This window comes from Epargyreus clarus, unplaced genomic scaffold, assembly GCF_041222505.1.
Source record: "Epargyreus clarus isolate Ecla_fem2 unplaced genomic scaffold, WU_Ecla_fem_2.2 ptg000036l, whole genome shotgun sequence".
NCBI classification, from domain to species: domain Eukaryota; kingdom Metazoa; phylum Arthropoda; class Insecta; order Lepidoptera; family Hesperiidae; genus Epargyreus; species Epargyreus clarus.
In genome coordinates, this window is record NW_027332241.1 from 7,303,292 (window position 1) to 7,375,380 (window position 72,089).

At 37.2% G+C, this 72,089-nt stretch overlaps 1 protein-coding gene across 2 annotated transcripts; it reads left to right on the forward strand.

Annotated features, from left to right (window-relative positions):
• Nucleotides 1-14,923: 14,923 nt before the first annotated feature.
• On the forward strand, nt 14,924-52,076 carry LOC140756996 (uncharacterized). Of its 2 annotated transcripts, none has more exons than XM_073092544.1 (14): nt 14,924-15,149; nt 20,564-21,267; nt 24,671-25,768; nt 42,789-42,888; nt 43,922-44,080; nt 44,521-44,651; nt 44,956-45,053; nt 45,903-46,055; nt 46,870-46,963; nt 48,084-48,172; nt 48,652-48,794; nt 49,866-49,944; nt 50,969-51,042; nt 51,724-52,076. In XM_073092544.1, exons 2-13 carry the CDS (start codon nt 20,665-20,667, stop codon nt 51,036-51,038), a joined length of 2,817 nt encoding a protein of 938 aa, XP_072948645.1. In that variant the 5' UTR covers nt 14,924-15,149; nt 20,564-20,664; the 3' UTR covers nt 51,039-51,042; nt 51,724-52,076. The 2 variants fall into 2 exon arrangements, with proteins under 2 accessions (XP_072948645.1, XP_072948646.1); XM_073092545.1 differs by lacking the exon at nt 14,924-15,149 and adding an exon at nt 15,186-15,462.
• Nucleotides 52,077-72,089: the final 20,013 nt, after the last annotated feature.

Below are 72,089 nucleotides of genomic sequence, written 5' to 3' on the forward strand. Positions count from 1 at the left end.
TCACTTTTGCATATTAAAATACTTAAATAATTCTCTTATGAATTCCAGGATGCAGAAAAGAGAAAAGAAAAATGGCGGCGGTGTGGAGATGAAAGATGAAGAAGGGGATCCTGCTTCAGAACATAGTAAAGGTTATGGTATCAGGAAAGTATATGCCAGTATCTTTTTATATCTTAGACACTTCTCAAAAGGAATCTTATATGCGAACTGACCCAAGTACCCACCCACAGACATTGTCCCATTGTATTGACGCATTAAAAAAACATATTTAACGTTCTTATGTCGCACAGATGCCATGATATGATGGTTATAGGTACATATGTACATAGGTACAGGTTGTATATCATAGTGATAATGGACCTATTCAAGGCCACAGTGTGGGCTTATGGCCTACACACTATGGGCTTGAACCACCGCTATCCAAGAAAAGCGTGTTAAAAACACGAACAGAAATATCCGTAATTTCTTTTCGTGTTTCTTTTTTTTTCTTTATTTTTTCTTTTGTTTTAACTTAGTTATTAAACTCACCCCAACGGTCCTAGTTTTAAATAGTTAGAGTCAACGGCAGAAGACTGAATTTTAAATTTATCGTCTAAAAAGAAGATAGAAGAAGATGAAGAAAGAAGAAAGAAGAAAGAAGAGCTTAAAAGTTTTATATTTCTCCTTTTCTAAAGAGGAGAAATATTAGGGTTCCACTGAAATTTTGCGCTAATAGAGCAGCCAGTAGCCCTTAAAGGGCTACGAAGAAACCAAGTTAAAAGAACCTAAGAAGAGGAAATCTTTACAACCTAGCCTAACCTCTCCCGTTTGTTTCAAAGGGCTTAAAGGACTTCGATTATAACATAGCTATACTTATCGAGTTTGTAAAGTATTTCAGGGCTACATTTAGCCTAAATCGTAGCCTACATTGTCCCCCTTCAATTAGTTAACTCAATTATACTTTGAAAAAATTAACTTATTGTAACTTTTTCAAAGTATAATCCAATTGATATTTTCTTAACGATTATTTCTATTTTTAATATTTCGCTTATTATAATTCTCTGTCTTAAGGCTTTTAATGTTAACTTTAGCACTTCTGTCACACACATTTTCGTGTTTTTCAACTATCATCCATGAGGTAATGGCGTGTTGTTGTAACAGACTTGGTTTCTGCAGCAGTGGGTAGTTGGAGGGCGGTGCATGCGAGCGTGGTATCGTGGGTGTCCACCCTTAGCTTCAAATAACTTGTTACTTTATCAAACTAACTATCGTAATCCTAACTAGCGATGCGAAAATAAGATTGTTTCTTTGTTTGTTTGTCTGTTTGTTTGTTACACTTCCACGTCTTAACTACATAACCGATTGTTATGACATTTAGTACACACGTTGTCAGGGGTCTAGAAAAGGACCACATTTTGAATCTTACAGAAAAAAAATTCAAACATGTCATTAAACAGACGCTGTGTAAAAAAGCGTACTATAAACTAAGCGATTATTTTACTGACAAAACCGTGTGGTCTGAAGTAGCTCCAGCTCCACATGTACCATTACGTTAAGTTTATCATTGTAAAATACTTTTTTTTTAAAGATGTGTCTTATGGAGTTTCTTTCGCCGCTTCTTCTCCATATCGAAACACCTTGTGAAGTGGTGGTAGTTGTATTGACATTCAAAAAGTGCTCTGTAAAGAACCTATTTTGAATAAAAAAAAATGATTTTATTTGATTTAGTGTACCTTTCATTCCGAAAATACTACAGTTCCTGAGGGATATATAAAACAACTAATGTCATTGACCTCAGACCGCGAGCAGAGCTGCGGGTAAAGTCTAGTTTGATTACATATTTTACTAAAGTGACAAGTTATTTGTTAGTTAGTACCTAGTAACTATTACTAACTAAAAAGAGAACTAACTTAACTATTTTGAATTTTAACTCAATTCAATACAATTCATTTATTTATCAGATTACAGAGATATTTGTATCCACATTTGTTAATAAGAACAAACTAAATTCTAATTCTAATGTTAATATATTAACATTTTCATAAGATTCATAAGTAACGCTTCAATATTTTCGGGAGACTAACGCCTTTTATTAATAATCGATCTATCCAATGTTTGACCAAACAAAGATCGACTAGGCAATTTCTTCTAGTAAAATTGTTAAATCGATTGGTAGGCAAGACTTTAGATAGCTTTTGGCAAAACATCTCCCTGTGGGCTAGGTGATCATGCCCGGGGAGCGGCCGTGCTCCAACAGTCTCAGTTCGGAGCTTGTATACATGCAACATGTTTAGAAAACTACGATAGTGTGATTCAGAATACTCGTAGCGCCATCTCTTGACGAGTAGCGGAAAGTCGCCTCAGTTTGATCATTAGTAATAGGCGTAAGCCTATCTTTGCTGAAAAGTCATATATCTACTAGTTACTAACTAGATCACGATACCACCCTCATATTAACACGACCATCACTTCCACCGATCATTTAATTAGGATTTAAGCATGCACATTATCACACACATTAAATCTGGTAGAACAATCAATGGTTCGACTCCGGCACCACCGCCACACCTATTTCTGTTATAACAGCAGTGTAGCGCTGCTGTGTTCTGGTTTAAAGGGTGTAAGAAAGACATACTTTTCCGATGCGTTCCAGCTTAGTCCGGGGTAGCGGCGCATCTCTGGTCAACCGCGGGTACGGTTCTAATCTTGCCTCGAGTGTAATAGATATGTCCATGGGCGGCAGTAGCCACTTACCATCAGTACCCTTACCATGAGTTTTCAAAACACACAATTTTACGTTACGTTTACTCAATCCATTATTCTGTTCCGTTTGCTTCAGTATACTGAGTAAACGTAACAATAAGTAAGTGCTCTAGTCTTTTTGTCTGCCTCACATGTTCGCAAAAAAGAGAGACAAAACATAAAGCGCCATTTTGTCAATTTAGACATTTAATGTTACGTTACTGACACTATAGTTCTGATACAATCCAAAGGGCGCTGATTGGAATTTGTCTGGGCAATACGTAAATAAATACCAAAACAGTCATATTTGTGAAAACGTGAAAACTCATGGTAAGGGTACAGGTGGACTGCATGCTCGTCTGCTACTCCTATATTATAAAACCTCGCTGTATTATTTTTCTTTATACGGTATATAGTGCTTCAAAACATCTTAATGTGTGTTTTACAATTATGTGCTTTTGTTCATCTTTATTTATGTGAAAGACAATTCATAAAACATGTAAATTATGTGTCATAAATAATTATATTTACTTGCATGAACATTGCAATAAAATAACAAAATACTAATTTATGTGCGTTACCATGTATTATATTGTCTAAATTATATAACTAAATAGAATATACTTATTAATTAATTACTTTAATTTACTAACAGGTGATGGCAGTAAAAGAAGCAATGATAGCGTAGTAGTTAAGAAACTCAGCCTCTTGATCGAGGGGTCCGAGGTTCAAATCCCAGGCACGCACCTCTAATTTTTCAAAATTATATGCGTATTAGAAATTCATTATCACTTGCTTAAACAGTGAAGGAAAACAACATGAGGTAACCTGCATACCTGGGAAATCATAAAATAAAAATAAAAAAGTTTTCAAAAGTAAGTATGTGAAGTCTACCAATGCACTTGTCCAGCGCGGTGGACTATGGCCTAATCCTCATTCTGAGAGGAGACCCGTGCCCAGCTGTGGGACAGTGATGGGTTGATGACGACGACGACGCTACATATTAGTTAATTAATTAGGTGACTATTTAGTATGGAATGTAATTTCGATTTTCGTGTCGGGCCGCAACAAATCTCTCGATAGTACTCGATAGATTTGTTGCACGCTCGACATGGACCCAGCGACACAAGACACGGGACACGAAGAAGACACGCTGTAAGATGACATAATATTTAATATAATATTTGTGTAATTCTGTTATATTCTAAGTATATACATATTAGAATTTACCTTATAATAACAAGTAGTAAGTTATAGTCTGCGCCAAACTGCTAGTCCGCTCTGAATATAGAAGTGAGTCGCGTCGCCATAGCAAATTGTATGGCTACACCTGCTCGCAACAACTTCGGAGCGGACTAGCAGTTTGGCGCGGATTATATATAGCTAACTTATTGTTTTTGACAACTAACAGGTGGATTTTGTTTCCAAAGTAATTTCAATGTTCGTGTCGGGCCGCAACAAATCTCTCGATAGTACTCGATAGATTTGTTGCACGCTCGACATGGACCCAGCGACACAAGACACGGGACACGGAGAAGACACGTTGTATGACGACATAATATTTAATATAATATTTGTGTAATTCTATTATTATTGAACCAAGGTTAAAGTTATTGACCTTTCATGTGTTATATATAAAAAGTATTTGCAAGTTATTTAAGTACATTCATACTTATTAAGAATTTACTACATTTAATAATAACTTGATACAATATTTTTGAAAAACTATTTTTTAAGTAAGTATTATAATACGTCAGACATGCTGTAAGATGACATAATATTAATGTAATTCTTTTATTTTTCAAGTAAGCTTAAAGTTATTGAATTTTCATTTTTCAAGTTATTTAACTGCATTATACTAATTTATTACTCTTAATAATATTTTTATAATCCTATTATTTTGAAGTCATTATAATATAGGTAATTGTAACTATGATATATAAATAACTAATTTATTGTATTTAATCACTAACAGGTAATTACTGTATATAACAAAACTTCGATGTCCGTGTCGGGCCGCAACAAATCTCTCGATAGTACTCGATAGATTTGTTGCACGCTCGACACGAACACAGCGACACAAGACACAAGGAAGATATGCTGGAAGATGGCATAATACATATTTATGTAAATCTGTTATATTCTACATATTAAACTTTACCTTATAATAACAATTAGTAACTTATATAGCAACCTAATTGTTTTTCATAATTAACAGGTGGATGTTTGTTACCAAAGTAATTTCGATGTTCGTGTCGGGCCGCAACAAATCTCACGATAGTACTCGATAGATTTGTTGCACGCTCGACACGAACACAGCGACACAAGACACGGGACACGGAGAAGACACATTATAAGACGACATAATATTTAATATAATATTTGTGTAATTCTATTATTATTGAACCAAGGTTAAAGTTATTGGACTTTCGTGTGTTATATATAAAGTATTTCATACTGATTATGAATTTATTGCATTTAATAATAACTTGAGATAATATTTTTGAAATTCTATTTTTTTAAGTAAGTATTATAATACGTACCTGTTTGTTACTATGATATATAAATAATTTATTTAATGTATTTAATCACTAACAGGTGGTTCTGTATATAAAACAACCTCGATGTTCGTGTCGGGCCGCAACAAATCTCTCGATAGTACTCGATAGATTTGTCGCAGGCTCGACACGAGACACAAGCTACTGGACGCAAGGAAGACACGTAACAGGACAGCATGCGCGTTATAATTGCATGGGTTTAAAACTAAATGTACATATTTGTAACAATTGTAACTACAAGTAATGACATATTTTAATTAACATTTTTATTGCTTTACACAACTAACAGGGGGCTTTCTGGCTATAAGACAACATCAAAGTTTGTGTCGGGCCGCAACAAATCTCTCGATAGTACTCGATAGATTTGATGCACGCTCGACACAAGACACGGGACACGGAGAAGACACGCTGTAGGATGACATAATATTTGTATCATTCTATTATTCTTCAACTAAGCTTAAACTTATTTAATTTTCGTGTGTTATATTGTTTGCAAGTTATTTAAGTGCATAATACTAATTTATTACTCTTAATAATATTTTGGAAAAGTAATATTTTTAATGCTATTTTTTATTTAATTTAAGTAATTGTTGCTATGATATATACTTAAATAACCAATTTATTGTATTTAATCACTAACAGGTAATTACTGTATATAACATAACCTCCATGTTCATGTCGGGCCGCAACAAATCTCTCGATAGTACTCGATAGATTTGTCGCACGCTCGACACGAACACAGCGACGCGAGACACAAAGAAGACACGTTTATTAACAACATATTTAACATTTATATTTTTGATATTTTATTATTCTTCAAATAAGCTTACAAATATTAAACTTATCATACATAATATATTATATTATATTATATTTGCAGGTATTGCGAGTATTACTAACACCTTATTGCTTTTAATAACTAACAGGGGGCTTTCTGCGCACATAAGGCAACTTCGATGTTCGTGGCGGGCTGTGACAAACATCTCGATGGTAATCGATAGGTTTGTCGCACGCTCGACACGTACACAGGCCACGGGACGTAAGGAAGACACGTAAAAGGACAGCATGCGGTATTATAATTACATTTATACTTATTAAATTTAAACATTTAAAACTAAATCTATATATTATGTACATATCTGTAACAAGTGTAACTACAAGTATAATCCGCGTAAAACTGCTAGTCCGCTCTGAATATAGAAATGAATCACGTCGCCGTAGTAAATTGTACGTGCTCGCAAAAACTTCAGAGCGGACTAGCAGTTTGGCGGGGACTATAATAACATATTTTACTAACAAATATATTGCTTTACATTACTAACAGGGGCGTTCTGATCATAAAACAACATCTATGTTCGTGTCGGGCCGCGACAAACCTCTCGATGTTGATCGCAAGGTTCGTCGCTCGCCCGACACGAACACGAGACACAAGACACGGAGCAGAAAGCACAACTTCTGGATGCTGGATAACTTAACGTTCCTGTATAGCGGTAAAAAATCACTCAACTGTTGAAGTTGAAGGTTTTTTTATTGGCTATATATGAACACGACTGCAACATGACTGTTATCTTATATTTAATTGATTAATGCTCGTTATTAATGTTATCTTTATCTATTTCTGCCTCATAACAACGTTATGCGCTGCTGTGTTCTGGTTTGAAGGGTGTGGCAAGAGAGACATATTTTTCCGAGGCGTTTCAAATTAGTCCTCAGGGGTAGCGGTGCATCTGTGGCCGACTTCAAGTAGGAATATCTAATCCTATCTGGGGTTGATTACAGATGTCCATACGGCAGTAGCCACTTACCATCAGGTGGACTGCATGCTCGTCTGCTACTCCTATATTATAAAAAGAAATTTATCTGTCCATTATTGCTCATATCAAAGATTGAAGTTTGACTATTATTGCCTACTAAAAACTGATATGTTTCGATCTTTGATTGGCAAACAATTGATAGATTGATTATTAATAACAGATTTGTGTTTCAGATTCAAACGGAGAACTAAGTATATTTGGCTGTGTATATTTTTAATTGTAATGCTAAAGATATTTAATTTTTAAACTAAGTAACAAACTTATAATATTGATCAACTAACAGTAGCCTTAATTACCCAAAAAATCTTCAATATTATTTTTGAGTCACAACTCATAACAATGATCTCAACAGAATCTGTTAAACGATTTGTTGTAAACTCGACACAGGATAAAAAGACACGTGTTTATTTCACGTGCTATAAAAATATAGCTAAATATTTTGTACACACTCTTTAAAAAATTTAAGTGTCTGTCTATTACGCTTCAAGAGATAGAATCCTTTGACAGACAGCGAAGATTTTGTAATAAAGTCCCCATTTTCCCTTTTAAGTACAGAATTTAGAGTTTAACACCATAATATTTACCGTTACATTTAATTTCCTTTTATTAAACGTCTTATTGTTTCCAAATTTCAGGTTCTTCACTGTGAACCAAGGTATAGCAGCCTGGTCGCTACTGACGCAACTGCAGATCCGAATTAAACGTATGATGGTCACGTAAGCATATGGCAATAGAGGTAACCTTTTGTGTCTCTGTCTAAATTGATATTTTCGTGCCTCCTAACTTGCACATAATTAGAGTTAGTTAATATGAAGGTAGTAGAACCCTTTGTGATAACTCCGTTGACACCACCGCCACAACTATTTCTGTTATAACAGTAGTATAACGCTGCTGTGTTCTAGTTTGAAGGGTGTGGTGAGGGAGACATACTTTTCCGAGGCTTTCCAGCTTAGTCCTTAGGGGTAGTGGCGCATCTCAGGCCGACCTCAAGTAGGAATATCTAATCCTATCTGGGGTTGATTACAGTTGTCTATGGGCGGCAGTAGCCACTTACCATCAGGTGGACGGCATGCTCGTCTGATGCACCTATATTTAAGGTAACAAAATATTAGTAAATAAAAGTGAGTAATTATAGATATTCAATAATAGTACGAATTATTTCAATATTATCAGGTTGGCAAATAAGTTCCCGCCGTTTTTTGTTCTTCAAAATTACTACTTATTAGTTCGCTTCAATGAGTTCCGTTCAATTAATTCTTAATGGATTCATAATTATATTTCAATTAATTAATCCCAATATTTACTTGTAACTTTTTTCACTAATATGTATTTAATTTTACAGGAAATAAAATAATAATAATAATAATAATACTTACCTACTTTCCAACATTAATAATAGAATTACTTATTTAATATATTGCACATAGAATTAGAATAATATGATTATTTTTACAAATGTATAGTCCGCGTAAAACTGCTAGTCCGCCCTGAATATAGAAATGAATCGCGTCGCCATAGCAAATTGTATGACTACACCTGCTCGCAACAACTTCAGAGCGGACTAGCAGTTTGGCGCGGACTATATGTAGATAAAGCACCTGTAGGTTTTAAGCTATTTTTTATGTTAAATTGATATTTTTCTATTTTATTTCTGTTCATTTCCTGAATTATTTTGTCTTATTTTAAGTTAACCTTTTTCTTTTTTCCCGAAGATCGCACAATCGGAAGGGAGTTTCCGAATGCGCTGTCTCTTTCTAGCACTCCCCCCCTTAACTGAAACCCGTAGATCCGAACTTGTGCGCTTAAAGTCGATGGGGGTTGCGACTTTGCGATTTTTCTGTCGCACGATACATTCAAACTTATTTTTTGTTACGAATTACTTAGTTTTGGAAATGCAGCGATTTTTCTGCGATTGTCGTGCGACTTTTCAGTCGCAGTCGCGCGAACCCCCACACAAGTTTGGTGATACGCGGGCGCAGTTCTGGCGGGAAATCATCGTTTCTTCGTTTTTTTCGACCTTATTTCTACCTATTTTGTAGTGTTATTCCTTATTTTGCAATTTTTATCCTTGTACTGTATTTTTGAATTTTATGTTTGTTTTGCATTTTACATTGACAACCTGTATTTAGTGTACTTTTACATAATTCCAAATAATCTGCAAAAACATATACCTTAGATTTCCATTTTAAACAATATTAGTTGCTTCTATTTTTTTTTTACAAAATATGTATAATTTCTTTGTGTATAATTTAAGTCTTATTTTAATTTTCACTTTTGTTTGGCACACCTCTTAGTATGCATATTTAAAAACATATAAATTTTGTGAAACTAAGGGCCTGATTCCTGTCACGCGGGTTTACGTAAAAACTCATACCAAGGGTACTGACCCTGCGTATGAGTTTTTACGTTTTGACAAAAATGACTGTTTTTATTTTTGTTTACGTATATCCCATATATTTCCAATCAGTTCTGATACAATCCGCTAGGGTCGCTGATAGGAAATGTACGGGCAATTACATAAACAAATACCAAAACAGTTATTTTTGTAAAAACGTAAAATCTCATACTAAGGCTACAGTACGCGTTCCAAAAGTGTAACGCAAGTGAGATAATACTGAACACTAAAGACTGCATCGAGTCACGCATGCGGCTGGAACCCGCTCGCAGTGACAGCCCGCGTGACAGGAAAGATGTCCTTACTTTACTCGCCGTGCTCCAATTTTATGCTTTTTAGTACACGCACCAATTTTAGCAATTTACATGTATAACCTTCAATGATAAATAAACTAAGATTATGTATACTTACTTAACTTTCTTTTAAATTTTATTCTCGGTAGCTATTTTTTATATGTCTGTATCTTATTGCTTTGTTACAAGAAATAGGTAAATAAAACAAAACTAAAATGTAATAAGTGTTAAATATTAACTATCATTTGAATGGACAATAAAGTATCGAAGGTAGAATCCTTTGTAGTTCACCTGCGACCTAGTCACACTAATGTAAGGCAGAGATCTACACAAGGAATTCCACCTTTAACTATGGATATCAACGGTGCTATTACGGACCTTATGTAAGACTACATTCTGTAAAATAACCATGTGACCATATAAGCAAATATCCATGTGATCGTATACCAAAAATATGACCTATAAAATACAATCCTTAACTGTAGACTGTATTACTATTTCAATCTAAAAATACTAACACAGAAGAAACAGAAGATAGAAGATAAAAGGACAGAACAGAAGAAAGAAGAATGAAGCCGTCGGCTGGGTGAGGTAGTAGGTTGTATAGTACTGCATTACAACCCTTAGGAGAGACTGTATAGCCTACTAACTTTCCTGGCTGACGGCAAAACATCGTGCCAAGAGAAGAGAAGAGAAGAATGAAGAAAGAAGATTATTTCAAGAAGATCCACGGTTAATCTTACTAGGCACTTGGTTTTAATGATGTTATACTTAAGCTAGATAATTGTCATGCATATTTTTAAAATAAAAACAAATATTTATTAAGTACAAAGAATTGTAAACAACCTTGTAATTATAAACTTAATTGTTGTATTGAAATAACTGTTCATACATACATACATATTATTCAGGCCATACATACATATTATTCAGGGCCTTTTTCTTGTCACGCAGTTTTGTGTCCATATGGGTGTCGCGAAATAACTTGATTCAGTCATCGTGTCCAGCTTATGACAGGAAAAGTATCAATGAAACGAAAGAAAATGGCACACATGCCGATCAGACTCACGAGCGCAAACTGCGTGACAGGAAAGAGGCCCTTAAATTGTTTTATGTGTTGATAGTGTAGTACTTAACTTATGTTTGTTAATTGTTTTTGTTTCAGATTTATTCGGAGCAAGTTTATTCTGTAGAGTATGACGATGACTGACACTCGACCTCGGCCCTTCAACGGCGATTCGAGTGTGTAAAATACTATAGCAAATGAGCATGCCTTTTATGGACGTTTGTAAGCAGCTCCAGAAGAGAACAGGTGAACCAGAACAGAAGGACCTGAAGCCGGACTTCTGAGGACTAACACTTCATATGTAAGATCATCCACACCCTTCCACGTGCGTGGCGGTGGTAGAGTCGGCGCCAAACTTCTAGTCCGCTCTGAAGTTATTACGCACAGATTTAGTCAGAGAGCCAATGAGGTCGAACACAACTACAAGCTTAAACTCCGTAGCAACCGCGGGCAAAAGCCGGCAGCGGAGGGTGCCGGAGGGGTCTCGCGCTGTTTTCAGCCCGTTAATATCTACAATTTGATGTTGAGACGCGACTCGTTACTATATTCAGAGCGGACTAGAAGTTTGGCGCGGATTATACCTTCCCGTCACACCGTACTGGTTACCACTCTTCAAAAATATTGAAATTGATTTTAAATATCATAATGATAACCATAATCATAACCTTTATTGCGTCATGTAGTTATCACATATAAAGGTGTTACAAATTTTGGTACAGTGGGATGAAACCCTGTAAGGGTGTAGCAATTTAAATTAATTATAGGCAAACATAAGCTAATGTAATAATAATTTAAATTTTTCAATTAGAATCTGTTAATAGTACAGTTTACATTTTCATATGGTGATACCAAGTTACAGTTACAATTTCAAATTATAATGAAGCAATTAAATGATAAATAATACTATGTCAAAGTATACTCCTTTGCTATTTTATTACTTAAAAAACAAATCTCCATTATCCAAATATGTGAATTACCTCCACTCCTATAGGGATCATGAGTCGAAATTAATAATGTTTTTCTCTTTACAGGGTCACTAGGAAAACATCTTTAATACACTGTCAATTCGACATTAGATGTTTAGTCTAAGCTAGCCGCCTAATATAATGATGGACAACATAATATCTTTGTAATATTAATTAATTATGACGTGCAATTGTATATTAATTATCACATTTTCGATTTTACCACGCTTTTATTAGCTTGACCTGTATGTATGTAACGGAATCTTTGAATTCGATTTTTACCCACTTTGAACGAGCCGATTAATTTAAAATTTTGAACAGTTATCAAGAACTGATGACAATACTCGATTTTAATAACTTTATCCCATTCTCCTCATCAGGATCGTCAGGAATCAGGATTAACGATTATCCTTGTGCAATTTTAGCGTGGTTTTTAGTTTGTGAACTATAATTTAATTACAATGTTTGTGAAAATGTTGTCACTTAAAATTGTACCACCACATATCATGTAGATATTATTCAATAATGTAACAAATATATGTAAAAGTGAACAGTATGTTAGTTAACATTATGAAATAAATAATGCATATTACTGTGATTTAAGGAGCAAAGTGCCTATTTAAATATTTTAATATTTATAAATGACTAATAAAAGTTTGTAAATATAATTATTTTGTTTTATTTTTCACATTTATCCTCAATCCACACTACATATCTTACTTAAATATCAATACATGATACCATGTCTCACTAGTATGAAAAGTTCTGGGTTCGATTCCCAGACACAACAAAAATAGAAAAATGTTAAAAATCCCAGACACAGACATCTCTGCTTTTTCAAAGTTACGTACATTTTAAAAAACCTGAGAGATTTAAAAATAATCTAAGCATGTTTCAAGTCTACCAATACGCACTTGTCCAGCGCGGTGGACTATGGCTTAATCCTTCTCATTCTGAGAGGAGACCCGTGCCCAGCAGTGGGACAGTAATGGGTTGCCCTCTGTTTCTAACTTAATGACAATATTCTAACTCGAAGGGCAGTAGGGCATTTCATTTCGTGTCAACTTAAAAAAACCAACGCATCTGTTACTGACAGAAGGTCTATATAAAGTCACTTATAGATAAATAGACCATAGCGGCTGCTTATCATGCTAATATTGTTACTAAGCATTGTAGATTCCTAAATAAATAACTAGCATAATTTTAAATATGTAAAAGTTCAAGCACTAACGCAAATATTAAAAAATAAATACTTTAAATTTTTGAGTCTTTGGGAAAAAAAAACCATCAAAAATCGAGTCGTAACTAAAGTTTACTTGAAGCATAGATATTAAAATGTTTTTTGATGATGAAAATAGTAGAAGAATATTATTATTAGGATAGACAATGGTTCTTATTTTTGGTAAAAAAAAGAAACATAAGTTTTGTTTGTTTTTTTATGTACTCGTGTTTAAAAAGTTCAGATACCACTTTTTTTAATAAAAAAGTAATAATACTCTGTGCCTCATGTCGTTTCCCGCGCAAACTAACAAAGACAACCCTTACTTTTTTCTTTTTTATGTGAAATCTGTGAACCGTGTCAATAGTGCCAATTCACTTTTTTACTAAAAAATGGAATTCGCAAATAGTACAAAGGGATTTAAAAAATAAGGGTGACGTTATTAGCTATTGTTACTTATTTTTCGATTTTTCACCCCATTTCTGCACCTGGTGTAGGGTTTTTTAGAATTCAAAGTTCAGACATTGCGTGTATCAAACACTATTATTACCTACTGCGTGGCCCAAAAGGGATTATAGAAAATAGTTGTATTATTGAGAATTTTACCCTAAAAATTTACACCTGCACAATGTTAATAAAAATTGGGTTTAATTTTATTATCTACATCCCATCTGTCCCACTGCTGGGCACGGGTCTCCTCTCAGAATGAGAAGTAGTAGGTCAAAGTCCACCGCGCTGGCCAAGTGCGTATTGGTAGACTTCACTTTTGAGAACTTATTTTTAAGACATGCCATGTAAGCAGATTTCCTCATGATCCTTCCTATAACAGTATCATTTCATTTCTAATGCGCACATAACTTTGAAAATTAGTGATGTGTGCCTGGAATCGAATCTACGGATGTACATGAAAAATCAAGAATAATTTTAGTTACGATACATGATACTGAAAGTATTTTATAATAATATAGGAGTAGCAGACGAGCATGTAGTCCACCTAATGGTAAGTGGTTACTGCCGCCCATGGACATTTATAATCAACCCCAGATAAGATTTGATTTGGCCATGGATGCGCTACCCTAGAGGACTAAGTTAGAATTAATACACCCTTCAAACCAGAACACAGCAGCTCTTAGCACTCATGTTATTGTTAGGCAGAAATAGGTGTGGCGGTGGTGGAGTCGAACCACACAGGGTTCCATCACCTTATGACACACTTCCATACGTTTTGAGTATATCTTGTTTATATTAAAATTTTATTTAGTAAAGTCTGTGGACAATTAACTTATACGCTCACTTACATCAAAGAATCAAACGAATCAACGCAATACATTTAAGAGTTTAAAAAGTTGAAACCGTGTTAAAATTTAACATATTACTTAATTATAACATCTATGTTAAGAAATACAGTTAAACAAACTGAAAATGTAATATTTTACAAATTTACAAACTGATATTCTTAAAGTTCACTTAACGCCATCTAGCAGGCAATAGCGGAAACTATTTACTTGTCCTAAATAGCGTCATCTATCGGTATATAAAAATAGAATAATATTTTATATGAAATATGCCTACCAAATCCTATTTTTTCTTTTAAAACGTAGCATATATCTTTTTCTAATTTTAATTCTTTATAAGTAAATCAATTTATAAATATTGATTTAACGTTTTTTTTAAGTTTCACACTCAGCTGATGGATGAGTCACGCATGACGTCACTTAGACAAGCAATGAAGTTTGTAATTTCTGTAGCGGCAACACCGCGCCGTGCCTCAGTCAACTGTCAACCTTTATACTATAAACTTTATCGTAAAGCATGAAGGATTATAATCCTTGGAGAATTCGAGACGGAAGTGGCACAAAAATAGGATTGCCAACAATTTGAGTGACGTCACATCGAGGAGCCATGGAGCCTTGAGCCTTCTAAAATTACATGAGAGCTCGAGAAAAACATTACTCGACGTGAAAGCTCCTATTTTTCTGAAAACAACCGAAGAAAGTGACGGGAGAAGTGCGTTGCGCGTGTGTTGTACAAAGGAAAAAATTGCAATCCTGTAAAAGTAGTCAAAGGAGTGTATTGTTGAAGGCAGTATCTTTGGTTACGAGAATCTTTGAATATTCCGTGAGTATCCCGTATTTATTCTGTTAATGCAGTTCGATCGATGTGATATGCGACGTTCCACGTGATATCGGGAATTTAATTAGTGCGTGCTCCAGTGTCGGTTGCGCCTCGGTCGTGTGTCATGCGAAAACGTCTGCGGAGTCTCTAAAAATAAAACAAGGAGTGTATTTTCGGTGTGTATTTGGTGATTTCGCGAGCGGGAGGCCGGGTGACTGGTGGAAAAGTGTTCTTTTTGCGTATTCCGTGACCATACAGTTAGCGCGAAACGGCCTTGACGACTGCATACTCCGTGAATGGTGTCGAATTTCAGTCGGTGAGCGGGTTCTGAATTTGAAAATGTTTGTTATTTATGGTTCTAGTTGGACATGCTCGCGCGGTAAGACTGGCTGATGACCTTGACACAAGGAACCAGCTTTGTATAGTCCGCGTTAAACTGCTAGTCCGCTCTGAATATAGAAATTAATCGCATCGCCAAATTGTATGACTACATGTCCGCAACAACTTCAGAGCGGACTAGCAGTTTGGCGGGGACTATACCAAATATTGCGTTTTATAGACATCCGTCTTTTTATCACTTACAAAATCATTGTTTATAAGTGTACTTGCAATTGGCTAAAAGTTACAAGTATTTTCGCCCACATACATTTAAATTTAACTAATGATACAATGAACTTCCTGGTTGTCGTTTTTTAAGGTTTTAATGTTGCCACACTGTTGTCTATTCCAAAAGTTTTGTGTATCAAACATCCATGAAAGATCTCAAAGAAAGAGTTCCAAAAAATGTTGAGATCAATACAAAAATCATGATTTTTCAATTGATTTGCCCAAAAACAACCTACGGCTTATTTGAAAAGTCATTCCTTCCCTAAATGTTGCATTAATATTTATCATTCTCAGTTTCCCCACAATTCAGTTCAAAGTATGAATAAACTGAAATTACAATGAAATTTCCTGTTTTTGAATTAAGCACATAAAATTATGAATGAATGAATAATTATATTGAAGTTAATGTGTAGTGTTGTAAAAACTCTTTTTGTTTCAACTAAAGTGGCACCACCGTCACATCTATATGAGCTTTATAACAGCAGTTTAGCGCTGCTGTGTTCTGGTTTGAAGTGTGGTAAAGGAGATATACTTTTCCGAGACGTTCCTGCTTAGTCCTCAGGTAGTGGTGTATCTGTGGCCGACCTCAGACAGGGTTCTAATCTTATCTGGAGTTGATTACAAATATCCATGGGCGACAGTAGCCACTTACCATCAGGTGGACTGCAAGCATGTTTGCTACTCTTGAAAATAATAAAAAAAACAGACAGTCACAATTTTTATTATTTATATATAGATACACTATGAAGCTGGTAACACCAAATCCTAAAAACTGAAGGTCTACATGACCTACTAAGCTAATTGTTCGAAATTGGTTAATTGGTCCATTCTTACATGTGAAGTAAACTAAAAAATATACAGTTAATTAAACAATAGTTGAACAAGTATGGTTCGATCAGAGAGACACCACCGTCATACTTACTTCTTGTGTTTCGGTAGTAGACATCAACCCCCGGTAGGATTTAATATTCCTACCTGAGGTCGACCAAATACGCGCCGCTACCTCTGAGCAATAAGCTGGAACGCCTTATAAATGTATGTCTCTCATACCACACACTTTAAACAAGAATACAGCAGTGCTTAACACTGCTATTAGGCAGAAATAGGTGTAGTGGTGGTGCTGACGCAGTCAAACCACAAACAGTTGTACCACCTTCAATCTTAGTTCTCGGTAGTGTCAATGTATGTATGGCAGATAGAACCTTTTCTGTATGGAGTTGATTATAGACCATATGAAAGTGACCTCAAAAAGAAATTACCTAAGTATGTTCTAACCAAATCAAAATCTATACAAAATTTCCTAAATTTCTAGTTAGACTTTTACTGGTGATTGATAAAACTAATCTTGGTGGCAATTAGTATCATATAGTCTTTGTTTGTGTGTTAATTATGTTTGTTTGAAGACACTGCTTACATGAATTATCACTTGTGTCAGCAGTAAATTTAAAAATTGGGTGGATTTTTTATATGAAACTAGCTGACCCGGCAAACGTTGTGTTGCCATATGAATAAAGAATGTTAAGGGTGAACAACCCTTATCACTTAGGGTATGAAAAATAGATAGTAGGCAATTCTCAGACCTACTGAATATGCATATAAAATTTGGTGAAAATCGGTAAAGCCATTTCGGAGGAGTACGGTAACTAACATTGTGACACGAGAATTTTATATATAAGATTTAAATAGTAAATAAGAGACCCAACTTCATGTAGAAAAGTTTCTACCTGAAGCCGATCACATGCACTGCTACTCCTGAGGACTAAACTCACCTCATATGTAAGCCAGGCAAAATCGACACCCACTGAAACAAAAGAACTGCTTTATGCAATAATGTGGTGGTGGTATAGTTGAAGGTGGTAGAACCCTTAGTAGTTCGACTCCGGCGGCACCACCGCCACACCTATTTCTGTTATAACAGCAGTGTAAGGCGCTGCTGTGTCCGTTTTGAAGGGCGTGGACAGGGAGACATACTTTTCCGAGGCGTTCCAGCTTAGTCCTCCGGGGTAGCGGCGCATCTGTGGCTGACCTCAGGTAAGTATATATAATCATATCTGGGGTTGATTACAGATGTCCATGGGCGGCAGTAGCCACTTACCAACAGGTGGACGACATGATCGTCTGCTACTGCTATATTATAAAAAAAAAATAGTTATCGCCAAACTGCTAGTCCGCTCTGAAGTTGTTACGAGCTGGTGTAGTCATACAATTTACTATGGCGACGCGATTCATTTCTATGTTCAGAGCGGACTAGCAGTTTTACGCGGACTATACCTTCTCGATTGAACCACTGTGGTTTTACAATTTTCACACATAGGATTCGTTTTTTTTGTTATAATATAGAAGCAGCAGACGAGCATGCAGTCCACCTGATGGTAAGTGGCTACTGCTGCCCATGGACATCTGTTATCAACCCCCGATAACATCCGACGTTGGCCAAAGATGCGCCGCTACCCCTGAACACTAAGTCTGAATGCCTCGGATAAGTATGTCTCCCTAACCATATCCTTCAAACCAGAACACGGCAGCGCTTACTACTGTTGTTATAACAGAAATAGGCGTGGTGGTGCCGTCGTAGTCAAACCACATAGGGTTCTACCTTCAAATACTTCAGTAAAGTTAAAAACATACATTCATACTCTAGTATTAAAACAAGTTTTCACATCAACTTACGTTATCATACACAAACATGACAATTTATATTACATTAAAAATCGTCTTACGAATTTTCGATCAGGCCACGTGTCCTGACGCGAGTTTATAATTTTTTATAGTCCGCGTAAAACTGCTAGTCCGCTCTGAATATAGAAACAAGTCGCGTCGAATAGCAAATTGTAGATTTTAGCGGGACGCAGACAGCGTGGGACCCTCCCGGCACTCTCCGCTGACCGCTCTCGCCCACGGGGACATAGCTGTGTTAGTGTGCCCTTACGTTGCTACGGAATATATGCTTGTAGTAGTGCGTAACAACTTCAGAGCTGACTAGCAGTTTGGCGCGGACTATGCATGTCACAAAAAGTGCACAACGCCGCTAAAGTTTTTTTTTTTTTTATAATATAGGAGTAGCAGACGAGCATACAGTCCACCTGATGGTAAGTGGCTACTGCCGCCCATGGACATCTGTAATCAACCCCGGATAGGATTAGATATTCCTACCTGAGGTCGGTCACAGATGCGCCGCTACACCTGAGGACTAAGCTGGAACGCCTCGGAAAAGTCTGCCTCCCTTACCACACCCTTCAAACCGGAACACAGCAGCGTCTAGCACTGCTGTTATTAGGTAGAAATAGGTGTGGCGGTGGTGCCGCCGGAGTCGAACCACAAAGGGTTCTACCACCTTCAAAGAAGTTTTCACTTTAATAATATTCTTACGTGAACAACGTACTAGTTGAAACCTTACAACTGCACATATTTTCAGTTACACTGCATCATAATTTATTATGTAACAGTGATGTGATGCAGTCACTACTGATCTTATATGCAAGTGGTCTCGAGTTCGAACTCGGTCACGATTTTTGAGTTTGTTTACATTTTGTGTGGGATTATAATAATAGAATTTTGAAAGTGCTAGCATCCAGTGTGGTTTGTCACCGTAGGCACCTTTGTCACACCTATTTCTGCTTTAAAACAGTGTTAAACGCTGCTGTGTTCTGGTTTGAAGGGAGACATACTTATCCGAGGCGTTCTATCTTAGTCCTCAGGGGTAACAATGCATCAGTGGACAGTGGGGTAATTATACTACATAAGACCCGTGTCATATTTTTGTCGCCTCTTACGACAGGCAGGGGATACCGTAGCCCTATTCTGGTTCCGGTACTATAGGGACAAAACTGGGCCACATTCGTTATAATATGCAATTCGGCATAATTTGGTATTTTTAAATATTTTTGGTCTAAGGTTAAATAAAAACCCTTGAAAACCTAAAGTCAAGGTTATAAACATCAAACATCACTATAGCAACGGTTTTATCAATATGTTTGATAACGACGGTATCTGAGTACTGAACAATCTTTCTTCAGATAAGACTAATATGTGTGTAATAGCCATAGTATTAAGAGCTTATGGTCAATTAGAGTTGGCTAATATTAATTTGCAGAAAGCATTGGTAGCCTAGTAAGGAATCTGCCTTTCGATCGGGAGGACTGAGGTTCAAATCCCACGCACGCATTATTTTTTTTGTGCGTATTAGAAATTAATTACCACTTGCCGTTACTTGCCGTTACCGTTTAACGGTGAAGGAAAATGTCGTGAACAAACTTAGACCTCTGTGAGTTCATAAAAAAGCTTACATGGGTGTGAGAAGTCTACCACTACGCACTTGACCAGCGCGGTGGACTATGATCTAATCCTTCTCATTCTGAGAGGAGACCCGTGCCCAGCTGTGGGACAGTGATGGGTTGATTATGAATCGAACTCGCACATGGAGGGTTGCATTCCACCAATTTTTAATTATTTATATCTTTTGTCGATGTCGAATATCCACTGTCAGGAATTGATTACAATATCCATGAGCTATAACCACTTACTTAACATCTTACATGCAATAGGTCCCGGGTTCTATCCCCGGTCAGACATACATGTAAATGATTCATTAATGATGTGAAAGAAGTGGTAACTAATTCGCAATACGTACATAACGTTGAAAACCAGACGTGCTGGGATAAGAGCTTCAGTCCCTTCGATTGAGAAGCGAATTTTCAACCATTATCAGAGCATTATCTACTTTTCTCTGCTTCTAAATGATGTACAAATAAAACCTTTGATTTTCCATGAGACTTTTCCAAAACACTCTTCAACGTATCCATTTGTTTCAGATAACAAAAGATGCAAAGGAAGAGACCTACGTCCCGCCTAAAAGCAGCCGCGAACTAAACTATATATATAAGCGAATTATGTGATTGTACACAACTTCAAAATGCCGGTTGTTTCTCCCTCCCGTTACAATGCGACCTCCTCAAGCCTCTCGGGCTCCTACCGCTCGACGCTCACGTCGACAAACAGCCTCGACAAGCCGTACTACCGCTCCAGCAGCGGCACCTACGTCACATCGACGTTACGGAGCTCCTACGGCGACAGAACCACCGAATACAGGTCGAGGTACACAGATGTGGACGGCAAACGAGAGAGGAAGACGTCGCTAGTCGAATACAGTAGGAATTCCAGAGCGCCGAGCATCACAGACTCGGATAGTGGAATCTCAACGAGATACAGGTCGGAGAGAAGCGAATCCCGTTCCAGGGATATCTCGACGACACGAAGCGAGAGCGGAAAAAACTCGGAAGTGCGGCCGAAGCGGAGTATCATCAGCTCTGCCGCGTTAGCAATGTCGACAGCGGAGCTTTATAATAAGTACTCGCCAGCGAATTACGTGCCCTTGACGCAAAGGATTCAGCAAAGTCAGGCGCAGAATTACGGTGAAATATCGAGATCTAAGTCAATTTCGAATGACATCGGCCGCCCGCCAGCTTCGGACTCGAGGATACGGAAGCCGAGGAACTCGGCGGCGACCATCACTGAGGTATTCCTTTTGTTTTTATATGATTTTTGTGTCCATGTCTCTGGGATCTTGCGGAATTTTGGAAAATTTTGCGATTTGTTATATGATGACGAACTTTTTTAGACTTTTAATACGCAATCTGTGCTTTTCCCTATCAAAGATCGTAGTTGACAGTTTTAGTGAAGTAGTTGTCAATTTTCGATCTTTGATAGGCCAAAGGATAGATTGATTATTAATACCGGGCGTTAGTTATCACACTTAATGTCGAACTACCTTTAATACTTAATCCATTTCAATTTTAGTATAGTTTTTCCGAATCTAAATTTTAGTTTGAGTCTTAATAGAAAATGGTATTGAAAATAAGTTACTGCAGTAAAAGGAAAGATGGTAGGAGATACATAAAAAAACTTATTCCCAATTTTTATTGAGGTCAAAGTAGGGATCTCACGGATTTAGCATTTAAAGTTATAAATTAAATAGTACTCATATATAGGTGGTAGATACTCGAAGGTGGTAGAACACTCTGTGGTTCGACTCCGGCGGCACCACCGCAACACATATTGCTGTTATAACAGCAGTCTTAAACGATGCTGTGTTCTGGTTTGAAGGGTGTAGTAGGTACGGGAGACATAGTATTCCGAAGCATTCCAGTTTAGTCCTCAGGGGTAGCGGTTGGCAGACTTCAAGAATCTAATCTTTTCTGGGGTTGTACAGATGTCCATGGGCGGCAGTAGTTTACCGTCAGGTGGACTGCATGCTCGTCTGCTACTCCTATATTGTAAAAAGATATGGAACCTTCAGCGCTAGTGCTATCTACAGCTTTAGAGCTTTCTGGATTGTTTTGTCTACTCTAAATTCACCAAACTAAGTTTAAAAATCCCATACATTTTCTTTAGGTCAGTGTGTAAAATATTTTTGAAAAATGTACTCAAGTGCCTTGTGTTTAAGACTATTTTCCTCTGATACTACATATTTGGCTGGTCTACTATGTTTTATGGCCATAAAGCGATCGTGAACCATTGTGTGCCAAATATAGACGACACTCCGTGTAGAGCTAGTATGGAAGTACGAGTTGAACGGGTTCCGTAATACCGATTTTTGTAGATTTCCAAATTTTTAGTGTTTGTTAACATAGCATAGAAGTGAATGTATTGTGAAGTTTTTGAATGTTTTCGTATTACAGTTTCGTAGGTAAATGAAAAATAACGGTTAAATGTGTGGTGAATGCCATTTATTTTTAAACTTTTTTGTATTTGTGGTTATAGTGGTTACAGTAATACATACTTACAGTATAGTTACAGTAATACATACTTTATAAAAATTTCAAGTGTGTATCTATTACGGTTCAAGGGATAGAGCCCTGTGACAGACGGACAGACAGCGGAGTCTTAGTAATAGGGTTCCGTTTTTACTTTTTACTCTTTGCGTACGGAACCCTATAAAGCATGCTTCTTTGCTTTGCTTCTTTTCATGCAGTCCACCTGATGGTAAGTGGCTACTGCCGCCCATGGACCTGTAGTCAACCCCAGATTAGATTGGAGACCAACTTATATCGAACACAGATAATGCTACTCCTGAGGACTAAATTGGATGATTCGTAGTGACTCCGTTGCATAACCTTCAAACCAAAACACAGCAGCGCTTAACACTATTATTTTTACTAGAAATAATGAATGTGATGTAAGTGCTTCAAATCAAATCCAAATTCAAATCATTTTTTTTATTCAAAATAGATTATTGACAGGGCACTCTTTGAACTTCCGGAGTCGAACCCCGAAGAGTTCTACCACTAAATAAAAAGCAAAGTTAACACCAATTAGTATGAAACGCAGGCAAAGCAATATTGATATTGACAACAGGGGGACAGTAATATTGACTATTAATAATGACAATGCAATTTCATCTATTTGTGTAGATAACTACTTTATACCCGTGGCTTCACTTGCGATCAAATTTCAATAACAATTCAATAGTTCGATAACATAACCCTTATATTTGTCTTTATCTATCTCTCGGGAACAGTATGTTTTCGGGATAAAAGCTACCCTATATCCTTTTCTAGACCCTAGACAACGTGTGTACAAAATTTCATGACAATCGGTTATGTAGTTAAGGCGTGAAAAACAAACAAACACACATTCACATTTATAATATTAGTTAGGATGTGACCGACCGACATTATAAATGAAATAACTTCCCAATATCATGTATTCTTAGATATTTGACTTTGGTATTCCGCCCACGTCTTACATATCAAATCCACAATGTGGTAAAATAAAAAACATTAAGAATTTTGATTGATAGTGTAGTTTTTCTTATTTTTTGTTATATAATAGATTTTCGTGGTCTGATGAATATATAGAAATAATTAAAAATAATTATTTTAGTCCTTTTAACCGTTAGAATAAGTGTTAAAAAAAAGTATTTTTTAAATGATTGAATGATTTTTTGTAGATTTTGACTTTTCGAGTATTTTTTTCATGTCGCGAAGTAGCCACCCTCTTATAGCAACAAAACTGTCAAAGATATATTATTTTGTAAAATAATGAAAATAGATTCTAGGTCCAACAAAATTATTATAGATTTCTAGACTCATATAAACCCGACATACGTAGATCGACATAATTAATACTTTACCCTATTAGACTTTCAAATTTTAATTATGATAAAATACTAATCAATTCAAACCAAAGAAATTTATTTGATCAAATATTAATCTAAATTTTAAATCGAGAATTCCCTTGTTGGTTGTTGTAATTTTCAAATTCGTAATTTTCATTCAACAATTTTGTACATATATCTGTGTGCAGTATCCCAGAGACAAGGAACGCAGTGTGCGCGTGTGTAAGTGTGTTCATGTTCTTTAACCATCACGCACTAAAGAGCCATGTTACTGTCTAGCTTCGAGTATTAGCCACACGCCGCCCGGAAGGCAGACCTTTGCTGTACATACGCTTGCGAGGAAACGTCGGCCTACCGAGCGGCAGTAGTAGCTGGGGATGGCGATTCTTTACGAAAAATATCGATTAAGTGTAATAAATCGATTCACAAAAACATCGAGGCCCAAAGAGTCGATACTCCGAAAATCGATTTTCGATCTTTTCAGCTATAAAAGGCTAGGATAACGAAAAAAGGTTATGGCCAAACAAGCAATGAAATTGTATCCGTCAGCGAATATAACATTCAACCAACTTCGAAAAGATCGACTTTCGATTTTCTAGGATAAAAAATCAATTCACTGAATCGATCCATTACTGGAGATCGATTGAAATAATCGGTCTCAGATCGCCATCCCCAGTAGTGACATAGACGCGTGGACCCCACGCCGTAGCATGTGCGGTCTTCATTGGAACTAACACACACACATCGCGCAGTAGATTAATGTACCATTATAATCGCTAAGATCAATTTTCAACAACGCCAGAGACCGGAAGGCAGGAGGTACAAGGACTCGTCGCCGACCCAGAGCTACAGCAAACGGTCAGTGGCCAACGGAGTCAGAGACACCAATGGCAACGAGGTGCCCTCCGTCTCGGAGATCAGGAAGCGCTTCGACTCTAAAATGACTGTCACGAAGCTACCCGCGAACGACAGTAGATATACCTCTAAAACGGTCGAGCAATACCTCAGCCAATTGAAAGATTGCGAGAACGGATCGACCAGTTACACTAGGATCGCGAAGGACGACCACCCAGTACCCGTCCACCTGCCGTACGTCGAGAAGAACGGCGTCAGCAGATGGGAGGTCGGCTCCTCCGGCTCTAGGTCCAACTCGAACTCTGATCTCTCGCTCAGCAAAACTATATCTGAACCAGTATCGCTGGCAAAGCCCAGTGTCGATAAAAACAACTCTATGTCGGTGTCGTACACCGCGAAACTGCCCTCCGAGAGACTAGCCAGCATAAAGAGTCAGCTCGACCCGAACAATCCAATAGGGAAAATTCTAGAAAAGTCCACAGTTATACAGGTCGAGAATGGTGACGTAGATTATACAGAGCGGAGGAAGCTACGAAATAGTCCAGAGGTAACCAAATCAAAGGAATCTCTTAAAAACGATATAGAGAAACAGGTGAAAGCGCCAAAACACACTTCCAACTTCGCTTCCTACATACAGATCTCTCAACCAGTAGCCTCTGGTACAACCACGCCAAAAACGTCCAAACAAATCGAAATAAACAATATTATAAACGACGAAATATCAAAAAATCATGTGAAAGAACCGCGAAAGAACAAAATTAGCCTCAAATACATAGATTCGGAACAAGACGACCGTTTGGTTCTCGACAATGACATTGAGTCACCTAGCGGTACTGGCTTCGAGAACAAAACCTTCGAGCACGAGAACTACTTGAAGAAAAGAACGGAGAAGACCGAAGATGACCAGAGAGACGAAGACGGCATCAAGTCGATGGAGACCAGTACAGAGAGCACGATAAGCGAGCCCACAGAAGACTCTAGTCCAGAAACCCCGTCTTCTAGAAGGAGAATCCTCGATGCGAAGGATTATGAAGATATCAAATCGGTAAGTACTCATCTATCTTCTTCATACTTGGAGAGGTCTCTTGTCTCTTTCACTCTTATTAAAGATCTATCTAGCAGACATAATCGCGAAATATAGACAAAATTTATACCTACCGTAACACAGGTATACAGACATGGGCCGTATCAGTCAAAATATTGTATACTAGCTTTTACCCGCAGTTTCGGTCGCGGTCATTTTTATCTATCCCTCAGGAGGAACTTGTTTCGGGATAAAAGGTACCCTATGTCCTTTTCTGAACCCCTGACAACGTGTGTACAAAATTTCATGACAATCGGTTTTGTAGTTAAGGCGAGAAAGTTAACAAACAAACTCACCTTCGCATTTATAATATTAGGTATGATAATTAGAGTGTTAAAAAAATTAAACAACTGACTACTTAAGGATACAGCCTATGTCACACCCACAATTTAGAGGAATCCAACGACAACTCATGTTAATCCGTCAAGTCGTTTGTGCTGCAGCGTGACACAGAATGACACACACATACGCTCGAACATTACCCTCCGCTGTCGGGATAAATATTTTTTGTCTGATCCGAGCCGTGCCTGATACGTTCAATGTATGTGTCTTAGTGTGATAGTTTTATGTTCTCACCAATATACAAGAGATCTCTTCAAGTATTGCACCCCACTATATATCTAAGTGGCTCTTTTCAAAGCACATTTTGAAAATAATTTCTGACACTTCAAAATTTTTTTGTTACTATGTTTTTTCTGATTTTTTTATTGACTATAGGTCTACAGTAAAGGTGTATTAAAAATGCAGCGTTTTTTCAAATTACTTTTGTATACTTAATAAATGACAATTAGTATTATAGGCAATGTTCAATTTTACTTTTAAATACTTTTGAAAGTGGATTAGAAATGATTTACAGGGACTTACACGCTACACTTAGCTACACTTGTCTCGCAGTAGCTACTTATTACAGGCGATTTTCAAATTACTTTTGCATAGTTTTTAAAGTGAAATATAAATGAAAAATACTATTATCGGCGTTTTTCAAGTTACTTTTGCATATTTAAAAAAATGGAGTATTAATTACAACTACTTATTAAAGGCGTTTTTCAAATTACTTTTGCATATTTTTAAAAGTAAAAATATAAATGAAAATTATCGGAGTTTTTAAAATATTTTAAATATTATATAAATAATATAAATGACAATTACCGTTATTGGCATTTTCAAATCATTTGATTGAGGCGTTGAACGAAATCAAAATAAATTAAAAAAAAAACATTTTGACAAAAAGTGGAGTTGACTAATTTGCGAATTAAGATATCGATATACAATTTTTGACTCATTTGAAATCTTGGGCAAATTTTGGGGAATCAACAAGAACAATTGGATAATATTTTTAACGATTGTACTTTTTAATTTGTTTACACATTGTAATGCGTTGTTTGTGCCAATTTTGTTACTTTATTTTTAAAATCTATTGTTGACCTTCAACACGAACTTTCAAAGATCGGTTTAATTACTTTTCTTGGACTACTTTTTAGTATTTTTTTTTATTTTGACGATTATTATTTTATTTTTTTGTTTTTGAGTATGTCTCATACGGAAATGAAATAAACACAGTCTTTTACCTAATTATGTGTTACATACACTAGTAGGGTAAGACTAATTCGCAACTATCTGCGAGCATTATGTATTAGGTAGCGGCACATCTGTAGCCGACCTCAAGTAGGAATATTAATCCTATCTAGGGTTGATTACAAATGTCCTTTGCCGGCAGCAGCCATCTTACTATCAGGTGGACTGAATGTCCATTTCCTCCTTATTATAAGATAACAAATACACAAATTATCTTCTTCGACGGTTCTGTCCTTTCAGGAAAATAAAAAATAACACAGCCAAATATCATGTGTTTATTTTTGATATTTTTTTAATGTTTAAGTAGATTTGATATCGTACAAATAAGTTAGAACGAAAGTTACTTTGGCAGTTGGAAGTCACAGACAGACGAGACTTTATCTATATATGTAGATGTATAGATAGATCTCGTATTGGACAGTAGATAAGTGCGAAATCTCTTGTAGGAGTTTAAAAAAAGATATTCGAGTTCGTTGGCATTTTGCTATTCAGGTCGCCGGTGTATTTGTGTGCGTGCACATAGGTACACACATTGATGTGTATGTGTTGGGCATTGAAATTTTGCTTGTCATTAGCGAATACACGTGGGTAATTGATGTGGAGTGTAAGACGTTTAGGGTGGACGACACGACCACGATTTGTCGGTACGACGCAGCTTTGTTGGCTTGCTGCCTTTGAACTCACGATATTTACTTATGTCATTTGAGAATGATAAAATCTTTAGTGCTCTAAATGTGTATAATAATTAAAATACAGGAATACCTAAAAGAGAATCGTTAATAATGAATAAACAAACATGTATAAAGAAATATCGTTAACGAGCTTTTGCCCGCAGCTTCGCTCGCGTTACGAAGTAATATTTTCATTCCCTATTTTATCCCTTTGGGGGTAGAATTGATCAAAATCCTGTCTAAGCGGATGCCTACGTCATAACATCTACTTGTATGCCAAACTTCAGCCCGATCTGTCCAGTGGTTTGGGCTGTGCGTTGATAGATCACTATGTCAGTCAGTCACCTTTGAATTATATATATTTAGAAGTTTACCAAGTTGTAATCATAATTAAATTGAGTTCATAATTTTGTATAACTTATATTTTTATTACATTTCTCGTTTCGAATCACACTCTATTTCTCAAATGTTTAACCGAACGAATACCATTTAAAATTATTATCTCATTTAAATTTGCAAAAAACTATCGAAAAAAATCGTAGTCGCAGTCGTGTCGTGGTAGCGAGTAATAAAATTGTCCATTAAGTCCATCGAAGATAAGTGTATCGCCTTTGATATGGTAGTTAGCAAGCCTAGTGATTGAAACTGGGCATCTTATCCGAGGGGAGCGAGATTCGAACCCAGGCACGCATCTCAGATTTTTCAAAGTTATGTATTTTTTTTTATAACATAGGAGTAGCAGACGAGCATGCAGTCCATCTGATGGTAAGTGGGTACTGCCGCCCATGGACATCTGTAATCAACCCCAGATAGGATTAGATATTCCTACCTGAGGTTTGCCACAGATGCGCCGCTACCCTTGAGGACTAAGCTGGAACGCCTCGGAAAAGTATGTCTCCCTTACCACACCCTTCAAAACGGAACACAGCAGCGCCTAACACTGCTGTTAATAGGTAGAAATAGGTGTGGCGGTGGTGCCGCCGGAGTCGAACCACAAAGGGTTCTACCACCTACCAAATTGGAACGATTAGGACATAGTCCACCGCGCTGGCTAAGTGTGAATTGGTAGACTTCATATACCTTTAAAAACTGATTTTTCTTTAGGATTTCTCGGACATGCTGATATCCTCGCGATGTTTTTATTCGCTGGTAAAGCAAGTCATAATTAATATAATATAATACACACATAACTTTGGAATCAGATCCTGGGATTTGAACCTCGGACCCCTCGGTTGAAAGGCTGCATTTCAACCACTAGCTATCATTGTTTATTCATGGCATACATGCGGATAAAGAATCTTTTGTTTTACGGGTCAAAGACACGATTTATTTTTTGCGTAAAGCTCCCGAAATATTTGGAAAATCTGACGTCAGGCATTCTTATATTTTCACGGAAGTAAGACAAAATCAGAACAATAACACGAAATTTGTGAATATTTTCCACTCTTCTACCTATTTATGGGCAATTTGTAGGAACGAGATTTTTTTATATAGGAGTAGCAAACGAGCATGCAGTCCGCCTGATGGTTAGTGGCTACTACCGCCCATGGACACTGTAATCAATCCCAGATAAGATTATATTCCTACCTGATGTCGCTCATAAATCACAATGACCTTGAATAAGTATGTCTCTTACCACACTTCAAACCAGAACACAGCAGCGCTACACTGCTGTTATAACAGAAATAGGTGTGACGGTGGTGCCGGAGTCGAGCCACAGAGTTTTATCACCTTGATTAACATTATTAAATCGATTACCGGAGCACTATGACATCATCCAAAGCCGGCGATGCATTGGAGACTCTGGTGTTGCAAATGTTCCTAGGCAACGTTGACTACTTTCCATCAGGTAGCACGTCTGCTTAATCTTTAGGTTAAACAATAAAAAAAAAGATTAGGTCCTGAGATATGAATAGAGTTTATACGTTTAGTACGATGATAAATATAATTATAATATAATAATACAGGGCAGTGAGTCAGCAGGAGATTCCACAATATATTCCGTGGCGTCTATACATAGAATGGCTCACGAATTGAGATTCGTGGAGTAAGCGTTTGTCCACCGCCGCCGTCACCGGACCGTAACCGCGAACGAGATGACGGCGCCGAAGTAGCGGTACATACATTTACTATAGCCGCGTGTCCGCACTAAAACCTCGTATGCGACCACACACACCGCCGTCCTTCCCGGAGTTGCTTGCCGGACGGCTCGACCTCCCAATCTGCCGCCCGCAATCCCGGAAGCCCCCTTTTAGTCGCCTCTTACGACAGGCAGGGGATACCGTAGCCCTATTCTAGTCTCGGAACTACAGGGACAGTGGCCGCGTGTCCACCGCACGTCCGTCATGTCATAGTAAAGTCGTCCCGAAATAATCTCGTTCTCTTGACGGTCCGGAGACGGCGGCGGTGGACAAACGCTCTAAAGGGCAGATGGCGTGTCGCTTTCTATTTTTGATACAATTGAAGGTGTATGTGTCGACCTATGTGACACCTAGTTCTCTCTTGAACAGACCTGGTTTTTTTAGGGTTCCGCTCACAGCGCCACGGAACCCTCCGAATGTTCCAATCGCACTTGGACAATTTTTTAACGAAAGTTATTTAGCTAAAATTTGTATAATTGTTTTTTTAGTAAGTGGAAAGTGAAAATCGTTACATTATTAACTATATTTCTAGTTAAATTATATTGATATTGAGTTCCTCTAGAAATCCGTTGCTTTCTTCATCAAATCAGTTTTTAGTAATTCATAACAATCCATAGATTAATTATTAATAATGGACATTAAACTGACAAGTCCATTCTGTATACGAGACAAAATCGCGGAGTAGATGCTTAAACTGTGATCGACTTCAGTTAATACGTCTATTGTAGTCAGATAGACAAATGCTGATGCAGATGATGTATCCTTGATTTTAGAGAATTAGTCGAACATGTACAAAACACAGGTAGATTCTTGAATTAGCCATCCTCTAAGAGCATACGTCGACGAAAAAGAAATTAAGGAGTCTCCGAAAAAAGGAAATTAAGGCTTAAAAACAGTCTTCCAACGGAATACTGGTAGAGAAAAGTTCCCGAAAAGTTTTTACATATTTCAACACTGTATTGATATTAAATATCCATACTCGGTAAAGATTTATTATGATGAATAAAATCGTTTTTTATATAATATAGGACTAGCAGATAGCATACAATTCACTTAATAGTAAGTGCTTACTGCCGCCTACGGACAACTGTAATCAACCCCTGATAGGATTAGATATTCCTACCTGAGGTCGGCCACAGATGCGCCGCTACCCCTAAGGACTAAGCTGGAACGCCTTGTATAAGTGTGCCTCCCTCACCACACCCTTCAAACCAGAACACAGCAGCGTTTAACATCGCTGTTATTAGGCAGAAATTGGTGTGGCGGTGATGCCGTCGGAGTCGAACCACAATGGTTTCTACCACCTTCATATTAAATCCACATACGATAATGGGCGTTCAATTATGGATTCTCTTTTCTTTGTTATAACGAGAAATAATAATCAAATGATAGATAATTATAGTACAGACAATTGTCTTTACAGCTAATTTAGAATGTTAATTTGTATCGTCTATTAGAAGCGGTCGATAGTGCCAAAAAACATTCCGTGGAACATGCGACAATACATTTTTTAACCAGACGTCGCCGTCCTCCTTCCGAAGAGAATCCCACTCTAAAAATAACCATTCTAAATGTAACGTCTAGAAATAAATGAACGCGGGAATCCTCGGGGCGGCGACCACGTTTTTCTGGGCACGTGCGATAGAAGATTTTGAACGGACGGCGGCCATTTTGCGGAAAAACGCGCGCTCTTTGACAGCTGTTGGACCATAGAGTCTAGAGATTTTATTATTTTTTTTTTTGTTTATAGTTTGTCCATAGTTTTTTGTAACGAAGTGATTGACGCGGTTTGCGAATTTGAGTGGTAGAAATCGTTGTTCCTCTCCTTCCGACTTTCTCTCTCTTTCTCATTCTTTCTTCGTCTATCACCGTGTGTGTGCGTATCGAGCAGACGAGCATCGTGCGCGGCCGGTTGTTTAAACTTAATATTGAGGTCGTGGTTTCGTTATTTTATTTTTGTTTTAAGTCACACACATACGAACATTGTACATACCTATCGTAATAACTAAGGAAGATTAAGAAAAAGTTAGTAAAAGTCCTGTAAAAAGGTTTGAATGCCCGTCACAACAGGAAAAAATTAATTATCACTTGCTTAAACGGTGAAGGAAAACATCGTGAGGAAACTTGCACGTCTTAAAGTTCTATACAAAAGTTCTTAAGGGTGTGTGAAGTCTACCAATCCGCACTTGGTAAGCGCGGTAGAATGTAGCCTAGATGTTAGTTTAAGAGACTCGTGCCCACCAGTGGGACTAATGGGTTGATATCATTCAATAACTTCGTTCCCGTCAGGGACTTACTTTATTACTTAGTTATAGTCCGCGTAAAACTGCTAGTCCGCTCTGATATAGAAATGAATCGCGACGCCATAGCAAATTGTATGACTACACCTGCTCGTGTTGCGACTTCAGAGTGAACTAGCACTTTGGCGCGGACTATCGTTATTGATTTTCTTCTTTCTTTCTTTCATACTTTCTTTGTTCTTATTTCTGCGTTAACCGTCTTTCTATAGTTTTAAAATTAAAACTTGTAATACGTCAGCTGTCAAAACTTAGTAGCGTTCAATGACAGTGCGTTTTTCTTGCAAGTGATTTTGATTTCTAATCCGCGAGTCATAGAATTGGTATTTGCATGACTAGAGTATGTTTTAATATATAACGGCAGGCGTCCGACCTTCAAGTAATAATAGGTAATAGCTCGTGGATTTATAACTTCTAATTGATTTCACGGGTTTAGTTTTATTGGGTTCATCTTGTTTTTTGTGATTGAGTTGGAAATGAGCTTGCAGTCCATAAGGTGACTTCACAGTCGGCACATCTGTACAACAACATATAGTTAGATCTTCAAGGTAGAACCCTCTGTGGTTGGACTTTTTCAACGCCACCGTTCCGTTTCTGTTATAACAGCAGTGTTAAACGCTGCTGTGTTCTGGTTTGATGTGGTAAAGGAGACATACTTTTCCAAGGCGTTTCAGCTTTGTCCTCAGGGGTAGTAGCGCATCTGTGCTGACCTCTGGATTACAGATGTCCATGAGCGGCAGTAGCCACTTACCATCAGGTGGACTGCATGGTCGTCTGCTATTCCCATATTATAAAAGAATCCTGAAGCCAATCATAGATGCGTTGCCGATCCTAAGGGCAGATATGGTCGACTCATATGTATTACAGATGTAGGAAATAGGTGTGGCAGTTGTACCTCCACGAATGGTGTACGGGGTCTACTATATTTCAACTAAATATATCTAATGACAGAGGCGGTTTAGAACTAATTAGTGTTGTTTCAATTACGTATATGAATCATATGTTTTATCAAAGATAAATGTTGCAGTGCATATTAATGTAGGTCGCGACAATCCACATTAATGTGGGAATCCTAGATGTGGGAAAAGGTCCGTACCCAGCTGTGGGCAGACTAAATTGCCTAAAAATCGTGGTACGAAGTCATCATCATCATCAACCCATTACTGTCCCACTGCTGGGCACGGGTCTCCTCTCAGAATGAGAAGGATTAGGCCACAGTCCACCGCGCTGGCCAAGTGCGTATTGGTAGACTTCACATACCTTTAAGATTTTTTTTTATAAATCTCTCAGGTATGCAGGTTTCCTCACAACGTTTTCCTTCACCGTTTAAGCAAGTGATAATTAATTTCTAATACGCACATAAATTAGAAATTCAGAGGTGCGTGCCTTAGATTTGAACCTCGGACCCCTCGATCGAGAGGCCGCGTTTCTTAACCACTAGGCTATCACTGCTGCATCACTGTGGTACGAAGTATTTACGGCAATCACTAGCTTTAATGTTTTTTAAATTAAATAAACTAAATATTTAAATATCCACGTTTAAAATTTATAATTGATTTATTTGTGTTTTATTAAAAATAACTCGCTTTAAGTATTATTAAATGTACTTTTATCAAAAAACTATACTATACGATCGTAATATTTTTGGCGCGAATTATCTATGGCCGACACTGGCCGTTGTCCGCCATATTGACGCGTTCGAAAACGCTCGTGTCAATTTCGTTGTGTCAAACTTTTCGACTTACATTTTGCATATTTAGAATATTTTGTACAAGAGTTTCGTGGCAATATTCAAAGTGTTACGTTGCAAGTAATTTTGTGAAGTATGGACGGTATTTGTTTATATTTGGGGCTTTCGTGATTGTATGAAATTTGATTTTTTGTGAGGTATAAAGTCTTAGTATCGTATTTGATGTCTTCCACTATACGACTACAGCGATTGCGGTTTTGTTTGTGAAAAAGTGAGATAAATAATTTGTTTACGAGCCTTATGGTTGTCAAGTGGAGGGTAGGGTTTGTATTGTTGGTGCTTCTAAACATCTTCTAAATTTGAAGTTCGTTTGCTGTAGACGGGTGTGACGTAATCTTTGCCGTTTATATGTTTTCCTCCAATGTTTTTGTAGGCGGTAGACTTGTCTATGTTCTTGTTAGCTGGGCTGACAACCGTTGTTATGTCCCACTGCTGGGATTGTTCCCTGGGTGCGGGTAGACCCTACAATCTGTATTATTTTATAAGGCTTTGTAGGAGACAAATTTAGACTTACATACAAACATTTCATTTATTATATATTTCCTAAAGTTTTAGATTAAAAATCTGGTGGCCTATTGCCTGTTCCTTTTTCAGTCGAGAGGATACCCATGCCCACCAGTGGGACAGAAATGGGTAGATGATGAAAAATCTTATAACCGCTATGGAAACCATACACCACCAAGACCCAGAACAGGAATCTAAATTAATCATTGCTTAGCCGGGTATCGAACCCGGAACCCTGCCAGACCGCTGCCCTTGATCGCTCCGCAACTGTAGAAATTGAACTTAAATAGGTAATCATTTGTTTCATAATGCTCGTTTACTACAAAAAGCAATCACAGTACGATAATCGTCTTATCTTGGTTTGGATTAAGATAATGGATTGTATTTATGCTTATCTGTTTGTATACTTCCGAATTATACTGCTGTCTACATCGAGATTATCCCGCGTAAAGTTTGTTGGCTATTAGCTTAGATATCAAAACTTCAGAACTTTGTCACGAAATTTGTCTTATGATTCCTAAGTCCTTGTAAAGTTGTGGTGGCTTATTCTTCATCATCAACTCATTGTTCCACTGCTGAACTTGCGTCACCTCTCCTAGTAGAGGGTATAGGGTAAGAGGGGTACCTTATGGTTTAAATTTCAGCATCACGATTGGGATCAGTCATTTGATTCCTGGCAAAATTGCATAATTATATCGTATCGTGGGAGATCTTTTTTGTTGACATTCTTCCTGGAACAAAAAAAAAATTTGTTTGGCCGAGGCGGCATTGTTTAATTGACAGACAAAGACTCTTTCGTTGATCTATTTTCAGAAAGCTCGAATCTCCTCATCTCACCTCCTGTACGAAGAGACTCCTTTCTAGTGCGATGATGACCCATTTTTCTAAATGTGTGTACCTGATGGGGAAGTATTAATGATTCTCTTCACCCAGTAATACTCTTTAGCAAAAAAAGTAACACCTCACAGTTATGTCCGCAACGTTATCTAATTTTACACGTGGTCAGTTCTAAGGCTTCTCCCAAGACCGTGTGACGTCAGCACTGACGTGGGCTTCAAGGCGCTACCTTCTAGATCGCTGATAAGATTTACGGTCAATTCGCACGTGATTTTGGTGACCATTTGATAAGATAAGGTGTGGATGATGTTGGATTTTGGAGTCTTTTGCAGAAGTAGTTAAGGAGCAAGCATTGAACCTATTGATATTGTCATTGTCAGAGGTGGAGCTAGGATTTGCTTTTGCTGAGGGATGGGGGTCATAGAATTTGATGGCGATAAAAAAGGTATATTTATGACGAGAATCGAAGTCGAGAATCAGTCATAACGATCTTGCTTAACCTGAAGGCTAACCTTCAGGTCATCGTAACTTAATTACTGGGGTAATTTTAAGATATCGGTAGTTTTTCTTTAAATAGTATCATACCTTTTTTGCAGTAAAGTACTTTTTTGTCCCTCCATGTGTCTCATGGGAGAAGCTTTCCATTTCATTCCGTGATTGATTAATCTTGTCGTCTCTGATGCCGTCGCCAAGTGGTCTTGATCGAATTGATCTTCTTACGCGTCTTGTTAAGTCTTTTGGTTCTGTTGGTCAATATGTTTCTCCCTTCTCCTGAATATGGGAACTGGTAATCCACCAATTATACTACAAGTTGTATCAATCGTACCAACCTTGTCTCACCGGAGATAAAATATCTAATCTAGCTTAGGCGATGTCGCTCTAGAAGGGAAACGTCACAACGATAAATGATCGTATCAGCTCGAAAATTACGTGCGATCCCGATTGTGAAATTTGGCAGCGATTTTTGGCGTTGCACCTCCACCGGCGCCGCCAGTGCGCTCCGCGACACCGCGATGGTTGCTTCGTGACGTCACTGACGCGAAATGTTCTTTTCCGCGGGAATCACTTAGCCCGTCTACCCACAAACCTAACCGATCCACGCTTCACAGTCTTTTCAAGGATCAGGAAATTGCCGTGTGTAACTGGTGTTGGTTAAAGTGAAGTGTTATTTTTAATTATCGAAAGTGGCCCTGAACATTGATTCATGAACGAACCCCGTGCCAATGGAAACTGAGAGTGCACTTGTTGATATTGACACAAGGCTCACTGCCGGAACAATGTCAACAAACTGATAACTCAATTTGAAATAGTGAAGTAAACAGAACTGTTGATGTCGGAAACGTAAAAACTGTCGATGAACGATATAAAGCTTATGTAACTGTTAACACAGCAAACGGCCTCACTGATTCAATACGTACGCAAGGATACGTACTGTATTGTAGAACTGTAATTTTGCATACTCTGAAACTTAACAACTTGTAAACTTCGTTTTCGTCTAAAACATTCCAAACTATAACATAGATACATTACAATAATAGATTCACTTGGTGATTTCAACATAGTTGCATCCCAAAATCTATATGTATATCTGAAATATTTTTTTGAAAATATAGACAGTATAAATTTAAAAGTGACTCTCGAGTATTCAAAAAAGTTAAAGACATTTTAAAATTGTTGTGTCGTTTAAAAAAATAAACAAAAAGTGTTATGTGAGAAATTTGCGTGTGCTGACAAACTTTGAACTTAAATTCGAAGGACATTGTGCGTTGCTGACTAAATAATCTCTCGTAGTAGCCAAATCTGATAACCCAGTGTAAACTTATCAAGATCTTAGTGTTTAAAAGTGCAGGAGTTATCTCGACTCGGTAACTAAAAAACGAAGGACTTAGTCTCTCATAGTCGCCAAGGCTGATAACCTAGTGCGTGAACTTAAAGATCTCAGTAAAGTGTGCTCGATTTGCTGTTGATTATCGTATAAGGACATTAGTTTCTCGAAGTCGCCAAAGCTGATAACCTAGTGCGCGAACTTATCAAGATCTTAGCGTAGAGTAAATTGCGATTTGCTGTTGATTGTCGTATGCTCACGTACTTGGAGCTGGTGATCCTGGCATGTGTGACGACGAGCCTGCTGGCCGCCCTCGGCAATGAGGTGTGGCTGTCGGCGCTGCTACGAGCCCCGCCCGCGAAGCGAGGCGCCCCGCGTGCGCTTGCCCGCCAGGACATATGGGGCCAGTACTTACCAGGTCTTGTTATTGTTCGACTTCTTTGTTAGTTACGTTAGGTGTTCAACGTCTTTCAATATTTTGATAGGTGTTGTTCAACATCTTTCATTATTTTGATAGATGTTGTTTAACATCTTTTGCTCTTTTGATAGGTAATTTTGAATATACCTCTGTTGATTGACGTAGGTCAGATATAGATAGTGTAGTTTCTTTATTTTCTTTCGCTATCTAATTCGTAAAGTATACTTAGTTTCGTATTTCGTCTCATTTTGTTTTACATACTAAAAAAAACGGCCAATTTACATTTTAATCTATGTAGACTTATATTTTTTTTGTTTTATAAGATGGATTGAATACATATTTAATTATACAACATAACATAAACAATCTAGGTATTCTGTTATAAGAATAAAGACAAAAAAATCGTCCTACCGTCAAAGTAACTTACCGTCCTACCCTCCAACGTTATGACTTGGTTCCGCCAGAGGGCGCCGCGCGGCGTAGGGCGCGGGCGAGGCGCGCGGGCGTGCGTCAGCTGACCGCCGCTGTCGAGCGGATGGTAATACATATGTGTGGTTGGGGTGTTTGTGTCTGTTTGCGGGTAGTTGTATAGTGTGTGGTGATGTCTTGACACTTTTGTTGTTTTGTTTAGGGTATGTTCGACCTTGTTGTCGTTGGTTTGGGATTTGTCTTGTAAATACGACTTCATATGTGTGATTGAGATATAAAAATGTTACAAGTGTAAACTAATAGGTGCATTATTTAGTTTGATGTTGACGACTTCTTCCGTATAAATTATACAGTAAATTTTAGTTTAGGACTTTAGTTAGGACTCTTAAAATATAAACCTGTTATAAATAAGCTGAAAGTATGTTACTACAGGTAATACGGTTATTATAGTATATATATTAATCGTCAATAGACTTAATATAATTCTCAAACTCAATTGTTTCTCAAATTACGGCACGGCTCTCAGGGGTCATTTCAAGATCCGATCACGAAAGAGCAAGTAAGCGGAATTGCTTGAAGCTTGTATTACATTGTTTAAAAATCAAAAATCATTTATTCAATATTAGTATATACAACTTTTTTTGAAAGTCCACAATTTATCACAGTTTCGGAAGGTTTCGCTATGGAGAAGAAGCGTCGTGAGAAACTCCATACGTGCAAATTTGCATCTTTTAAAAGTAAAATTTCATAATAAACTTTACAGTGTCACTAATAACTGTCGAAAGATACGAGTATGAGTCATACAAGCAAAATTTACTCGCCAGACTTCAATCTGTATAATTCGTTTAATTAACGATATGATGATTATGATAAGATTATCAGATTTGTGTTGATAAGAATCAACTTAATGGTTAATATAAGCATTACTTAACGACTCCAAAAAACGTTTATAGCTGTTATTTTGACTTCTGTATCTACGTGGTAATATTGAATGTTTTTATGGAGGCATGACTTGTAAATTATGAGTGTTAAAAACATATGTCTTATATTACTTGCTCGAACAATTCAAGGAGGTTTGTCATTGTAAAAGTCGTATACTCTATGAACCAGTATGGGATGTTTATTTACTAAAGTGGTCCATAATAAAGTGGTCCACTATTTTCATTTTCTTGTAAACATAAATACAGACGATGGAGCAGACGGGCTACCTGATGAAAAGTAGTCATTGTCTATGAAAATTTGCAACGCCAGAGGAATCGCAAATTCGTCGGCGACTTTGAAGGCAAGCTCTTTTTGAACTTTTTCTGAAGAGCCCCATGTCATAGCACTCCGGGAATACCACAGGAGGACCTAATAATATATGTAAATTGGCGGCTCTTTTAGTGTTGCAAATATCCATAATGGACGGTGACTACTTTCCATCCTGTAACTTGTCTGCGTTTTCACTAAGTTTAGTAAAAAATATATATTAAACAAATGATTATATCACATATAAATATTAATATTTACATATAATATACGTAATATATGTAGCAAAATGCTTCACATTCTGATATCATTATACACGTCGTTATAATGTAACGAAATTGGCACAAGTTTTAGTTTCTCTTTCATTTCAAATGAAATTATTGGTATGGAAATTTAGATCTCGATAATAAACATTTTATCAGGATTAGATTAGTAACATTATTTTGATAGAAACATTACAATTTTCCTTAAAATTACGTAAAATATATAATTAAAGTACAATTTATTTAATTCACATCGGAGCGACAATTATACAGTTTTTCGACTACCGCCTCATTCTGTTCACATTAAGTGAGGAGTGCTAATTTTATTCACATTTTGAAGGTGGTAGACTCCTTTGTGGTGACTCAAATCTGGCGGCTCCTATTTCCGCCTAAAAACAGCAGTGTTAAGCACTGCTGTGTTCCGGTTTGAAGGATGTGGTAAGAGAGACATACATTTCCTCAGCGTCCTCATAAAGCCCGGCGATCGTCGAACTGTGAAACTGTCGACCTGTATCCTTAATATGAGTTTTTAAGTTTTTACATAAATGACTGTCTTGGTATTTGTTTACGTATTTGCCCATACATTTCCAATCAGCGCCCCTAGTGGATTGTATCAGAAAAGATACGTAAACAAAAACATGAAACAGTAATTTTTGTCAAAACGTAAAAACTCATACTAAGGGCACTGGCACTATTAGTGCAGCCCAAAAGTCAATACCTATATGACACCTGTATTGTATGCGCCAAATTTAGAACTGTCCTATTACAAGTTGGTACGGATGCCCATATGTCATAGGATTAAATCGTCTATTTCTAATTCGTCTACTAAAGTTAGAAATTTAATATATTTGTCTGCATAAATAATTTATTTTAATAATATACTCCTCTGTAATGTAAAGAAGGATAGGTATTGTTTTTTTTTCAGAGAGCTTCGGTCTTGTGTTAGATTTAAAATAACAAATGTGTCAAAGAATGAACAATACGTTACGAATTACGATCCTCATTAAACTATAGGTAAAATTTCATACAAATTATTATGATCGGGGGTTTATATTATCTGACTCTTCAGGGGGTTGTAAAAGAACAATAGTTGAGAAACGCTGACTTAGACAACTGAATGTTTATGATTTATTATTGTTTTTTTTTTTTAATTTTAAGTGACAATATGATTTTTTGGATAAAAAAATATTTTTTGTGTTCATCGTTCAAAAATGTGCTTTATTTCAATCATAGTAGTTCCATCGTGTGTGTTTCAGTTTGACTGTAGTTGCATGCAGTAGACTACTGATGTAGGTTCCGATACATCTACAGGCACAGAGCGTGTCAGTCACGTGCCGTGTCAGACAAAGTATTCTCCTATACAATGTGTGATGTATTTATAGCTATCGTAACACAGCGCAGACACGACACGGTCTGTGTCTGTTATATGTTGTAAAAAAATATGTCTTTGTCTGACACGGCCTATGTCTGATACGTTCATTGTCTGTAGATGTAAACGGGGCCTCACTTTTGCTTCTTTTAGACTACTAATTTGTACAAAATTTGTTTTTTTTCCTATGTTACAATTTTTTAGTTTAGATTTTATTTTTTTTGTCATTTTCAAAAGTGAGTTAAATTTCAGGCTACCTAGTGTGAACTTTGATCTAATTTAAATATTTTTGTGTTGATACGTTCAATATAATTTTTATATATTTGCATATTTTTGCATTAGACGACATCTTTTATTATAATAATTTGCTGTTTGTATAAACAGAGTCAATAAAGAATGTTTTAAAAAATGGCGGCATGTGTTTCTCAAAGTTTACAGCACAGAAACAATTTATAAAATATTTTATTGTATTAATTTTCGAAGTATGAAGAAACTTAGTCATTTATACAGTTATAATAATGTTACTTTTTCTATCTCGCTCTTTTTATATGTGTGTGAACGAGAACCATAGAAAAAGCCGCCATATTTGATAACATCTTTATTGAATTTATACAAATAAAGCTTATTTAAAAGCGTTTTTAAACTTTATGACCGCTCGTGTATTGCGTTCCTTTTGAAGTACACAAAGTTACATCTAAGGGAGCTTACAACATAAATTCAGTAGCGCATTTGGTGGATTATCGATTAGAAATGGTTAGGTTAGGTGGAGTTTGAACATAAAAGCAATTTTAAAACTAAAGGAGCATGGCGTCAGTGCCCTGCGAACGGATGGGTCCAATTCTTGTAAATACAGAACTAACCTACATAATATATAGAGATTCCAATATAACAACCACAAAATCATATCTTCTAATGACCTTGAAAATTAAATATGTTAGCATGTACATTAGGTAGCGGCGCATCTATGGCCAACCTCAGGTAGAAATCTAATATTATATGGGGTTGCTTACGGATTTTCATGAGTGGCAATATCCTCTTACCATCAGGTAAGACTGTATGCTCGTTTTCTACTCCTGATATAAAAAAATATCTAAGAAGGTACGGTAAGTCATCATAAATCGTACTTAAGCGTACATCGTACTTAAGCGGTCATAAAGTTAAGCGCAAGGGCCTGTTGAAGAACTCTTCGTGGTTCGACTGAGTCGTTGATATCTGCCTTGTAACGGCTGTGTAGTGCTGTTCTGGTTTAAAGGGATCAGTTAAGGAAACATTGGTATGAGGCGTTTCAACCATCGCCCCGTTATTGATAATCAATCTATTCAATGCCTACTAAAGATCGACATTTGACAATTTCTTCGGACTGGAAATTGTCAAATTTCAATCTTTAGTAAGGGAAAAATAATACATACAACTGAATACAAGACCTCCTTTTCGAAGTCGGTTTAAGATTTGATAAATTCCTAAATAATAACGAGTGTAGACGTTTCTCCCTGACCATACCTTTCAAACCAAAACAGCGTTACGCAGCTAAGGCAGAAACGCACGCGGCGTTTCCACATCGTCGAACCACGCAGCGTCCAACCGCTCCAATCGGCCAGTGCCGAGCGTAGCGAGTGCGCGGTGTAAGCGTAGCGCGTTGTCGTGTGTCGGACAGGAGTTGGCCGGCGGGAAGTGTGCGCCGAGCGCGCTGCGGCGGAGCAGCGAGCGGGCGGACAGCGAGCCGCGCGTCGAGCGACCGCCCAGCCAGACTAGCGGTGAGTTGTGCTTCTTATTTACAGACACATGCACACACACAGATACGTTGACAGACAAACTCACACAAACATAGACATTGGACACGCAGATACGGCGACAGACAAACACACGCATGGACATACAGATACGTCGACAAGACACACACAGGTGGAGCAGCGAGCGGGCGGACAGCGAACCGCGCGTCGAGTTGAGCTCATTTACAGACATACATGCACACACACAGAGATACGTCGACAGACAAACACACACACATAGATACCCACAGATATATGGACAGGCAGAAACACGCAAATATATGGACTTTGGATACCCAGAGATACGTCGATACACAGACACACAATCCACACATGGAGACCCACAGATACGTCGACAGACAAACAGACACACGTACAGGTACGTCTGCAGACACATAAACACACGTCCGCCGAGTGCGCTACGGCGGAGAAGCGAGCGGGCGGACAGCGAGCCACGCGCCGAGTGACCGCCCAGTCAGACTAGCGGTGAGTGGAGATTACACTTATTACACATACATACACACATATGAATATAATATATCCATCATCTATTAATTAGAAAACTGCATTGTTTTAAATCTAAAAGTTATCTATAGGATCAACATGTTGTAGACATGTAGAGGTGATTACAATTGTGTATCTATCTACACTACAATCCAATATTTACCTGAGACACTCATCTACTCCCAGTCTATCTGTCGAAGATGGTAAACATATTGTTGAAACTAAGCTCGTCGTAAGCCGGTTTTCCATGGGGGTATGGGACGATGGTTATTGCATTTCTAGAGAGAGGAAGAGGGGGGTCAACTAACCCTCTTAGTAACGCCAAACAAGAAAATGCCTGCTGGTGGCGTCTTTGGTAAAAACGGGTCCCTCTCTACAGCCATTAATTGTTGTTATTCAGATAAATACACAAAAAAATTAATACTCTTGTGCACACATCCTCATACACAGTCCCACCCACCTTCAAATCAAGCAATGACACCCCAATAATGTTGATAATTGCATCACATTCCAGGTCTGAACGGCCTCCGCAACATCGGCAACACTTGCTTCATGAACAGCGTGCTGCAGTGTCTGTCCAACACGCGGCCGCTGCTGGAGTACCTCGCGGCGGACAAGTACACGCGCGAGATCAACACCACGCTCTCCTGCATGAAGGGCGCGCTCATCAAGGGTGAGTAGCGAGTGACGTCACCGCAGCCCTTGCGACAACATCAACACGTGCTTCATGGGACTTGGTGACGACACTAAGTCAAAGTGTCAATATCATTAACAAAACAAGAAGGCGAAAAAAAACAAATTTAGTTTTTTTGTTTCATTGTAAAATTTAATATTATAAATTTTGCACGTACCTATACGTTGGAAATGTCGATGTACAGTGTAGATTATCTGTAATTGATAAACAAATAAACCGAATATGGCTTAAAATAGACATTTATGTAAGGTTACGAATCACCACAAGCGTAATGTACCATAACCGTACCGTACCACAGTCGTACTTTACTAAAACCGTACCGTACAACAGTGGTACAGTACGAAAACCGTACCTTTAATACAAAAACCGTACCGTACCATACCCGTACCGTAACCGTACCGTGCCCGTACCATTTCCAGCGTTCGCGAGCGTGATCAAGGAGCTGTGGCGCAGCGGCGAGAAGGACGCGGTGGTGAACACCACCTCGTTCAAGTCGCAGGTGCAGCGGTTCGCGCCCCGGTTCATGGGGTTCAGCCAACAGGACGCTCAGGTATTATTGAAGTTATTAACCTATTGAGGTTTTTGGGAAAATTAGGCCATTTTTTATAAGAAATACACACACACACACATAGGCACACATGACTACGTAAAACGCCAACGTCAATAAAAAATCGTCCTGCCATCTTTCTTATCATACGACGCGTAACTGCATCTGTGGTCATCCATAAATGACGTCACACGTTAAGGGGGAGGGAGGGGGGGAGACGCGGTGGTGAACACACAGTACACGTCACGCCATCTATTGTCGAGCATCGAAAGTGCATCGTATAAATTGGAACCCGTTGTGTTTCCAGGAGTTCCTGCGCTACTTGCTGGAGGGTTTACACGAGGACGTGAACCGTGTCACTGTCAAACCCAAACCCATACTGACGGAGATCGACGACAACCTCAGGTAAGGTACTTAGAATTTTAACCCTTTAGGAGTCGATTTTTCAAAAACTGAGAAAAAGATCTTCAGTTATTTACAGAAAGCCAAGTACAGAATTTCATATTGATTGCTTTTAAATTCATGGATTTTTATGCAAATTATCAACCCCTAATATACACCCTTAAGGGTGGATTTCCAAGAATGCAAATATATGTTTCTTTATTTCTATCTAAAGTTTTATATAGTGTTTCTTTATAACAGTATTTCAAACAAACTATTAACCCCCTATTCACCGATGAATTAGGGATGCAATTTCCAAAATTCATTTCTTAGTGATTGCTTACTTTATATGAGAAACCTATGTGCAAAATTTCAAGATTCTATTTTCAGTAGTTTAGGCTCTGCAATCCTAATCCTTACTTAATATTATAAATCCGAAAGTAACTCTGTCTGTCTGTCTGGTTGTCTCTTCTTCACGCCTAAACCACTGAACCGATTTTAATGAAAATTTGTTCATAGATAGTCTGAGAAAGGACATAGGATAGTTTTTATCCCGGAAATCCCACGGGAACTAGGGATGGCGATCTAAGATCGATTAATCGGAGAATCGATCTTTTGGATCCAAAACATCGATTATTTTACTCGATTTTAGCAAGGATTGAATCGTAAACATCGTATGCATTTGATCAAGTGATGATCTTTAGCAAAGTTGAAGGTACGAATTTACAGTTTTATGTATGTTAGTATGTTATATTATTTTCCTTTAAACGCGGGCGAAGCCGCGTGCAAACACTAGTGATGTATAATTCAGTCGGTCAGGACAAATATTTTTTTCAGCATGCATAAGTAACAGTAAGTTTGTTTGTGTTTCAGCGACTCAGCGAAAGCAGCTGAAGCCTGGTCCCGCTACCTACGTATGGAGGACAGTCGCGTGGGAGACATCTTCGTGGGGCAGCTCAAGTCCACCCTGCGCTGCACACACTGCCACCACGACAGTGTCACCTTCGACCCCTTCTGGGACCTCAGGTAGGCCCCGGCCCTAGGCCCTTGACCCCTCGGGTAGGCCCCGCCCTAGTGGCCCTTGACCCCTCAGGTAGGTCCCGCCCTAGTGGCCCTTGACCCCTCAGGTAGGTCCCGGCCCTAGGCTCTTGGCCCTAGGCGGCATCTTCGTGGGGCAGCTCAAGTCCACATGATGGTAAGCTACTGACGCCCGTGGACATCTGTAATCAAGCCCAGATAGGATTAGAATTCCTACCTGAGGTCGGATACGTGCGTTACTCATGAGGACTAAGCTGGAACGCCTCGGATAAGTATGACTCACTTCATCAATCATCATCATCATCATCAACCCATCACTCTCCTACTGCTGGGCACGGGTCTCCTCTCAGAATGAGAAGGATTAGGCCATAGTCCACCGCGCTGGACAAGTATTGGTAGACTTCACATACCTTTGAGATTTTTTTTTTATAAATCTCTCAGGTATGCGGGTTTCCTCACGATGTTTTCCTTCGCCGTATAGCAAGTGATAATTAACTTCTAATACGCACATAACTGAAAAATCAGAGGTACGCAACTCTGATTTTTCCTAGGGATTTGAACCTCGGACCTGTCGATTGAGAGACGGAGTTTCTTAATCACTAGGTTATCACTGCCTTACAAAACTTTACCTCTTTATAATATTATTGTATAGTATTATATATTATTACACACGTATGTAGTTTCTCCATAGCGAAACACCTTCCGAAGCTGTGGTAGTTTGTTGACTTTCAAAAAATATTCTATATGAATCAATTTTGAATAAATGAGATTTGAATTTGAATATGTTTAATATTGTCCCCAGTTTGCCGATTCCGTCCCGCACGGGCAACCTGAAGCTGCAGCAGTGCTTGCAGCACTTTGTACGGGAGGAGGAACTGGACGGTGATGAGAAACCGGTATGTATCATATTACACCCATTTACAAATGGATGATCGTGTAAAATTGTTTATTTGTCACCATACCGGTCTGTCGTGCAGTTCCCGGGTTCGATCCCCGGCCAGACAGATATCTGAATGATGTATTTAGATTTCTGGGTCTGGGTGTTTGTGTATTTGTCTCTGTGTGTGTCTATAGCACCCATGATACAGGGAATCCTAGTGTGGAGCTGTGAGTGTAGAAAGTGTTCATAAAAAATACAATAATTACAAAAAAGTGAAATAAATATACTATGGCAATTTAGATTTAGATATCTTTTTTAGACATCTTATTAACTGAAAATATACAGGGCGATTTTTTTAATGCACCTTCAGGACAAAATCCAAACTATAAGGATTAATCGAAAAAATCTGAAGGGTGTTTGTTACGTGGCAGGTTCTGAATAAAATGAAAATTGAATCATTTGTTATGTTAAAAAAATCGCTAGCCGGGAATCGTATTCAGTTCATTTTGAAAAAAAACGCAACTTGAATTATTTCGCCGTCGGATAGTGTCACTTATAGGTATCAAATTCTGGGCAGTAATGATAAATAATAGATTAAAGGAAAATGCTATTTTTAAGCTAATTTTATATATTTTTCATATTATGTTGGCACTTACTTAATTATCTTCAATTTTTAATATAAACATTTCCCATATTAATAAATGTCTGCGGCTTAATGTTTCAATTTGATAGGAAAATATAAAAAAATATATACAGGGTGAATTTTTCAAATAGGCCTTCAGGGCCAAACACGAAACTATAAGGATTAGCGAAAAATGCTGAAAGGAGTTACGAGGCCGATTTTGTTAAAAACTAAAACTGCATCATTACTTTTTTAAAATATCTTTTTTCCTAGCCGGAAATCGAACGAGTTCATTTTGAAAAACAAACACCCTCTATATTATTCCACTATCTAATAGTGTTGATTATAAGGATCAAATTTTGGAAAGTAATGTTAAGGATTATACATATGGAATAACATTGTTTAATTTTAAACTGGCTCCCCTGGAAAATTACCTTTTTTGAGTTGTGCCAATATTGTTGCAAAGCAGCGATATATAACTTGAATAATAATATTGTTGTGTCTGTCTATGCAGACGTGTTCGAAGTGCGGCGTGCGGCGCAAGTGCCTGAAGTGGTTCACGGTGCAGAAGTTCCCCGCCGTGCTCGTGCTGCATCTCAAACGGTCAGTATCATTATATAACTAGCTGACCCGGCAAACGTAGTGTTGCCATGTAAATAAAAAATGTTAAGGAGGACCCTTATCACTTAACCCCTAAGTGATAAGGGTCCTCCTTAACATTTTTATCATTAAAATAGCCATTGGCAATTTTAAGGCGTTGGTAGCGAAGTTTGTCGAATCCAATGTGAAACATTCCATAATCAACAACTACTGACGAAAATAAAAATTAATTAAAATAACCTTTTTCCACGGACTAAATTGTAAATCTAAACCATTCTCAAGTCCCGTTGAACACACACAAGAAATTTCATCAAAATCAGTCCAGTCGTTTAGGAGGAGTTCAGTGACATACACATGCACCTAAAAATATATATATATATAAAGATTATTATATTGTTACGTACACGAGTGCTCTAGAATGGCTACCAGTAGAGTGAAATGGCGAAATTAAAAGATTTTTTTATAATCGGTTTGGTTCACAGGTTCTCCCCTACGGAGCGTTTCCGCGGCAAGCTGAGTGTTCTAGTGGAGTTCCCGCTGAACTCTCTCGACATGTCACCCTTCGCCGCCGCCCCGGCGCCCCAGGCCGCCATGTACAACCTGTACGCCGTGTCCAACCACTCGGGTGGGTACCGACACGCACACAGACACACACGCACATATACGCAGACATGCAGCATATGTACACAGACACAGACAGACAGACAGACAGACGGACAGGCAGACAGGACATGTACATTCTCTCTCACACAAAAGCACGCCCGCACACACAGGACGGACTCGTTCGTACACACACACGCGCACGCGCACACACACAGTCGTGTACGTACAGACGCGCACACACACGCACATAAGTAAACACAAACTGAGAAATAGGAATTCACGCCCATACACACACACACCCGCTGAGAGACACACACAGACAAGCCAGTCACACGTTCGTACGTACCATACACACATGGGGCGCACAGACACGCACACCTTCACACGTACTTATATATATATATATATATATATATATATATATATATATATATATATATATATATATATATAAACAAATATACAGGACGCAGACAGACCAACTTACAAAAGCAGACTGACAGACATACGTACATGTACACAAACAGGGAAATAGAAATTACTCATACACACACGTCCGCTTTCGAATGATTTGTAACATTAGGCCAAATAAAATGTTAATACGCGAAATGTTTAAATTAATGAATGGCGAGAACTTAACTGCCAACGTAATATGAAAAATATGTATTTTCTTAAAATTGAGACTTTTCCTTTAATTCGTCACATTACATTCCAGAATTTGATCCTTATAAGCGACACTATTAGATAATGGAATAATATAGGTGTATTTTTTTTTCAAAATGAACTCGTTCGATTCCCGGCTAAGGAAAAAAATATTTTAAAAAAGTAATGATGCAGTTTTAGTTTTTATTAAAATCGGCCTCGTAACTCCTTTCAACATTTTTGGCTAATCCTTATAGTTTCGGATTTGGCCCTAAAGGCCCGTTTGAAAAATTCACCCTGTATATTTCAAATTGGATACTATTTATTACCACAATTTGTCAGCGACTTCTGAAAATTCACTGATTTATTCCTTTATTTACTCTATTAACTCATTCATTTACATAATTTTTACTGATTTTTCGATTATATATGTTTTAAATGTATATTTCAGGTACGACGTATTCGGGCCACTACACAGCGTACTGCAAACATCCGTATACAGGCGATTGGCACGAATATAACGATTCTCGGTGAGTACATACGTTATATTATTGTATAGTGACTTCAGTAGTATATGTGGTCTGGTTTCGAGTTCGATGCCCGGTCAGACAGGTCAGATATTTGAATGAGGTATACAGATAGCAGTGATAGCCTAGTGGTTAAGAAACTCGGCCTCGGAACGAGGGGTCCGAAATTCAAATCGCCCGGCATGCACCTCTGATTTTTTAAAGTTATGTGCGTATTAGAAATTAATTATCAGCTGCTTAAACGGTGAAGGAAAACATCGTGAGGAAACCTGCATACCTGAGAGATTTAAAGAAAAATGTTCTCAAAAGTATGTGAAGTCTACCAATACGCACTTGGCCAGCGCGGTGTACTATGGCCTAATCCTTCTTATTATGAGAGGAGACCCGTGCCCAGCAGTGGGTCAGCAGTGATGGGTTGATGATGATGATAGTAGCTTTAGTAATATTATTGGTGATCTAGTACCTGGTTCGAGCCCCAGTCAGACAGATATCTGAAGGATTTGGATATCTAACGATTCTCGGTATGTCCGTATGTTGTACTAAAGTAGTGTGTAGCAGTGGTATTGGTGGTCTGGTACCGGGTTCGATCTCCGGTCAGACGGATATCTTAATGAGGAATACAGATTTCTGTAATGGGGCTGGGTGTTCGTGTATTTGTGACTATGTGTAATTAAAAGTAACTAATTACTATCAAGTCAAAGTAATAATCGATTATTTAGTCTACCTTATAGTAAGTAATCACTGCTGGACATGTATTATCAACCTCAGATAAGATTAGTTTCTTATCTGAGGTCGACCACAGCGCCGCTTCTCCAGAGGACAAGCTGGAACGCTTCGGAAACGTGTCGCTTTTACTAGTCTTCAAACCAGAACACAGCAGCGCTTAACACTGCTGTTATGAGACAGAGATAGGTGTGACAGTGGTGCCGCCGGAGACGAAGGGTTCTACCACCTTCAAATATATTTCTGTAATGTGGATCTCGAATTGAGAATATAGTATGTATAATAATATCATCCCTCTCTGCAGGGTGACGCCCATCAACCCTCGCGACGTGGTCTCCCCCGAGGCCTACGTCCTGTTCTACGAGCGCGCGTGAACTGGTAACTACCCCCTACACCCCTTACACCCCACTCTACGCCACTTTACCCCCTCTCCACCCCACTCTTCGACACTTTACTCCCTCTCCAACCCATTACACCCTACTCTACCCGTCTCCACTGCATTACTCCGCTTCACCCCTATCTACCCTCTCAACCCATTACCCCTTCTACGCCCTACTTTACCCCTCTACACACCACTACCCCAACCACCCCATTATTCCCACTACATCCTACTTTACTCCCTCTACACTCCACTCTACCCCTTGTGCACCTCTTTACTCTCTCTACACACCCCATTTCCCACCCTCTCTACACTTTAAATAAATAATAGTATTAAGTTATACCTAGCTTGTCATATGTCTTGACTTGATGACGTCACACCTTGACATTGCATACCAAAGTTCAAGCGATACGCTAATTCGTGTTAATTGTGACGTCATAACACTAGATTAATTAGACTTTTTTTAGTTGTCTTTATGCATATTGTACAATTAGTTTATTTAAGTATAGTTCACGTAAAACTGCTAGTCCGCTCTGAACATAGAAATGAATCGCGTCGCCATAGCAAATTGTATGACTACACCTGCTCGCAACAATTTCAGAGCGGACTAGCAGGTTGGCGCGGACTATATTTAGTATTTATTAATTGATTTTTTAACATTAAATATTTTTAATTTCCAGAATCAACACACGACGGAGGTGTCACGCGACAAGGTGACACACAAACAAACAAACATACATACATACAAACAAACAAACGCGAACTAAGTCAACACACAGAGATTATACAATTGAAATAAAACTATTTACAGTACTCAAGTGCGATAGGTTGTGTGGTTAGGTAGGGCGGTGTCGGGAATGTATGGTACGGATAGGGATGGGCTTGATGATATCGATACAATATATGATACAAATATCGATATGTGTATCGGATTTGTAAATATCGATGATTGATTACATAGAAAAACAGATGGTGATGCACAGCGATATATTCAATTTATAGTATCGATATTAATAACTATATTATTATATCATCATTGAAAATATCCGTTATAGATAATATAAAAATGTTCATGCTATTTTATTGATATTTTATTTTTTCGCCGAATAAGTTAAAATCTTACAATTTTGGATTTTTTTTCGTTGACCTATGACTTCGTTACTATACAAAAAATACAAATATTAGATATCGATATAAGTATCGATATTTTGATTCTCGAATTTTGTTCTCGACATCTCGATAAATTGTTGCATCCGTACCAAAAGATGGCGTTAGTAGTGCCCCCTGAAACGCGGTGATAAAGTTTTCTAAGTGAAATGCATTTTTGTCCAAAATTAGTTTTAGTTAGTTTCTAAATAACAGTTAACGAGTGTTTTGTGTTGTTTTTATATTTATTTAATTTATATAAAATAATTTATATATAGTGTTCTTATGCTTTCGTCTGTAAATCTTTCTAGTTTTGTATTCCTAATACATTTCGATCCCTATTTGTATCTGGTACCTTCTCAAAATTCAAGATGATATAATTATACAGGTTGCTATTTTTTTTCAAAATGAACTCGTTCGATTCCCGGCTAGGGATACAATTTTTTAAAATGTAATGATGCAGTTTTAGTTTTTATCAAAATCGGCCTCGTAACTTTTTTCAACATTTTTGGGTTATCCTTATAGTTTCGGATTTGGCCCTGAAGGCCCGTTTGAAAAATCATCTTGTATATATGGTTAAAATTGTCATTTAAATCGATATAACAGTTTCTCAAATTATTTGTATCGAGATGTTGAATTATTCAATACCCTGAACCAAGCTTTTGAAGTTTTTTAAACATCTTATTTTTAATAATAATAGTATTAATTTAAAATTTGACAGTAATAATTGTTTTATTAATTTTTGTACGTAAATACGTAAAGAGAAAATGCTTAATACCTTATTTTTGTTTGTCAACCATTTTTTTCTGTATTACATACTTATTATTTTTTTATTTTTGATATCTATTTCAAATTTGGATTTTTTTTTAAATTTTGAGTACGGTCTTATTTCGAAATATATAGACTATGTTTTGTTGAATATTGACTATTACTAAATTTATATAGACAACAGATCACCCTTGACCGACCGTGTGTTCCCGACGCCGCCGTGTAGATAATTCTGTTTAAATTTTAAACAACCAATGTATTATTTAAACAAGTTTGGGTGTGTTGGGATAACGTCGGTGTAAAAAAAATATTATTTTTAATGGCTATTGTCCGCGGAGTCCCGAGTCCTGGTCAGACAGATGGTTAAATTAATTTAGATTTACTAAATATAAAGTTGGTTAGTGAATATTGCACGTTTTTCAAGAAGAAATATAAACATTTTTGTACCCTTAGAGTTGAATTTCGAAAAATCAATTAGGAAAAATTAAGTGTTTTAACATCCAACCAAAAAGCTGAATGAGTTTCATAGTTTGCTTTGAATTTAGTGGCTTTTCAACATAGCTTCCATCCCCTATAAAAACCTCAAAGGGATGGAATATCACAAAAACCACCCTTAGTGGGTGGTTATAAAAGGAACCTATTGTCCAAATTTCAAGTTTCTATCTTCAATAGTTTAGGCTCTACGATCATCTACCAGTCGGTCAGAGTAAGTCTATCGCCCGTTATCAATATTCAATCTTTCCGATTCTCACCTACCAAAGATCTAAATTTGATCATCGTCTTGTATGAAGAAATTGTCAAATGTCTGGTAGGCAAAACAATGTATAGATTCATTATTAATAATGGGTAAAAGTAGATTTGTACGATACGGTTTTACCCTACAATATAAAATGGCATAATCCGCACCAAACTGCTAGTCCGCTCTGAAGTTGCGAGCAGGTGTAGTCATACAGTTTGCTATGGCGACGCGATTCATTACTATATTCAGAGCGGACTAGCAGTTTTACGCGGTTACCCTACAATACAGGATGTTCGGTTTTTACCCCACCGCCGATGTCACCCCAGCTCACCCTATATAACGAGTATAAAAATGGGCCTTATTAGATAATTTAATCTACATACTCATAGATAAATTAATGTTTAAAATAGTTAATAACTTTGTTTTCAAGTCACGTTAATACAGGGTGCTCTAATTTGGAAAGTTTTATGAAAAATGAATATAAAATTGTTTTTTTTATTTATTTTTTCTTTTTAATCAGAAAAGTCGTGTAAAGATGTTACAATATACATAATTACTTACAATAGAATAATCTTGTAAATAATAATTGTAATTTGACAATTCATTTATTTAAAAAATAGATATATTGTACAATATTTAAAATATGTTTTATTTCTCAAAATAATTAAAGTTTTTTAAAAATTCAACCACCATAAAGTATTAAAAAAGTATTATAATCTAATTTTAATAATAATTGAACATTTTTTTCGCGTATTTCATAAAATTATCCAAAATAGATCATCCTGTATATTAAATTAATATATCGCTTCGAAAGTGTTCAGAATGTCATTACAATATTGTTAGATAATACGTGTACATATTAAATATAAATAAAATAAATAATATATATTGCTTTAAAAATTTATAACTAATTAAGCGAGGTCTCGAATGTTTTGTTTTTGCTAAAAATAAATGTTTGTCTCATAACAGCAGTGTTAAGCGCTGCTGTGTTGTGGTTTGAAGGGTGACGGATGTACCTCCAAAGGGTTTACCACCTTAAAACATGCCATACAATTCTCTCGTCCTAGTTATTATCAAATCTACATTAGTATTATTATAATAATTTATTAACCTAACCAAACCTAACCTACAGTATTTATTTTATTTTATATCATTAAAAATCATTTTTATTCACGAATAATTGGTCCCTTGTAAAAATGTATCACATGTAACACATATTTTTGTTCAAACTTCATTCTCTCGCGTTTTGTTCTTAACGCCTGTAGGGTGCTGGAATCAACACCCAGAGGTCAAATTATAAAATTAAACTAGCTGACTCGGCAAACGTTGTGTTGCTATATAAATAAAAACATGTTAAAGGTGAACAACCCTTATCACTTAGGGGTATGAAAAATAGACAGTAGCCGATTCTCAGACCTATTGAATATGGATATAAAATTTGGTGAAAATCGGTAAAGCCGTTTCGGAGGAGTACGGTAACTAACATTGTGACACGAGAATTTTATATATAAGATATCAAATTGATCGATATATTATAGTCATCTGTTAGGATTATTGTTCTTATCCTGAGGACTAAGTCGGAACGCTTCATGTGCGACAAAACAATTATTAGACAGTGATAGCGTAGTGGTTTGTAAGTCTTTTAAATCGAGAGTCCGAGGTTCGAATCTCCGGCACGCACTTCTGATTGTTCAAAGTTTTATGCGGATTAGAAATTCATTATCATTTGCTTTTAAAATGGTGAAGGAAAACATCGTAAGGAAACTGACATGACTGAGTTCTTAAAAAAAGTTCTCAAGGGTATGCGAAGTCTACTAATCCACGTAGTCAGATGTGGTAGCCGTAAAACCTTCCCACTCTGAAAGGAGACCTATGCCCAGCAGTGGGCATTTGGTCTACTAAAATTAGCACTATTTGAATTCTACGAAAGTAAAATTTTCCAAATTCCTTAACAAATGTTAGTCATCACACCGAAAGAAAATAATATGACATACTAACATATATAAAATGAAAATTCGTACTTTCATTGGGATGACAGTGGCGCCATCTGGCGAAAATTGGTCGAACCAACTCTGAAACCTTCATGGGCTCATGGACAACAATTTTGCTAAAGATCATCACTTGATCAAATGCATAGTTTACGATTAAATTCCTATTAATATCGATTAAAATAATCGATTTTTGGTCCAAAAGATCGATTCTCCGATTAATCGATCTTAGAGCGCCATCCCTAGTTCCCGTGGGATTTCCGAGATAAAAAATATCCTATGTCCTTATGTTCCTCGGGTCTCAGGACTATCTTTGTACAAAATTTCATTTAAATCGGTTCAGTGGTTTAGGCGTGAAGAAGAGACAACCAGACAGAGTTACTTTCGGATTTATAATATTAGTAAGGATTCGTCGCTCTAGTCATATGAAATGTGTTTGCATGAAAAAGAGAGTCCTATGCTAGTCGGTATGATTGAGAGAAGCATGCATTATGTTACTCATGCTCGAGAGAAATATGCATTTTTAAATGCTCACAAAATATGCTCGAGCAAATCATGCATCTTAAGATCGAGAGATGTATGCAGTGTATTTCCTATGCTCGAGAGAAGTATACACTATATTATTTGCTCTCGAAAGATACGTGTTTCGTATAACTAATGCTCGAGAGAAGTATACATTGTGTTACTTATGATCGAGAGAAGTGTGCAATGTATTAGTTATGCCCGAGAGAAGTGTATGCTGAATTACTTGTGGTCGTGAGAAGCGTGCTTTGTATTCCTTTTACTCGAAAGAAGTATATATTGTATTATTTGCGCTCGAAACAAACATGTTTTCTATTACTTCTAGTCTAGAGAAGCATACACTGTATTACTTGTGGTCGAGAGAAGCATGCACTGTATAATTTTTGCTCGAAAGATGCATGCTTTGTAATCGTTTTGTTCGAGAGAAGTATGCAATGTATTACTTATGCTCGAGAGATTCATGCTTATATTACCACCCTAATTAATATGTATTTCTGATTCTTTTTTTATTTAAAATAAACACAGACCGGTAAAAACATTATTAAAATGATTTTTTTTATTTGGTATGTCTCGAAAAGTTTGTAAAAAAATATTATATTTTCATATGTACAGATGATAATACATTTATAATTGAGTTTCAATTATTATATATAAAATCGGTAAATAGTTTTATTTCAATACAAAAAAAAAAATATCACATTTTAGTAAATGTAAGATAAAAATTTGTTTAAATGACATCTTAGTGAGAGTATCGTATGTATAAATATTTATAAAGAGGTAAAGAAAAGTTCAGTTCATTTTGTCTTTGGTTGTCAAATTATTTTCTTTTATTTATTTTATTTCTATTGAAGAGTTAGAGAACTCGATGGTGAAATAAGGGTAGAAACAGCACTAACTACTTTTAGTATACGTGATCGACGATTTAGCTACTATTTTGAACTTAAAAGCATCGGTAATGCGCTCTACACTGTAGGGATAAAAACGCCAGTCGCGTTAATTAGTCGCAAAAACGCAGGCAGTTGCTAAAACGCTTATAATATCGTGACGCAGCTAGTCGCCTAAACGGGAGACATCTTTTCCGAGGCATTCCTGCTTAGTCCTCAGGGGTAGCGGTGCATCTGTGATCGATCTCAGATAGGAATCTAATCATATCTGGGGTTGTACAGATGGACTGCACGCTCGTCTGCTACTTATATATTATAAAAAAGTGTCGGAAAATCGCTGCTAAATGTTGCTAGTTTGAACCGTAAAAACATTTATCTTGTCATAATACATAAGCATACTAGCGTCCGTTTTTAATATAATATCTATCCAAATACCTACTAGAGATCAAAATTTAATAATCGACGCTTGAATGCCAATCCTTACTAAGCAATAAAATTTACAAAATTAAAATTAAATTACAACAATTAAATTTACTAAAGTTTACAAGAAAGGAATTTAAAGATGAAAATTAAAAAAAAAAGTATTTGGCAATATTACTGTGAGTTTATTTTATTTATTTAGTTAGCTGTGTAGATAGAATATTGATAACGGGCGTTAGTTAGATAATATAAGAAAAGTGTATATTTATACTACACAAGAATCTTTCAACGAAAACAAATCTTACAAAACAGTGTGATATGTGCAATTAGGTCTATTATATTGAAATAAATATTAATATAAAATAAATATATGTATCAGTATATTTATACAATATTAATTATAAAAAAACTCGGGGTAGCAACGCACCTGTGGCCGATCTGAGATAGGACTTATCTGAGGTTGATTAGAGGTGTCCATACGGCAGCTTACCATCAGGTGGACTGCATGTTCGTCTGCTACTTATTATATAAACTAACTTAGTCCCAATGAACACGTACGGCGTTCTTACTTAGTCCTCAAGGGTAGGTAATGGTTTAAAAGTATGTGGCTTTAAAACACACGAAAATGGTCCATATTATGTTTTTTATTTAAATTTAGTACGTGCAGTGTTAGTACCATCTTTAGATACTTGCGAATAATTCGCCGAGTAATGCCGAACAATTACGAGTGTGTAAACGCTACGCACGAATACTGACGTATAATCAATAATACTAACTAATAACTCTAACCATAAAACTAAACACATTTACTTAAAATTTACGAATACTCCATATTTAATTTGTAATATATTAAATTGAACTAAATATTGAATTAATTAGACGACATTTTTTTATTTTAATGAAAGCAACTGTTAACCTATTTATACTTTGGGTCTGCTCGAAAACATCCGAACGAAAAGAGCTACAAAGCTGAAACTGTGCTATAATTGCAGACATATTCTTCGGATATTTTCGTGAATAACAAAGATTCGACGTTCATTTTTATTAGATCAATGATATATCGTTTTTATATGTTACATTATTTTAATAGTGAAGCCGTTTTCTTGTCACGCCGGGCCGTATGCGTGTCACACGCATCCTATCGTGTCATAGTTAGTGTTTCTGTCATATAAGCTACACATATATACGGTAAATACGACCTTTTTGCCGGAGCGGTCGCCATAACGATCTGACGAGCAAAGGGTCCTGGGTTTGATTCCCGGTCAGATATCTGAATGATGAATTGATTATTTAAACCATAATGATTCTGAGTCTGGGTATTTGTTTATTCCTCTTTATATGTGTCCATGGCATCCACACAGGGAGTCCTAGTGTGCGGCTGTGAGTGTAGAAAGTGTAACATAGGAAAAATATAATACAGACATACTTACCCGAGGCATTCCAGCTTAGTCCTCAGGGGTAGCGGCACATCTGTGGCCGACCTCAGGTAGGCTATCTAATCTTATCTGGCGTTGTAAAGACGTCCATACGGCAGTAACCACTTAGCATCAGGTGGACTGCATGCTTGTCTGCTACTTTGATACTACAAAAATACAAGCGTGTTAGTGACAGGCATGAACCCGCGTGACAAGAATGAGGCCCGTAGATTAATCAAAGCCATTATTTCGATGTTAACGTTGTTATAACTCAATTGTTTTATTTACATAAAGTCTTCTGCGATAATTCATTCGTGTTAGTTACAGGCATAAACCCGCGTGACAAGAAAGAGGCCCGTAGATTAGTCAAAGCCATTATTTAAATATTAACGTTGTTATAACTCAAATATTTTATTTTATTCCTCATCTGAATCGCTTGTTATTTATTTAAACTTGTAAATAAATGTAATTGTTTCATGTTTTGAAAATGTGTGATTATCTAACAATGTTGTGATTTTGGAAATAAGTATGTTGTAAATGTTTTGTGCGTCTAGATTCCACTTATAAGAACAAACGACTAAACAATAGAAACATTTTTTTCACTTGCGTTTATGCGAATGCGTGTAATGGGAATTTGTTTTTTAATTTGTGGAAAAAGAGACTAAGTTTCTTCTGAAGACGTGTGAAGACAAACGGTAAAAAATGAACACATTTATTTTCGACTTGTACCTTATATCATATGCGTTTGTTTTATGTCGAATGTTGAAAAAAAAACTAAGTTTAGTCTGTATTTTCACGTTTTTTACGTCACTATCAACCTAGACGTAAAAAAGTAAAGACTAACTTTAGTCTATTTTTACGTTTTTAACATCACTACGAGTCTAGGCGTACAAAATGTATATGGTTCGTGGCAAACAAATGTGTCTGTGAGCGACGTGAACTAAAACGTACAAAGAAATTATGAAATGTTATATACAATACGAATCGTTGTTATATGTACGCTGGTGGTCCTATAATAGGACCGTAGTTGTTACATTATGTAATACCACAGGCGGATTGGGGGGTTGTAGGAGGCCTGGCGCGGGGGGTCGAATGAGACCCCCCGTTTAAAAAAGTTCATTTCACTGTACAAACTGTATCGTATTCATTTATACGTATTTCAGTGATTCTTTGGACCTTTTTTATTTTTTTGTCACCGATAAATACAGATTTTTCAATGAAAAAGAAGAGAAAGAGATTGTTTTCTCGAATTTTTCGCTGTTATTCCGCCAGTCCTTAGTCCGCCAGTGCGTATGATGCAAATCGTAGATTGCCTTGTGGCGGTACAACGCCATCTAGCGGCGAGCGTCGGAATAACATGAACTTTTAGGTGCGTTCAATTCCTACGATCTTGTTACTAGCGTCGCTATGTCGAAGGATCTGCTAATAAGTATTATTGTTAAAGTAAATATCGCTATTTTAATTTAGAGAACCTGATTACCTCGTTTTCATTATATCGTTGTATAATTAGAGCTAATTAGGAGCCAGAATTTCATTTTCAATTGTCGACACACGCGATAGTGTATAACCCACAGCGTAGGTTTTGAACGCACCTGTTAAATGAATTTTCATAGTATTCTGACGTCACTCGCGCCAGTGTTGCTATATGGAATTAAATTATGTGAAGTTAATTAAGTCTGCTTCGTTACAGCGTGGTTGTTTTTGTTTCTCTTTTTTTATTATAATTTATATAATTTTATCGATTGTTGATCATATATGAGGCTGTTAGAACCAGAGTGGCCTAACTACAAAAACATGATTTACAATATGAAGAAAAGTAAAAGTGTACAGTCCGCTCTGAAGTTGTTGCGAGCAGTGTAGTCATACAATTTGCTATGGCGACGCGATTCATTTCTATATTCAGAGCGGACTGGCAGTTTTACGCGGATTATACATTTTTAATTACGAAAATACAGATAGAAAATACAGGTATTTTTAATTACGAAAATACAGATAGGTTAATTAAAGTGCAGTTAGGCCATGGTTCTAGCAGCCTCGTGTCGTGGCGGCTCCGCTCCGCTTGTTACTAATACGTGTTCATTGCAACGCTCGTGTGCGATGATTTAGCCTAAGAAGAGACCTTGTTTCATTCTGGGTGTTAATTACCGAGCATGGGTGTTCGGGGCCGTCCGTGGATGACGTCACGCGAATTTCTTGACTTTTTTTTCCGCTTAGTCTTGTCTCATTTTGTGAGGAACCCTAGTGACGTGATGAAATATAAAAAATATATCAGACGTTCACTAGTGTAACGTCATATATTTTGCGATTTAACATTTAGAAATTATTCAATTGAAGCATTCAGAATTTGAGAATTCAGAATACATTTTTATTTCCATTTAAATTCTCTATAAATATCATAAAAATGTAGTTAAATTCGTTTTAAAATGTGACGTCACGAAATTCAGGACCTTTTGTCACATTTGTGAGTTCCGAATTAGGTTTAATTTCCATTTAAATTGTCTCTATACATTAATAAAATTGTAGTTAAAAATTAATTACATTTCGAAATGTGACATCACTAAATTCAGAACTCCCCACCCCTTGCCAATCGTCGACCCCTTAGGTCGGTGTGACGTTTGCGTTTTGAAACGTGACGTCACGAACTTTAGGACCCTTTCTCACACGTTGACCCCTTAGGGCCCTCGTTTAAACCTTGTCAGACTACCCCCTAGGGCCCGTGTGACGTCACTCACGGATAACCCCTTCCCGCGGAGCCGACGCGAAACTCCATCATCATTACAAATGAATCTTACTTAGCCAAAGACCGATTGCTTACATCACTGTAATATTAATATAAAAGATTAATTTATTATTTTAATATAGTTATATTGTATTTTTAATATAATGATGCGTTTTGTGGGGCGCCTCCCTCCAGAACTATTTATGTATGATACGTAACAGATTTCTATTATAGAAATATTTATTGAGATGAGTAAATTATTATTAAAACAACTGTTGTTTTATTTTTGTCCTGGTTTTTTATTATTGCATGTTTGTGGAAGAAAACATGATACTTTTCAGAGGTATTCCAATTTAGTACTCAGGTAGCCCGTAGGCTCTGTGGCCTAGAAATCTAATCATATCTGGGGTTGATTACAGATGTCCATTGAAAAAAGTTGTAGTTAAAAAAGCAGTGATAGCCTAGTTGTTAAGAAACTCGATCTCTTGATCGAGGGGTCAGAGGTACAAATTCCAGGCACGCTCCTCTGATTTTTCAAAATTACGTGCGTATTAGAAAATAATAATCACTTACTTAAACGGTGAAGGGAAACATCGTGAAGCAATCTGCATACCTGAGAAATCTTAAAAACAAAAAAGTTTTCAAAGGTATGTGAAGTCTACCAAGACGCACTTGTCCAGCGCGGTGGACTATGGCCTAATCCTTCTCATTCTGAGAGGAGACCCGTGCCCAGCCAGTAGTGGGAAGATATTGTTGTTGTTAAATATCGATCATTGGTAGACAAAACATTGCATAGATGGATTATCAATAACGGACATTGAGGCGTCTTCTCAACGCAGGTGTAAGCTTGTTTCTATTTACTGATTATTTATTCCATGCGGTTAATTCTCACTTGATGGAAATTTTATACCATTAACTACAATTTGAGTAAGAAAATGACTTAGTTGTAATGTTAGTTATAAAACGTATTCGGGATAAATAAACGCACAAGGAAAATCATTAATCCTGATTCCTGACGATCCTAATGAGGAGAATGGGATAAAATTGTGTATTGCCATCGCTCTTCATAAGTGTTCAAAATTTTACATTAACCGATTCGTTGCGGATGGCACGGCTACCGTGCCATGATAATTTCTTTCGTGTGGCGTTAGGCACGAGAACCGTGTCATGTTGAAATTGATGGTAATTCCTTCAAATTAAGTTTTAGGGAGATCTACCCAGAACAAAACTATATTAATTTTTCACGTGAATCAAGCTAGTAACCTTCGTTTCTGGATATTATACGATTTTAAGAGTCATAGGGGTAATCAACCTTTTTGAAAATTGAAACGTGCAAAGCTAGACGGATCGCAATTTTTTTATAAATTGTTAAAATTCTGCACTATTTTAAACCACAAACAGTTCACACAAACATGTCATACGTTGAAATATTCCACAAATTGTATTAAATCGCTCCTACCTACAATTCTTAAACGTTATTAATAATGTTCCTATGCTTGATGTATAATTATTTTAAAATCAAAATGTATTTTCCTATGCAAGTGAGTCGTACTCTTTTCGGAAAATAAATATCTTAAACCATAAACAGGATTTATGATCATAAGTTATGGAAAAGTACCACGCTGTTTTAATTTTCGGGTCAATATGGCTTATATGAGTCTTGATGCTACGAAAGAGAATCGCATGGATATCCAATACAGTTGGGTCCTGACACTTATCATCCTTATTTTTTTCTATGCACTTTGCACTGTCTACCATATTGTTTTCTACGCACGTAGCTTTGTCTACCATCACTTTTTCTATGCACGTTGCTCTATCCATCATCTCTTTTTCTATGCACGTTGCTTTGTCTACCATCACTTTATCTATGCACGTAGAACTATCCTTTTGTATAGATTTCCAGTGTTCTGAGTGTTCCCAGTCCTCTAAATATGTTTGCGAATTCTTTTCAAACATTTCGTCATCATAGTCGAATTGAGTTTCAATTTCTGTCTCGGGAATGTATTTACGCTTACGCCGTAATTCTTAAACAATAAATAGACAATAGATAACCAGAATATAATGGCAGAATTTAGCAAAATGTTATTTTATACTGACAATAATAATTGTAACTGACTACTTAAGTTTGATTATTATTACATTACATGACAATATCTAATAACTACTTAATCAAACTTGGTAAATTTTCATTTGCATAGTTTAAAATACTTGAAATTTGTTACGAGAAAAATCAAAACAATTTTTTTAGACCTAAAGGTTTAGCACACCTGTATTAAAAAAGCAACTTACCCTCCATTTCCAAAAATACACTTATTTTGCCCCTTTTTAACACTTGAAACAACGCTCCTTGCCGTCCACGTTAGATTTCGAATGTAAACTAAGAGTTTTTAGGCTTAGAATCACGTAAAAATGACTAAAACACTGGTTTCTTTTCCGCATGGCTGAAGACACAGGAGCCGTGTCATTTAATCGTATGGCGCTTGGCACGGCAGCAGTGTCACGGTATTTTTGTTCAACGCCACAGCTAGAAGTTTGAAAATTTGACATCGCAATGAATCGGTTAATCGGACCGTTTAAAGTGGGTAAAAATCTAATTCAAAGATTCCGTTACATACATACAGGTCAAGCTAATAAAAGCGTGGTAAAAAATAATGCGAATGCTATTGATGTTATGTATATTGATATATTGATACGATAGATATATTATCCTTCTAATATCTTTCTCCCACAAAAATCTCTTTTTAAACATTTAGAAGCTTTTTTGGCACGACTTGGCGGAGGCACTGCCGTGCCTCCAGATCTGAAAGTCTCTTGTAGACGTTTAGTAACAATGAGCATAGATGTAATATCTAAAATGGTCATAGGCCAAGTATTTTTACTATTAACCGACAGATAGCACTAAGGACAGTTCATAATAAAAAAATTCTTCATCTAGTCCTCACTAGACGGCAGTGTAACCAGTTTATCACAGAATCAATACCATTCTTCTTGTGTAGGATGGTTCGCCTTTCGTCGAATTATGAATGAACCAGGAATATTATGTTTAATTGATCAAAAGATGGCACTATAAAGTTAAACATATGAAATGTTTTTGTCTACTCGTCACTAGATGGCACTGTGACCAGTTAGAAATAAAAAATCGTCATTTGTCTATTCGATGGCCAGTCTTTTGCCTAATTTATGAATGGACCGGGAATATTACTTTTATTGAACGAAAGATGGCAGTGTTAACAGTGGAACATAAAATAGTTTTTGTCTACTCGTCACTAGATGGCAGGGTAACCAGTTTGAAACAAAATCAATAGCTTCATCCTCATTGCGTAGGGTGGCCCGTCTTTCGCCGAATTTATGAATGAACCGGGATAGTACAGCTATCTATATTTAAGGGAAATTCATTCACTCCGTTAAACGTCTATTGAAATTCTATATTTGACGCTTCGCACGGATGGCGTGCTGCTGTTCTCAACGCGGACGTCATTGCACGTTTTCTAAATGCGTTTTATTAAAACTTTACGTAAACATCATTTTGATGCTTATTTAAATATAACATAAGCTTACTGTAATGAAGAGAGCGTGTGTGTATTGAAGAGGAGTATTGATGGTTTGATGTCTTTATTGTGACTCTTCTTATTTATTTTATTTATTATTATTATTTTTTTTTTTTTACTTATACAACTATGAGTCCTACACACACTACATTACGTAGCGTAAGGATTTTTATTTTCCCTATTAAGTTATTGAAGTGAAAACTTCTTAAACGGCGTTGTGCACTTTTTGTGAAGGGGAAAAAGATATTAAACTCGCGTCAGGACTCCTGGCCTGATCAAACCTTCGTAAGACGGCAAAGCAAACTACAAAAGTCAAGTTATCATCTGGTGTTAGAAAAAATATATCGATGGGTGTCAGTTTCAATTTTTATTTATTATATTTTACTTGCTGACCCGGCAAACGTTGTGTTGCCATATAATGAAGAAAATGTTATGGGTGAACAACCCTTATCACTTAGGGGTATGAAGAAAGGGGTATGAAGAAAGAAATAGATAGTAGCCGATTCTCAGACCTACTGAATACGCATATAAAATTTGGTGAAAATCGGTAAAGCCGTTTCAGAGGAGTACGGTAACTAACATTGTGACATGAGAATTTTATATATAAAATTATTCAGAATAGGCTTCGATAGTTTCACTTCTTCCGGCACTCCCGGAGTGCAACCCGTTGATTTTTTTATAATTACAATTATCATCGAGATCGAAATAAGACTTAATATTTAATTTACATATTATCATGCGATAAAATTAATTGTTATTCTTTCTTTGTTATTATCTATTCGCAGAAAATTACATAATCTTTAATCTAGCTTGCGATAAATCAGGAATTGTAGACGAGATGTGGACAATAGTACTACTTACTGCACTTTTAAAAGTATTATATAATTGAGATCTTAGCTAATTACGTTTTTTTATGAAATTGAATTAGCAGACGAGCATGTAATCAACCCGAAGGTAGGCTACTGCCGCCCATGGACATCTGTAATCAACCCCAGATAGGATTAGATATTCCTACCTGAGGTCGGCCACAGATGCGCCGCTACTCTTGAGGACTAAGGTGGAACGCTTCGGAAAAGTATGTCTCCCTTACCACACCCTTCCAAATGAAACACAGCAACGCCAGACACTGCTGTTATTAGGCAGAAATAGGTGTGGCGGTGGTGCCACCGAAGTCGAACCACAAAGGGTTCTACCACCTTCGATGTGGCGATGGTTCTCCCTAGTCGAACCGAAACAGTCCTTGCCACTTTCAAGAACAGTAGAAGTGATGTGGACAAGAGTTACTGCAATTTTAAAATATTATTTCATACCATTGAATTAAAAGTTTCATCCAAATGACTTTACTTGTCAAAGACTGCTCATTAGGTAACGTGTAATTAAACAGGAACGTTTAATCCCTTTTAAATCACAACACACAAGTCATTGAATAATGAACATGATAATCTTCTTAAGGGCTACTGCCCCGGGACCTCCAGTAGAGAGGTAAAAATTACGAATTTCGACAAAATATTATTTTTATTCGTTAGCAGTATTTTTTCAAAGATTTGACAGTAAATTTCTTTTAATTCATAAAATAACAAGGGGCCTCATTGTTGCGCAAGGCCTCCACACGTCCAAATCTGGCCCTGTACAACTCTACAATTATGTCTTTCACGCATTACCAAGAATCATTATAATAAGAACCAACCATTGAAGAATTACGTTGAAACTATGAAGGAAAGTCGCGCTTCCCACGCTCTCCGCAGTATGAATGGCACAGATTACCCACACATTTTCATTTCGCGAGCTCATGTTTTTATACAAAGAAATGAGTTATTGAGTTACTTGCGTTTCTTTCATAAAACTCGCAAAGAACACTTATTGATGTCTTAAAGAATTCTGTACTGAATCAAACTACATTAAAGGTAGACTTTCCTTGGGCTGTATCGAAAATAATATCTGTATTTTTAATAAATCGACAGAAAAAGTCTACACCATAAAGTTGGCTTGTATATTGAAGTTTTGCGGAAATTATTTAGCAAAAAATATTGGGGTCGCCATATAATAAACCGCTAGTTTCCGGCGTTTTTCACTTCATCTATTGAACCGAAATAGGTAGATAGTTTAGATTTCCACAATGCATTTACTTCCATGGCTGCTAAGACAAATACTAAAAATAAAAAAATTGAGCTCGAAGATTCCGTTACATACATACGTAGATACAACCCAAGCTAATAAAAGCGTGTTAAAATAAATTAAAATCTGGTGGTACGGAATCCATAATGTGCAAGTTCGACTCACACTGGGTGAATTATTATTACCCGATTAAGAAGGGTAGGTATACTTTTTCGAGCGTATATAGGTACATAACATTGACTTGACGACCAACGTATCGGAGTGATCACCAATCACCAGACTTATCTAACGCTCAGCGGGTTCCGGGTTCGATCCCGTTTCAGACAGACACCTAAATTGGGTATAGATATCTGTTCTGGAGGCCTACTACCACCCTTAAAAACAATATTATTTTAATCATACATTGAAATTTCGTACCACGACCTCGTTAAAGTAAGTTTGTTTTTATAATATTACAATAAGCAGTTTTGTATGTCAGGCGAAATTATTCATTTTTTTGGAGGAAATTTAACTTTTTAAGCAAAATATGACAATTTCTTTCGGTTGCAATGTCTCGTTTCCTCTTGGATAAGGAATAGACAAATTACTCATTCTTTTACATCACTAGGCAGGAACAAAACAAAACTATTTTAAGGAGGTGGGTGGTACGAAACAAAATAATGTTGATGCAATATTGAGATAAAACTTTCCTGAACGATTATGGTTTTTAAAAGATTGTTTATGTTTATGTTTTCGTCCTTGTGTGTATAAAACCCATACAGAGAACCGTAGCGTGTAGCTCAAGGTGAAGAAAACGTCTTTTTAAAACAAGAAATATTATTGCAGATTTGTAGGGGAAGCCGATTAGAATGGGAATGACATCACTCCCTCTCTTCCTGTGGATGGCGTAGGCGGGTAATTGAATAAAACCAGGAGACGGTCTGCCTGAGTCAACTGCAGTTACGATTTAGCTAAATACATATTCTACCTCTGATTTTTCAAAGTTATGTGCATAGATTAGTAAAGATTACTCACTCCTAACAAGAAAATGTGACCAGTTTTGACATATAAAATTGTCACAGTCATCTATTCTCGTGTTTGAAAAATATTTAAAAATGTAGTTTTTAGATCATTTACAAATGAATCGAGATTTCTCAGCACTTTTTCTTCGATTTCGTTTTTTGCACTCCTTAACTGCGCATGTCGGCATTGTTCTGCGTAATTAATAAATTGTTAATGTAAATGGCGTTTAAGCCATTTAATGGCTTCCTTCAATTACAAGGCGGTGAGATATCTATACTTATCTATGGTTATGTGAGTAGGTATTAGAAATTAATTATCACTTGCTGAAACGGTGAAGGAAAACATCGTGAGGAAACTTGCATACCTTAGAAAATAAAAAAGTTTTCAAAGGTATGTAAAGTCTACCAATACTTATCCAGCGCGGTGGACTATGGCCTAATCCTCATTCTGAGAGGAGACCAGTGCCCAGCTGTGGGACAGTAATGGGTTGATGATGATGACATATTCTAGCTGACATTTAAGTGTTACGTAATTCGCTTTTATTTGATGTCATGGGTGCCGGGGACTTAAAATTGAATTGACGACCCGTGTGGAGCGGTCACCATACCGGTTTGAAGCGCAGAGGGTCCCGGGTTCGTTCCCGGACCAGACAGTTATCTAAATAACAAATTTTTGTTTCAGTTTCTGGGTCTGGGTGTTTGTGTATTTGTCTCTATGTGTGTCCACAGCACCCACGATACAACGAGTCCTAGTGTGGAGCTGTAAATGTAGAATTTATTACGTCAGCAATAATTCTTTATTATCTACGATTTTTATTCCTAATTTAAGTAGGTTCGAATTCAAGTGTTGACGTAAGCATAGGGGTGGGGGAGAGTTGTGCGTCTGTCGCTGAAAAGGGGAGGTGGGGGTTAAATTTACTCAAACTCTGCTTACGTAATACCCTTGATGCAAATTGCAAGTTAAGCAACTCTAAGCGTGGTCACTCCTGGGATCGGTGACCGATGGTGGCTTTACGCGTTCCCATCGACGTAAGGAACAGGTCTTAAATATAACAAACGTAATTAATTGGTACTTATAAGTAGGTAGGTATTCAAGGTGGTAGAACACTGGTTCGACTCCGGCGCCACCATCGCCACACCTATTTCTGTTATAACAGCAGTGTTAGGCGCTGTTGTGTTATGGTTTGAAGGGTGTGGTAAGGGGGACATAAATATTTTTCCGAAGCATTCCAGCTTAGTCTTCAGGGGTAGTGGCCTATCTGTGGCCGATCTCAGGTAGGAATCTAATCTTATCTGGGGTTGATTACAGATGTAAATTGGCGGCTGTAGCTACTTACCACCAGGTGGACTGTAGATTAAAAAAAATCAAAACGCTTTCTACACTCACAGCCCCACACTAGGATTCCCTGTATTTTGGGTGCTATGGACACACATAGAGACAAATACACAAGACCCAGAAACAGAAATCTAAATTCATCAATTAGAAATCTGTCTGGCCGGGGATCGAATCCGGGACCCTCTGCGCGTCAGACCGGCATGGTGACCGCTCCGCCACGCGGATCGTCAGATTACTTTATATTTATCTAAATGTACTTTTATATTTAAAAAAAACCTTCAAGATATGGCCTTTAGTATCTGACCTTAAAGGTATGACCTCCGGCCTGTGACCTGCAGCATATGGGGCCCAAATCCACGCGAGGCTTTAAACTGTGTCTCACCTTCACCCTGTTTTCATGTCACCATTCTTTGTAGTTCAGTAAATATAAGTTAGATGCTTAGGAAGTGGGCGAGTAGGGCGGCCATTTGTCTAAAATTTATGAAACAATATCGAGAATTATTGAAGTTATATTATTTATTACATAGGGTGAATTTTTCAAACAGGCCTTCAGAGCCAATTTTGAAACTATAGGGTTAAGCGAAAAATGCTGAAAGGAGTTACGAGGCCGATTTTGATAAAAACTAAAAAATTCACCCTGTATAGTAGTAGATGAGCTCGCAATCAATCTGATTGTGGCTATTGCCGCATATGAACTTTTTTTTTTATATATCTGAGCCTAACGATAAAGCAGACGTGCTACCTGATGGAAAGTAGCCAACGTCGCCTATGAACATTTGCAACACCAGAGGAGTCGCCAATGCATCGCCGGCTTTGAAGAGCTCTTTTTGCACCTTTTTTGAAGAGCCCCATGTCATAGTACTCCAGGAATACCTCAGGAGGAAGTTCATTTCGTATCTGTAATCAACCTCAAATATGATAAGAGTCCTACCTGAGGTGAGCTAGGGAAGCGCCGCTACCCTTGAGGACTAAACTGGAACGCCTCGGAAAAGTCTCCCTTTACACAGCACTGTTATATGAATCAATTTTGAATAAATGAGATATTTTTTTTATAATATAGGAGTAGCAGACGGGATTGCAGTCCACCTGATGTAAGTGGCTACTGCCGCCCATGGACATCTGTAATCAACCCCAGATAGGACCAGAAATTCCTGCCTGAAGTCGGCAACAGATGCGCCGCTACCCCTGAGGACTAAGCGGGAAGGCCTCGGAAAAGTCTGTCTCCCTTACCACACCCTTCAAAACGGAACACAGCAGCGCTTAACACTGCTGTTATTAGGCAGAAATAGATATGAATTAAATTTACGAAAAATATGTATTTGTGTGTCTCCGACAGTCCCGCTACATCGGTACCGTGTGGCGACACCAGGGTCACGTTGTGCACGACTGAAGGACGCCCGAGTCAACGGCCTTGTGCGAACTGAGACCCATACTAATATTCCACGTTTCAAATTGTTGTTTGCAGACGAGCAGTCCACTTGGTGGTTAGTGGCTACTGCCTTTTGGACATCTGTAAACAACCAGTGATAGTCTAGTGGTTAAGAAACGCGGCCTCTCGATCGAGGAGTCCAAAGTTCAAATCCCAGGCATGCACCTCTGATTTTTCAAAGTTATGTGCGTATTAGAATTTAATTATCACTTGCTAAACGGTAAAGGAAAACCTCGCGAAAAAACCTATAAAAAAAATCTTATAGGTATGTGAAGTCTACCAATACGCACATAGCCAGCGCGGTGGACTATGGCCTAATCCTTCTCATTCTGAGAGGAGACCCGCGCCCATCAGTAGGACAGTAATGGGTTGATGATGAAACAACCCCAGATAAGTTCTAAGACCTGAAGTCGATCATAGATACGTCTACCTCTGAAGGCTAATGCCTGTTATCAATAATCAATCTATCTATTGTTTTGCCTATCACGTCTAAAGATTTCCATTTGACTTTTTGTTTATTCGACACATTGCATTTCTATCTTTGGTAAGCAAAACATTAGATAGATTGAATATTAATAACGAATGTAAGTTAGAACGCCTCGGATAAGTAAGCTCTTACTACCCTTCAAACCAGAACACAGCAGCGCTTAACACTGCTGTTATAACACACATACACACGCACACACACACACACACACGCACACATACGCATGTACATACACCTGACACACACACTTTTTAAGTCAAACACAACCATTAACTTGTTATTTGTTTATTAATAGTTTATTGTACCTACTTGTAATTTTAATTTCTCATAGTTATTATATAGTGTAATCCATTTTTGGCCATATTATATGTAACATATTGTAATCTTCTTTTATCGATATGTAACGCTGTTGGATTGCCAAACAAATGAATAAATAAATAAATAAATAACAGAAATAGGCGTGGCTGTGGTGCCGTCGGAGTCGAACCACAAAGGGTACCTTAAAAGTAGCTATGTAGCACATGGTAGG

Excerpts from the sequence above, each read along its gene's own strand:
- LOC140756996 (XM_073092544.1), top strand. The coding sequence starts at position 20,665 with ATGCCGGTTGTTTCTCCCTCCCGTTACAATGCGACCTCCTCAAGCCTC. Across the intron at positions 21,268-24,670 it reads CGGCGGCGACCATCACTGAG|AGACCGGAAGGCAGGAGGTA; the intron begins GTATTCCTTTTG and ends CAACAACGCCAG. Across the intron at positions 49,945-50,968 it reads CACGAATATAACGATTCTCG|GGTGACGCCCATCAACCCTC; the intron begins GTGAGTACATAC and ends CCCTCTCTGCAG.